The sequence below is a fragment of the Ostrea edulis genome, chromosome 1 (genome assembly GCF_947568905.1).
Source record: "Ostrea edulis chromosome 1, xbOstEdul1.1, whole genome shotgun sequence".
Lineage (NCBI taxonomy): Eukaryota > Metazoa > Mollusca > Bivalvia > Ostreida > Ostreidae > Ostrea > Ostrea edulis.
Window position 1 is genome coordinate 30,685,773 of NC_079164.1, and position 72,089 is coordinate 30,757,861.

Sequence of the window (72,089 nt, forward strand, 5' to 3'; positions counted from 1 at the left end):
CTAAGCAATAGGCAGCGCTACTACAACCGTGTACTACAGTGTACAAAATCACAAAGGTAGTATAACACAATGTACAAAACCACTGAGACACTAAACTACAATGTGAAATATCATAAGACACTATCCCAAAATGTACAAATTCACTGAGACACTAAACTACAATGTGAAATATCATAAGACACTATCCCAAAATGTACAAATTCACTGAGACACTAAACTACAATGTGAACTATCCACAAAATATACAAATTCAATGAGACACTAAGCTACAATGTAAAATATCATTAAAACACTATCCCAAAATGTACAAATTCACTAAGACACTAACCTACAGTGTGAAATATCATTAAAACACTATCCCAAAATGTACAAATTCACTGAGACACTAAACTACAATGTGAAATATCATAAGACACTATCCCAAAATGTACAAATTCACTGAGACACTAACCTACAGTGTGAAATATCATAAGATACTATCCACAAAATGTACAAATTCACTAAGACACTAACCTACAGTGTGAAATATCATTAAAACACTATCCCAAAATGTACAAATTCACTGAGATACTAAACTACAATGCGAAATATGATAAGACACTATCCACAAAATATACAAATTCACTGAGACCCTAAGCTACAATGTGAAATATCATTAAAACACTATCCCAAAATGTACAAATTCAATGAGGCACTAAACTACAATGTGAAATATCATTAAAACACTATCCCAAAATGTACAAATTCAATGAGGCACTAAATTACAATGTGAAATACCATAAGACACTATCCACAAAATATACAAATTCACTGAGACACTAAGCTACAATGTGAAATATCATAAGACACTATCCCAAAATGTACAAATTCACTGAGACACTAAGCTACAATGTGAAATATCATAAGACACTATCCACAAAATATACAAATTCACTGAGACACTAAGCTACAATGTGAAATATCATTAAAACACTATCCCAAAATGTACAAATTCACTGAGACACTAAGCTACAATGTGAAATATCATTAAAACACTATCCCAAAATGTACAAATTCAATGAGACACTAAACTACAATGTGAAATATCATAAGACACTATCCCAAAATGTACAAATTCACTGAGACACTAAACTACAATGTGAAATATTATAAAACACTATCCCAAAATGTACAAATTCAATGAGGCACTAAATTACAATGTGAAATATCATAAGACACTATCCACAAAATATACAAATTCACTGAGACACTAAACTACAATGTAAAATATCATAAGACACTATCCCAAAATGTACAAATTCACTGAGACACTAAGCTACAGTGTGAAATATCATTAAAACACTATCCCAAAATGTACAAATTCACTGAGACACTAAATTACAATGTGAAATATCATAAGACACTATCACAAAATATACAAATTCACTGAGACACTAAGCTACAATGTGAAATATCATAAGACACTATCCCAAAATGTACAAATTCACTGAGACACTAAACTACAATGTGAACTATCCACAAAATATACAAATTCAATGAGACACTAAGCTACAATGTAAAATATCATTAAAACACTATCCCAAAATGTACAAATTCACTGAGACACTAAACTACAATGTGAAATATCATAAGACACTAGACTAAAATGTACAAAGTCACTGAGACACTAAACTACAATGTGAAATATCATAAGATACTATCCACAAAATGTACAAATTCACTGAGACACTAAGCTACAATGTGAAATATCATAAGACACTATCCCAAAATGTACAAATTCACTGAGACACTAAACTACAATGTGAATTATCCACAAAATATACAAATTCAATGAGACACTAAGCTACAATGTAAAATATCATTAAAACACTATCCCAAAATGTACAAATTCACTGAGACACTAAACTACAATGTGAAATATCATAAGACACTAGACTAAAATGTACAAAGTCACTGAGACACTAAACTAAAATGTGAAACATCATAAGACACTATTCCAAAACGTACAAATTCACTGAGACACTATCCATTAAGTAATTGATGGTTGATTATAATTTACTTTCAATCCACCTAAAGATCCAATGCTCAACCACCATTACATTACCCATGCCTTCGAAAATACGTACGTCATCACATAGGAAAACAATAGAAAAAAAAGCTGGGATCAGAGTTTACATATACTTCTGGGCATGAATTCTAAACATTATACAAACTCGTTGCACTGCTTTCTGTTGATCCTGTTCATGCTGTCGCTACTAAGTTCTACGTGTATCATTAGTAAACCGTTTTCTTTAGAGGGTGCAACTCTCTTCTAAAGCATTTACTAAGCGTATTGTATTGCTGTGAATTTCAGTAAAGATTGATAAGGTCATATATATAACTCAGCTGAAGAAGTACAATAACCCCTTTGTAATTAGTCGGATAATATTCTACACCTTAGATATATTAGGTAGCTAGCACAAATACAAACAGGCAACAAAAAAAGTGTATCAATAGTGATGACAAAGTATAGAAATGTATAGGAAATAAATGTATATGTCTCCATAATCAAGACAACTGGGTCATTGCCGTATTCGAAGACCGTAATTCATGCTTGCCTACAAGTTTTGCAGAGTGTTATTCATCATTTGATCCAACATTAACATTAATGAAATATTGGTTCTTTGAAACCATTATATTGGATATAGATCCGAATGATATGGGAATACTTTACCAACACGATGTATGGAAAGGTTACACAGCTGTATGTTGTGAAATATTTGAAAATGGTTGGTTCACTGCTGAACTGTGAAGTCTTCCCCAGGAGCCCAGGGTGAGAAACGACTCCAGTTCTTCTTTGTTTCCAGCGCTGTAATCTCAGTATATTACCTTGCTCTGATTAATTAGCCTCTGAGCCATTCTTACCTGATCTAGAGATGCGCAACTGGCCATTATTGTAGTCCCTCCTTAGCCGGCTGAGGATCATGTTATGAACCAATCTGAATCTACCATATACATATATGGGGATGCATGTGTATAATAGAAAATGTATTTTTCTTGTTCTTCAGAAGAATTTTATATTTCTTTATATTTCTATGTAAAACTTTCATCGCCTGTTATGTTCTTCCTCGGCATTGAAGCTCGTTGTAAAAACAAATTTGAATCTTCGTTGTATAAAGCCATTTTCATACAAGTCTTGACTTTTCGGGTTTAGTATTTCTTGAGAAGATATTTTCAACGACCTATCATGTTGTTTTTTTTTTTGTTTTTTTTTTTTTTTTACTATTTCTTAATCATTTACCCTTGGAACAAATTGGAACCCACTTCACTCAAGAAAGCTTTTTGCCAAGTTTGGTTGAAATTGAATGTAGCATGTGACGATATGAGTCATGGCAAATTTTGATAAGAAATGCTCATCTGAGCTAAATATGATGCACAATAAATTTAATCTATAAACTATTATATTCCTTTTTGAAAACCAGTAGAGACCCGTACACAGGCAAACGTTCACGTGAAATTCATGTAAATTTCACGTGAAAAGTGATTCACATGAAATTCACGTTAATATGCTCACATGAAATTCACGTGAATCACTTTTTACGTGAAATTCACATGAAAATTTTCACATGAATTTCACGTGAATTACTTTACACATGAAATTCACATGAAAATATTTACATGAATTTCACATGAATCAATTTTCACGTGAAATTCATGTGAAATTATTCACATGAATTTCACATCACCAGTGATTCATGTGAAATTCACGAGAAATTCATGTGAAATATTTTCATGTGAAATTCACGTGAATCTCACATGAAATTTTTCATGTGAATTCACATTTGATGCTCTTTTTATGTGAAATTCACGTGAAATTTTTAACGTGAAATTCATGTGAATTTCACGTGAAATTCACGTGAGGCACATTTGCCTGTGTACCTTTATATGTGTACAAAGTTCATTTCTGAAAGTTTCGTAAAAATTGAAGAAGAAAAAAAACAACTGTAGCTGGAATAAATAAAATAATAGTGCACAAAGAATTAATCCTACACTTCCAGTCACCGTGAGTTTTCAATTTCACCTCGAAAAGCAATATGAACAAAGATCCGTGTGTGCAAAATACCTTTCCGCTGAGTTTAATAGGTATGGGTAAGAAATATACCATATATTTTGTCCGGGATTTTCCTTTTAACTATTTCAATCTTTAGTTTGTAATTGAATACAAAGTATCATCTCTGCACTTTGCGTTTTTTATGGCAAATGTAGCTTAAATCTTGTACAGAAGAACAGTCGGGATTTCTGTTTCAATGACATCGGCCGTTTATATCTAATCTTGAAAAACTTGAGATTTGTAATAAGAATGCCATTTTTGAAAGTTTACCAGAAATTAATGAAGAAATTAGTTTGAACATTGGACATTTTTTCGGAATTGTCTTTCACTGGCCTACATCCTCCACGTATAGTTTTGGAAACCAAGAAGGATTTTCACCTTTTCATCATGATAACTTCTATGCTTTCTCTTTTCAAAACCCTATACCTTAGTATATACTATAACACAACCCGATAGATGTTGAGTAATATTGTTTATTTCAGCTTCATAAATACAAGCTGTGTATACCAAAATCAACATGTGAAAATTTAACACACAGGTTGAGACCAGGTACAGTTTAAAATAGATGATAGATCGATCCTCGTGTGATGTTATAGGTTCTGCAAAAATTTTATTGAATTAAACTTTGCACACGATAAAATATATATCTTTCAGAGGAATTTTATTCACTGGATAAAATAAAAGATCTAGTAAACTATTGATAGTGAAAACGTTTATAATTTCTATAGATAATAAATTATTTATAATCTACAAAAAAACTTGTCAAGGGCAATAACTCCTATGCTGGTATTTCCTCTACTGTATGTCTACTAATCAATGTTTTTCCAAATATCCACAATTGTCATTTTAACAAGTTTTTATCTATTTCTACTGTCAATGTGGGATTTTCAGATGTTTGATCTACACTTCCGTTTTTGTATGTCTGACATCTTTAAAAAGGTCGAAACATACACATTTTCTTTGGTTATTAATTAAAATTTGTAATTTTAACAAGTTTTTCCTGTTCTTATTGTCAATGTGGGATTTTCAGATGTTGATCTGTACTTCCGTTTTCGTATGTCTGACATCTTTAAAAGGGCCGAAACATACACCTTTTCTTTGGATATTAATTAAATTCAATTATATTGAATGAAAATTGATGCAGTTGTTACGGGTTAGATTAGGATAGGTCCTCAGTATACCTTGCTTGTTGTAAGAAGCGACTAAATGGGGCGATTCTTCGGATGAGATCGCAAAAAACGAGGCCCCGCGTCACATCAGGTGTTACACGATAAAGATCTCTCCCTGCTCAAAGACCATAAGTGCCGAGCATAGGCCTAAATTTTGCAGCCCTTCACCGGCAGTGGTGACGCCTCTACATGAGTGAGAGAATTTCGAGCACGACATTAAACATACAACCAACCAACTAATCAGCCCCTTCCTTTAGCATCCACTATCAACAAGAACCAAGACCTTTAATAATACATTGTACAAACTATCATTCTATTTTTAAGAACCAGGTGAGAAATGTGGTGGCTCTCTTGTACACAATGAACACATAAACGAACGTACGGACAAAGAAGCAGGCTCTGCAACTTTATTGCAACATGGTCATACAGCCATGGATTCATAAAGCGATGAATTCCAGGATTCTATATCCAGTTGTTACAGGCAGATGGCAGTTGTGACATGCGGGGGACATGAGGCCAGCTCTCCACTGCTGGTCGGGGTCTTGAAAATATAGTTAAACCCAGCAAATCGAGTGCTAAAAATAGAACTAAGAGTCAGCTTCGTATCAACACCATTGATGTCATGTACAAATAATTTACGTAAGCTATTACAATTTCGTATCGTGTAATCTTTATAATGTATGGTAATTTTTACTGAAATGAAAACTTCCCCGATAGGGAGATTCCAACTGCCACAAGACCCCTGTGTGTGCGCATGTATTAAATCAATCAATCGGTGCTTTAGTGAGAATATCATGTTGTTGCTAAACCTATCATATCATTTTTTCATCTAAAATGGAAATCTCTCCTACAAATCACATGCTGAAACCCGATAATGTATTGATTTCATGTCATATCGCAACATCCGATAAACAACAAGACTTCATCATTTGCCAATTTTACTGTTAAATTGTTGATATCGTAAGCAGTGTAACTGATTTCACTCGCCATATGTTTTCGATGTAATTTGGATGTCGCGTAGTTTTGTTTATACTGCTGCATATCTTGAACCTTTGAAAAATTTCTATAACTGTCCACTAGCCCCTGAATATTAAAATTTCAATTGTACTGTTTGCTTTTGGTACATACTGATAGACCAGAAATTCTTAATAATATTTTGTAAATAGGCACCTTAATCAATTCTGTTGTCCAACCGCTGAATTCAATTTTGCATTATACAGGTACCTTTGATATATACATGCATTAATCAATGATGCTGACTCTTCAGCATCTGGGGTCAACCGCTCAAGATACTAAAACTGTATAAGTACTAATTCAACACTTATGTTTTTTGGCCCTATTTTATTATCTTCTCGCAATATTCATTGCGAGCCGGTGTAACAACAAAAAGTGACCCCCGTAGAATATTGACCAGGGGTCATTTTTCTATATAGAAATTTGATCCTCGGTGTCCCAAATTTTAGGACTGTTTTTAGATTATTAAGTGAAGTGGAACATTTATGCTTCAAAACTTCGAACGATACAGTTTTGCAGGATAAGTTTATGTAACTCGGACTTTGTGGAAATTTATGACAATCAAATATGGATCTTGGGACAAAAATTTGATTTTCCTGAATTTTACTTCTATACCGGTCGCGGCTGTTCAGTGGTAGAGCATTGACTTCGTAACCGGGAGGTTGTGAGTTCGAGTCCCGCTCGTGCCATGACCGTGTCAAACCTAAGACGTAAACATAGGTAGTCATTACTCCTCCGCCAAATGCTCGGGATTTAGAAAAGAGAACCACGGGTCTTTCGGATATGACTTTAAAAACAGAGGTCACATATTGCGGCAGGCGTTGGCACGTTAAAGAACCATCACTGTTACGACCCTGTTACAAGCACAGGTCTAAATTTGTGGTACTTCTACCATACAACTGGTGACGTCTCAATATGAGTGAATTTTTTTCAAGAGAACGTAAAGCAAACAAATAACCAGCCATGTAACATGGCTTGTGAACTAGCGATACGACTCTTCGCGAACAAAAATAACGAGAGAGATGGCTTCCTAAGAGACTGGGAAATTATGGAGTCACACAGATTGTTTTGTCCACCAATAACTATGAAATGCAAGAAATTCCTTTTTGAAATTTCATTTTTAAAAAAGCGAGCATTGAATGTTTGCAATCTGTCAAAGCAGAGGAGGTAAGCTGATCATTCTAAATAAGTCCTTAAATCATAATCTGATCGGAAGCGCCTTAACCAAAGGGTGAAGATTCATATAAAAACTGGAAATATGTGTCCATACACAAGTGTTAGTTATGTCTAGTGAGTGAATACTGGACCTGTATCCTTCAGCTGTACTTTATTATGAAATGGATTATCTAATAAACCGTTAAAGATAAGGAGCGTCTGGCACCGTAAATGCGCTGACGTTGAATGACTATTGTTAACCTACTTTACTTTGGTCGCGATAAAGCTATTTGAATGGTCGACCTGTGACCACCCTGTTTAATTATCACTACACCAAAACATTCGAACTTGTTTCTATCATACAACATTTACTAACTATTCTGCAAAACGCGGGAAAAGTTAGAATGATATATACTCTTACTAAAATGTGACCTTGTTACCATAAACTAACCACACACAAATTAGCAGCAAGCCAGGTTAGCTGAGAATCACTGTTCAAAAATAGAACATCGACAACCCATAAGTTGTGAAATGGCAAAAAGAGAAGAAGAAAAAGACAACACACAAGGTTTGAAATGACATAGAATAAAACAAATTAATATGGATATAGTAATTTTAAACCTTGTTAATGACTGTATATTTTGCAATATTATATGTTTTCAAGTCTTATTTCTATACTGTCGTTAACATATCTGTCTTTGGACGCATCGGAAACCCGTCTTCCGTGCCTTTTCCAACACCTGTCATTCACGTCCGACTGAGCAGTTGCTGTAGCCAGGCCTACAGAACACAACAAAAGAAGACCTATGTTTCCGTTTCTTCTGACTTATTTCAACTTAGACGTCACCATTGCCGGTGAAGGGCTGCAAAATGTAGGCCTAAGCTCGGCGCTTACGGCCTTTGAGCAGGGAGGGGTCTTTATCGTGTCACACCTGAGACATATGAGTGAACGGGACATTAAACAAAATACAACCAACCAACTATCCCTGCTCCGTGGTTGTAAGCGCCAAGCATATGACCTATTTTGAAGCCCTTTACCTGTAATGGTGACCTTTCCATATGATTGAAAAAATCTCGATGGGACGTTAAACAATGTACAATCATCCAACCCCATAAATGTAGCGTCATCAGTTAGGGTAAGGCGGTCCCCATGAATATACCATCTAACCCTAAACCTAACATATCATTATCGTACATGACCCTTGAAAACAGTCTTGTATATGGTAAATCATAACTTTGTCAGTTGACGATATGGAAACAATATCATTGATATCAACATTGTACTTGGTCATTTGACAACAGTTTTGTACATGTATATGGTATACAACAGCTTTGTCAGATGACGGCATCGACACGGTATCGTCATGCTATTGTTGATATCGTTAATATCGACATTGTACTTGGTCATTTGAAAACTTTGTCAGATGGCGATGCCGACGTGATATCGACCTGCTGTTGTCAATATCGACATTGTATCTGGTCCTTGAAAACAGATATGTATATGATAGAATATAACTTTATAAGATGACAATTGCGCCATTTCTGAGATATCAGTTATTCTGTTGAACGCTTCGGTGGGTACAAGATGTATACATGTACATATAGTATAGACTGACTATGTAAATAAGAATAAAGGTTCTGAAAGCGTAAATTTTGTTTATATCAACCGTTGGTATACATTAAACTGACCTTACTAAGAATAATTTCTTTGAGTTAGACAATTAAACTAAATATGAAATTATCTATTTCCTCTTCTACATGAGTGATACTTTTATCAAAGAAAGATGGTGATTATTGCTTTTTGCTTGAGCTATTTGATAATCAAATACTCATAAACTTACTAAATTTGTGTGCCCCTGTAGTTTGGGTGGTTGCGTGACGTCTGGTAATCATTAGGCAATAATAAACGCAGCGATAAGCATTTGTATCCACCGCGTCCATACGAAAACATATTTTGCGCCTCGCCGGGCGTAAGAGTTCAACAAAGGGAAATATATAGTTACCCCGTAAACGTATTACTATTATGTTTATTTATACATACATTGTATTTCATGTTTCCCTCTGGTATCTAAGAAAGCTGTATTATTCCATATATGAACCTCTGACGATTTTTCTTGCATGTACATTGCATTCTATTTATTGTACCTCATGTACCGTTTAACATGGTTTGAGCGAAATAAATTGAATTGAACTATTGGGCAAATCGGAAATTGGGTCATCGTTGATATCGACATCGTATTTGATCTCGGACATGTGTGTAAGCGAAGGAATTCTGCCAATGATAGCAGAATCATACACAAATCACGCATATCAGATGATTCTGCACTCTCTTCATACATGCCACGCAGTTGTATTAGATCACAAACTCAAACAATTCCTTTTTTTCACTGTTCTAGATTTTGTGTGTTGTTTCCATGATTCCAACACATATTTAACAAACGTATAATCAGTGGGATCTGGGCATCCTAAAATAGAATGCGCCCTGTTTATAAAGTTAAAAGCACTTGCAACAAGATGGTAAGAACATCCTGAATTAAGAAGATGTGTAATATACAATGCAATATGAAATGAGTTCGCTGGAATTAGCTGTTTTACTCTTGAATTGATGAAATTGCATCGTCGTTTGAAAGACGAAAAATACTTTTTGATGTTGTTTATACTTCTTAACATTTGTAGATAATCAATCATGTTGGATGCTAATTCTGCATTGTCAGCGCTATCGAAATCCATTCCGGTTGATGAAAGCTTTTCTTTCATCTCCTGTTCAATATTTAATTCTTTAAAAAAAAACTGATCTCTAAAATTTTATTAGAATTATGACAATGCCCCGGGGTCGTATAACAAACTTAAACGCAAGTCAAAATTTCAGTCACCTGTAAGATGGCCATTACTTTGATCCGATTCTCTTAATTTGCAGACACTGGAAATTTTATGAAACAATACTAAATAATAATTTTATTTTGGAATGATTGACTTCTCAATCATTTCATCGCAATATTTAAATTTTGACCTAAGATTAAGATGTTTCGTGATCCTGGAGTCATGTCATATACAGACCCTGAAGCGTACTACTACACCAGTGGAACGCTGAACGGACGCTGAACGGTTTGGGAACGAACGGTTTTGTTTGGGGAATAAACACTGAATGTTTTTAACGGATCTTACAATTTGACATTTTTTTTTGTTTCGAAGTCCCCTATCGACAAAAGAAATTACAAAAATAAAAAGACTTCCCACTGCACAAACTTTTTTTCATCAACAGTAACATTATCGTTATTTATTTATTTATTTAATTGGCTTTGCAATAAGTAATCTCTTTTTCACATATGTTCCTCAGTGAGTTGCTTCCCGTTCACAATCTTGGTGAAAGTAATGGCTTTTACCCCAATGTGAAAATATGCTCTGTCGTGTCGTGATGAAATGGTAATTTGTTTGTAAACTTTTACGGATTTGAAATGCAAAACTGTCCACCCTTGTTCAACTTTAAAATATTGTGTCGAGTGAAGAGCAATAATATTCTTTCATCTCGACCAAGTGCCATGTTGACCTTTAATGACGGTCTGAAGCGAGTCCCAAACGACATGGATGCGGGAACGAACAGTTTGAGGAAACGAACGCTTTGAGGAAACGAACGGTTTTACATGAAAATGGAACGCTTTGGGCTGGCAACGCTGAATGGTTTGAACGGAATGGTTCTTACAAGGAGCAGATCGGTTCTTATCGGGAACAGAACGGTTCAAATGGTGTAGTAGTACGCTTCAGGGTTAGTAATTTACTTCCCCCGAATATTCCGTTCTGTCCTCTACCGCTTTCTGTGATCATAGAATTTACCGGGGTTTTTCCACCCCTTTCACACAATTATTGCCTTTCCTCAACATCGGCCAGAATGATGCCGATTTCCATTTCTGAAAAACCAATGTACCCCTACCCTTATCATTCTATGTTTTATTGTTTTGCTAATCAACCTTGAGAACGGAACCGGCCATTTATTTTCATTGCCATAACATTATTTGAGAACATCTATGCCTGCCGTATTTGGACATCACCACCTGGAATTGAATTGTGAACATTTTGCGTTATAATTTGTGGTAAATATATCACGTGTGGTTTACCCAGAATTTGTCTAATTCATTAACAACTTTAGTTTTGACGCTTCAATCTTCCCTATCAAACATTTACTTAATAAATCTGCTTATATATGTAAAACTTGGAAATTCGAAATAACAATAAACTTGTGAAATGCTTTCTTTGTTGTTTCATCGGGTGACTAAGGTAACTAGCATTGCAGGGGGGGGGGGGGGGGGGGGGGGGGGGGGGGGGGAGGGGGAAGGGTTTTGTAAAAAAATTTTTTTACAATGATTGCTACCTTCATCACCCGATGAAACAACAAAGAAAGACATTTTTTGTTTATTTTTATGTATCATATTAAAATATAAACTAGAAATATCATTTGGTTGACCCATTCGTTACGTTAAACGGAACAGCCATTGCACCCGTTGACCTTGATGACGCTCCATATTTGGTAATGATCACACAGACAGGTGGCACTAAAAACCGGATCGAACTAGTTTGCAACAAACATATATTCATTGTCGCTGATGAAAGCAATGTCGATTTCTAAAGAAATATAAGAGAAAAGATTCAGTGACTGTAAATATTCCTCTTTGTTGGAACCCGAACCATATTCAACTCAATTTGTTTCTTTTCGATCTTCTTCTCTACTTTAAATGCAATTTTCTGTTAGTGTGGTTTTTTGCCATCTACTTCTAGAATGCTACTAACGTTCTTACTGTCTGTGTGTAAGGTCATTTGTTAACCTTGAATATTTTGTTTAATGTTATTCAGACTCCTATTGACTGTCTCTAATTCCCCTCAAATTGAACTTTGACTACATTCCTCACTAGTTCACCAATCCAAAACGGCCGGTATTTCCGGATTATTTGCAAATGCACCAAAACCAGAATCTGGGGCATCACTGAACAGCTTTACATCTGGCAAATGGTGACATTTTCTAATCTCTTGACAGTTTAATCTTGTTACATTTTATAACTCAAATAGTTAACTCTTCTATGGCATGGGAGTGTAAAAAGATAGTAGAATTCCAGCTAACTCTAGCCAAAATGTCTTGGTGTAGAACACATCGCATTTCCTATAGCGGCTTCCATTGAAATGATTTCACCTACTATACTTGCTATACGTTTGACATGGAAACATGTACGTTCCTGTTCAACCTGAAACTAAACTTCATTGATACTTTCGAAAAGCTTTTCAATCCTATTTGATGTAGCTTTCAAAATATCTTGTTCAGTTTCCCAAACATATCCTAGCCATATGACATCCAAATACATTTTTACTCTGTGATGATAATTAACCTAATGTTAAAAGATCTGACTGAACGAACGAAAAACATTGATCTATTTCTTAAGCCCCTACTAGACCGTCGTCCAAACACACAAATTAGTTATCATTGAGGAATAATAGCCTTCATGTGACAAAGTGTATGATGTATTATGAGATTGCTTTTTCTCACAAGGCTATCTTTCCTGGTGATTGTTATCTGTACAATTATATGTTACTATCTTTACAGCAACAGTTAATTTTTCCTTCTATCAACTATTCCTTTTTGGTTGCATGTAACTTATTTTACAGCAACCAATACATGTTGTTTTCTAATTACTTGTTTTACACTATTCTTTGATTTGGTTTGTAACCAATCAGTTGTGCTTATTTTGGTCATGTGACCATTGATGATTCGTTAACACAGAGGTCACGCTTGATCTGCTGTCTGAATTTTATTGATCCACCAACCATTCCTTCTTCCACCAGCTATTTTTGTATAGAATATTTTGGCCCTTTCTTTGGTTGTTACCCACCCCCCCCCCTTTTTTTTTTTTTAGGTCAAACAGCTATTTTTGAGGGATTTAATTTACATGTTTATGTTTTGATTCCTATTATCAATATTTGGTATCTTCTGGAAATACATGTATGGACCAGCTTGCATATTATGAAACCAAATTGGTATCTCCAATGTTTATTAGTCTCCTGACCCCCGATACATATGTTATCAGTATTTTACATATATAACTGTATATTTTTATTGCGTCATTTACATAATAAATGACATGTTTCAATTCAATCGGTGTTTGGATTTATCTGCCTAAGGAAAACCTTTGGCAATGCTTCTAACGTCTGCACATAAAAAGTTTTTAGCAACGCTCCTCACAAGTTTTGTAAATATTAATGCTGCTGAATAAATACCAAACTATTTCAACATAAAATCAGAAATATTTTGTTTTGCAATAAAATTTTTTTTATTCAAATGTGATGATCTGATATTTGAAATGTAATGGTATGCTGATTTTCAATCAAAACTAAGGAGAAATTCACCCCTTTTGAACCTTTCCCTAGCGACCTTGACGTCTTCCATTCTGAAGAGCAAAATCATGAATGTATGTTAATATGTCTACAATCCAAGAATAACCCAAGTTTTTCCAAAGCATCAAACGCAAGAGTCAAAGGATTTATAACAAAAGGTTTACCACTGACTTCTGTCCCACAGCCCATCCCAAACGAGCTGTTCTATGTAAAGGATATAAGCCAAAAACTGTCCATTCTGTGAGAGAAAGAACTGATCGAGGCCCGTAGGGAAATGTTTGATTTTAAATTCCCTACAAGTAAGAATTAACACAGATATAGGAAAAATCACCGAAACACTTAAAACGATATTTCCCCTTAGTAGAATTCTCTGTTTCAACTTTAAGATTCACAATTTTTTTTAAATTCCATTGGTCATTATTATATCGCATCAAAACTTAAATTTGAAAGACATATTCCCATATTGTGTTTGAATTTCGCTGGATTCAGAGGCACATTCCAAAACTTCTTCACCACACTTTTTTAAAATGTTTTTTTTATTAGCATATCCTAATTCTGAATTATTATTTTCGCTTTCATGAATAATTTCATTTCACGAGTTAGGCGTATTGAGTTCTTCTGACTGACGTTAATTATTTCCTCATCCAAATATTCGAAAACACAATGCTTTTCAAATCAAAATTTGGCTCCTTAACTTTCAGTTGTGCTGATTTTGGTCATGTGACCATTAATGATTCGTTAACACAGAGGTCACGCTTGATCTGCTGTCTGAATTTTATTGATCCACCATCCATTCCTTCTTCCACCAGCTATTTTTGTATAGAATATTTTGGCCCTTTCTTTGGTTGTTACCCACCTTTTTGAGGTCAGACAGCTATTTTTGAGGGATTTAATTTACATGTTTATGTTTTGATTCCTATTATCAATATTTGGTATCTTCTGGAAATACATGTATGGACCAGCTTGCATATTATGAAACCAAATTGGTATCTCCAATGTTTATTAGTCTCCTGACCCCCGATACATATGTTATCAGTATTTTACATATATAACTGTATATTTTTATTGCGTCATTTACATAATAAATGACAAGTTTCAATTCAATCGGTGATTGGATTTATCTGCCTAAGGAAAACCTTTGGCAATGCTTCTAACGTCTGCACATAAAAAGTTTTTAGCAACGCTCCTCGCAAGTTTTGCAAATATTAATGCTGCTGAATAAATACCAAACTATTTCAACATAAAATCAGAAATATTTTGTTTTGCAATAAAAATTTTTTTATTCAAATGTGATGATCTGATATTTGAAATGTAATGGTATGCTGATTTTCATTCCAAACTAAGGAGAAATTCACCCCTTTTGAACCTTTCCCTAGCGACCTTGACGTCTTCCATTCTGAAGAGCAAAATCATGAATGTATGTTAATATGTCTACAATCCAAGAATAACCCAAGTTTTTCCAAAGCATCAAACGCAAGAGTCAAAGGATTTATAACAAAAGGTTTACCACTGACTTCTGTCCCACAGCCCATCCCAACGAGCTCTTCTATGTAAAGGATATAAGCCAAACACTGTCCATTCTGTAAGAGAAAGAACTGATCGAGGCCCGTAGGGAAATGTTTGATTTTAAATTCCCTACAAGTAAGAATTAACACAGATATAGGAAAAATCACCGAAACATTTGTAGTAGTTGGACATTCTGCCACTACTATTGGTATGTTCTTTTTACTTCGCGTTGTGTTTTTTTTTAATGATGATAGGTGTTATATAAAGTATTCAACCTTTTAGATTTTTCCAGGTAAGTTTGAGTCCGCCAAGAATGAGGCTAGTAATAAAATAATAAATAAAGTTTTAAACCTTTAATAAAGTTCGACAATTGTATGATAAATACCAAAATAATAATCCAGGGGAATGAATGTGGCTTGAGAGAAAACTATAACTAACCAGGAAAAATAAAGAAACACTAATCAAAAATATAAGGTGCGGCAACTCCTGATATTTACCTTGTTGCAAGGTTTGGCTCAGAACAAGTCCCGAGCACGGTTGTGCTCGGGTTTAAATACTATTCTTAACAAAAGAATGAAAGTAAAAGTTACCTGTAATGTGATTTGATAATAAATCTAGATGTAACCAATGAGAAGTTTTGTAATAAAATACGTGTGAAAATGAAAGATATCTCTCTTCCTGTTTCATGAAATAAACAACTCGAATACGATAAGCTGCCACATATGCCCAACATATTTTTCATATTTCAAACGAATTTAATGTTTAGAAGTTTAAAATAGCATTGAAATACACGTTTTTGTTTTCTCAACAGTGATCTAATTAATCTTATTTTTACATTGGTAACCAAGATATCCCAGATTAAATTCGTCATATTTTCCCGGAAATCATGTATTTCCGTCAAAACAACATTTTCATGATGAAATTTAGATATATCCGCAGCAAAACAACGGGATGAAATTTAAACAGAAGAATAAAAGTTTATATAGAAATCTCTCTTTAAAATATCTTTCCGTTGTTTTCACGCGGACATCACATAATTTTAAAAAGTTGTCGTTTTTTTTAACACGCGAATTGCCCGGTTTCTTTCTTTAAAAATAATGGACAGCAATTGTCAACTTATTGGACACCTGCAGGTAACCTTTTCACTACACGTGGACTAAATGCCTAAAAAGACAAAGGATTGCATAACAAAAATGTTTTAATTATCAAGAAACTATGCGACACGTAATGGTTATCTTCTAGCATCCGAGTAATATTCACATTATCAAAGAGATGGGTGGTCCTTCTGTCACGAGTGCGAAAATGTGAATTTTACTCGGATGCTAGAAGATGACAGACTTGTCACATATTACGAAAGCTTCTCGTTTTACCTTTATTGAACCATACATTCAATATAAGGGTAGATTACCATATATCATCCTCGGAAGATGCATGTTCATATAAATACTCTTTACCCGTAAAACAGCAAAACTAACTTAACGAAAACTGATTATCCCTGTCAGTATCAATCACATATTGGTGATTTCATAAAATATTTTTCAGGAATTTAATTCTATACATGTATTTGTACAATTATTTTTTAAAAAGATGTATAACAAATATATTAAAGTAGGAAAAGGATTAAAGCCTTGCATTAGCAAACTCTTTATAAAATTTGAGAGAGAGAGATAGTACTATTTAATATTACTGACTGAAAAAACGGTCACGGGTATGTCTGTTACATAATACTTCCTGTCTGCTTCAACGCCCCAGACATCTATCAGCGCACGCTTTATCCGTGAAACAGCAAAGGTAACTTATCCCTGTCAGTATAAATCATATATTTGCAGTGTATTCTCTTTAGAGAAGTCGAGAGGCATAACCTTCATCGACTTCTCTTCGCAAGCATTCATATTTTGATTCTGGAAAACGTGTAAATGCCGCAGTCGGTGACGGCTTATGCTTCGACCAACGTTTCGACTCAGATATGCCTGGATTTACGCATTATACAAGTTGTTTTCAAACATTTTACAGTAATGCACAAAACTGTCACAAGGAAATCAACACTTACTTGTTTTTAATCCATTTTCAACATGCCCCTGTCCCGGATTTAAATCACAACTATGATTACGTGAGCCAGCTTTTCTCTTAACTGGTCCCCTATTGTGACAGCTCCCAAGACCAGTTAACATAAACCCGGGACAGGGGACATGTTGAAAATGGATTAAAAGCAAGTAAGTGTTGAGGCTATGCCTCTCGACTTCTCTAAAGAGAATAATTTGCAGTGATTTTCTTTTGATGTTCAGGGAGTCCGCGGCAAAGGTAGTTTTTACAGAGTGTACCAACAGTTTGTGGGTTCAGTACTAATTCATCTATTAACATTTCAAAGTTGCACAATTAATTCTATACTGTTGGAAAATAAAAAAAAATGTATTTGCTTAAAAACATTACAAATTACATATTTTCTTTGTAAGTTGATTTTCTGATTTGTTTGATGTTGTGTAAGAAATGCACTTATTAAAATTTGAAATATATGTGTTTTGTTTCTATTGTGTAATTATGATGCTAGTACCACCCATGCGATAACATGGTGGGAGGAGCTCTTAATATCACATATGTGATAACAAGACTGTTGAAAATAACCAGCTACAATTCCTGAACATCAAAAGAAAATCAATACAAATATGTTCACTACTTTCAGAAATGGATCTAAATTATGCTTCTGTGATAGCGTTCCTTGTGTTCGCCAGTTTGAATTGCGTCTCGTTTCCCTTTTCTGGTTTTTTTTAATACAAAAGAACTGTCGTTCACAGTTATAGCTTGGAAAGTTTCTTCTTATAGTGCACTTTTTGCTGCTTAGATATCTTTAACGTATGAAAAGCGAAATCAGGTCGTCGGTATCCTACAAGCAGGTGCTAGCCAGAGGAAGACAGCAAAACTTCTACTGTCACCCCGTACAATAAAATGTAGAGATAAATAAACAAGTTTCAACAAGTGTAATGATCGCTCAAGACCTGGTCGACATTTGTGACAACGCTACGTCAACAAACGTGCGTTCGGCAACGTCACTTGCGGGATAGGGTTACGGCCGGTACGACTAAGGCGAGGCAAACGATTAAACGTCATGGTAGATCAAATGACCCTAGAACAGTGTCCAGAATATTGAGACGTCATATATGATCAACTGCAGAAGACCTTACAATGATTACAACTTAAACGATATGACGTAACAGCGTGCAGAGGGTCAGACAGAGGCTGAATCAACTCAAAAAACGGAAAACGGTCTTGTTTACCGACCAGTCCAGATTTAACGTTAGTAATACTGACGGCAGATCTCGAGTTTACCGTCGTGTACATGAATGTTATATAGACAACTGTGCCCTTGGTACAGTCGTACCACGTCATGGTTAATGCTTCGCTCACGCTTGGTCATTTTGATTAGAACCTTAACTGTCAAACACTAAATAGATGGAATTTTACAGCCTGTGTTAGTACCATTAATGCAGCTGCATAGGCAAGACAATGTATTTTTTTTTCCAGCAGGACAATGAGTGCGTACACACGGCAATTTCTTTCAAACAAACGGCATCAGCGTTCTTGATTGACCCGTTATGTCCCGAACTTCAACCCAATACGGAACTTTCGGGATGTGCGGGAACGACCGATTGCAGTTGACATTTATACACCGTGTCACGCAGAAGGAAAACGACAATTTATTCCACGTCGTCATATATCATTTTTCGTAGCTCTTCACTCAACCGTAGAAGCGAGGTAGACCATGGCTTTGGCGACGACAAGGTTTTCTATTTGAAGACCATGTGAGAGCTAAAATATAAGACCTATGTTATGTAAGGGATACAAGACGAAGATGGTCTATTATGTCAGATACGGGACTGGCACGAGCCACGTAGCGGCGAGTGATCAGTCCCGTATCTGACACAATAGACCATCGAGTCTTGTATCTTACTTAAAACATTGTTCTATATAAAAACAAATCCATTTAAAAGCACACAAAAAACCCACGTACAAATAATCATTGGTATAGACAAATATATTTACACCTTTCGTTTCTGATTTGTTTTTAATAATTTTGATATATTAGGAATTCATAAACTTTAATGGCACACAAGGTCAAATCTTATCTTTAATTCACAAAAAAATGTTAGCTCATCATTTCAATTGTCATAATACGGTACTCCTCAAAACAGGGTTTTGTTCTTCATGGAAAGCGATTCGAACGCTTCTATTGTCTGAAGACTGTACTCAACAAAACAGGTTTTCTTTTTTGGGTGAATGAGGGGACGTAAAGGGTGTTCGGAAAGAATGTTTTAGATAAAACAAAACATTGATTTCCTACGTTTCTTTCTGGGAACCCTAATAATATGATACTGACACATAGGCTTATAACTGGTATAAAAACAGAAGCCGCATCCCTCTTTTAGCATTTAGTCCGGGTGTCTTGAAGAAATGGACTCAGATGATGACTACCCTCTTACTCAAAATAAATTTCGCGATACTACTACGGATTCAGCAGACGAGAATTCTGTTTTCTCGAACAACAAAGAGTGGTCTTTGTTCCTGGTTTTTACTGTCAGTCCAGTATTTCTCATAATATTGGCCTGCTCTTAATAATACTGGACTGCTCTTAATAATACTGGACTATGTTCAGTACAGTATGAAAAATAAAGTACTGTCAAAACAATGAACTGACGTCACAACAATGTTTTAATTCTGGAATGGGATTGCATTTAAAGAACGTGTTCGGTTTTTGCAGATGGTTTGAAAGGTTATAACGCTTAGGCCTATTTATGGAACATGATGTCGAAGTATGCATTCTAAGCTGCGTTTGATGTCGAACATAGTATGGAAAATGAATGAGGATCAGCTGAACTTCATTAGAATACACCTACAATTACAGTCGGATCGAAAAACGAATATATATATATATATATATATATATATATATATATATATATATATATATAAAGATTTTCGATATTTTTTTCATTATACATTGTACTTCAAATAGGGTCCTCTTCTTTTTATATCGAGAATAATTTCACTAATGAAGTGATTTACGGATTTATCCAGAACACTAATCGTAATAATGTCTATCATTCACATCAGCTTGATATCACGTTTCCAAAATCTTGTTTAATATCTACATATATTGCTAACCAATTTTATCTATTATCCAATAAATCCCAGAAGCCAAAACATACACAGGTCATTAGAGAGATATAGAAAATGGGCTCAGTATGTTTTTATAATCTAAATTTTTTTTCATAAAAAACCTAAATGGATTTAGATTTACGACTCAGTCGAACTTGCTTTATTGGATTTAGGGAGTGTATTGATAGCTGCTGTTTCTATTATTAGCGCGTAAATCTTCGATTTTTTTTTCTCAAGCAATGATGAACATTAAAACATGATACTTGTAAAGAAAAATTCAATCAGTCTTGTTTCAAATGTTGTATTTGACTTATATTTATTAAATCCGTGGGAGGACTATCATACACAGAAGACAGAGTATACTCATATACTCGATAGAGATGTAGAGAGGAATTACTCGATAGAGATGTAGGGAGGAAATACTCGATAGAGATGTAGAGAGGAATTACTCGATAGACATGTAGAGAGGAATTACTCGATAGACATGTAGGGAGGAACTACTCGATGGAGATGTAGGGAGGAATCATTCGATAGAGATATAGGGAGGAACTACTCGATAGAGATGTAGGAGGAATTACTCGATAGAGATGTAGGGAGGAACTACTCGATAGAGATGTAGGGAGGAACTACTCGATAGAGAGGTAGGGAGGAACTACTCGATGGACAAGTAGAGAGGAATTACTCGATAGACATGTAGAGAGGAATTACTCGATTGAGATGTAAGGAGGAATTACTCGATAGAGATGTAGGGAGGAACTACTCGATAGAGATGTAGGTAGGAATTACTCGATAGAGATGTAGAGAGGAATTACTCGATAGACATGTAGAGAGGAACTACTCGATGGAGATGTAGGAGGAATTACTCGATAGAGATGTAGGGAGGAATTACTCGATAGAGATGTAGGTAGGAACTACTCGATAGAGATGTAGGAGGAATTACTCGATAGAGATGTAAGGAGGAATTACTCGATAGAGATGTAGGGAGGAACTACTCGATGGAGATGTAGAAGGAATTACTCGATAGAGATGTAGGAGGAATTACTCGATAGAGATGTAGGTAGGAACTACTCGATAGAGATGTAGGGAGGAACTACTCGATGGAGATGTAGAAGGAATTACTCGATAGAGATGTAAGGAGGAATTGCAATGGTCGTTTTTTTTATGTTACGTTGTACCTGGCAATAGTGGAAACACATTATGAAATAAAAGTTTCAGGATAACTATGGCGCTACGGTTGTTATAGTAACATCTTCTTATCAACGTTCCGTAGGAAATGCTTCCTGTATTTCAGAAATCGTACATAATTGTTTTAGTTAGAGAGAAATATGCTAATTTTATAACAGATTAGACTTTATATATCTTACATAAATTATATTCTCCTTACATTTCCTTCCCGTATAAAACTATTGTATAGTTGCTTCGAAGAAAATTTGTGTAAAATAAATTCTCAAAGAATTATAAAACACATGCTTTGATCAAATATGAATGTGTATTGGAATGCTTGGATATTACTATATTGATATGGATAATCGTGAGCAGTGGTTCTTGTGAGGATGTCAATTGATTGATAGATAAGATAGAATCCGGTTTTGTTTTTTTATCCCTATTGTGGCCCATGGTTCAAGCTTTTTGTAAGCTTATGTTATAAGAAATGTTTAATTAATTATAAATTTCTATCATAGTAATTTAAATTACTTAGAGTCTATAGATTTTTAATTACCTTTATTTTCTGCAAGTAATGTTTGGGAATTTTACTAATTGATTTGTACCTAGCCTTAATACCAAACTTTGATTGAATTGTGCCTATCTTAGAATCTATTGTACCAATCTTTAAATGAATCACAGATAGGTATAATTCCCGCATTAATTGAATTATTGATAGCATTGCATCAAATCAATTATTGCTCTCATCAATTGAATTGATGCGGGGATTAATTCCATTATATTGCGCGCAATAATTGATTTGATGATATCTTCAAATGATTAAAGATATCTTCAATGAGTTGAGTTCATGTTTTAATTTGGCGCTTCATACATAATGGTTTTGAGGAATTTCAAGAAACACGCAGGTGTATTATAAGATCCAGACCACATCGGAGTAATTGCCGGAAATGTAATCATCGGTTTAATCTAATTGGATAGAATGTAAGGGGATTTTTCAGCTGTAGTGTACAGAAAAAACATTGGTGGAATATTGCAAGATCGAATGCTGTCTGATCAAGTCATAGGGCTCACAGTGAATGTGACCGGTCAACAGGGAGTGCTTACTCCTGCTATATATCTTATCCTACCTCTGGTGTTTCCAGGGGTCCGCGTTTGCCCTATTCTCTTTGTCTTCCTATATAATTTATGAGATTTATTACTGTTCATTATCTTCACTCTTTCATACATATAAAAATCCATATATCTCAAGTTTACTGTGATAATTGACCATACAGTCAAGGCTACAGTCTTATTATAGCATTATAGATATTATATTTTTTACCATAATTGGCAGTTATCAGTTTTCTGTCATAACACTCTATTTTTATTTCGACCAGGCATCAATATTCATTCGTAGTTCGTTAGTTTCGTCTCTTTGATAACATATCTGTGTGATAGCAAATCAGCACCTTAATAATGTTATTGTTTAATGTTTACATTCACCGATGTTTTGTCAATAATCATCGTTGCTAGTTCGCCATTTATTTATCCTCGTACAGGAGCCTGTGCTTACGTCACAAAGAGTCTGGTTTTCGATGGAAAATTATTGAGAGCTTAAAAATGTCTTTTTTCATTTCACAAAATATTCCTGAAATATTTGTTTCCTTGTGTTTAAGATCTAAGTGGTGCTATTTTCAGTTCCGTTACACTATGCATGCAAAGACGTAGAACGCATCACAGTATCCGAGGTGTATGGCAAGCCGTTTTACTATCTATCAAAAAAAGAAATGTCTCTTTCTAGAGGCATTAGCTGTCATTTTGTTACCAAAAAAATTAATTCAATTAGAATTGCCCCATTTTATATATTTCAGTAATAACACCAGTATTTAATGATTTCAAACACTTTTTACCCTCAAAACAGGCACATGAATATGTGATTTTGGTGATTAAATAATTATTGTCTTGCAAGACAATAATTCTTCCTTATATATTTCTATACACTAAAAGAGGTTATCTGACATAGTTTTATTAGGTTTCTCTTGTTTTTATACAAAATAAATATTTTTATTAGTCATTAATATGTATTCCCATGTCTCCATATGAGTGAAAAATTCTCGAACAAGACGTTAAGCAAGATACAATCAATCAATCAATCGATATATTTTGAAAAAAATTGGTTGTCATCACTTTCACACCTAATGCCCCTTTCAGCTAGAACGATCTATCTTTCACTTAGATGTGTATCTCTTTAACTGTGGTGGAAATTTCTTACCCTTTACCGTAAAGAGTTATCTCTTTATCGATGTAAAAAGATCTCTTCAACTTATAAAGATGTATCTTACAGATTTTCACACACAGATATTCCTCTAACTTTGAGATATACCCGGATATCAGATTATCCTAAGAATTGAGGGCATGAATTGCACAAATGGAATCACCATCATCGCAGTACTAGATTGCAGAAGTGACGTCACTGCTTTGAATCTTTCTTAAACAGCTTGACCATCAATTTCTTTAAAAGCAACAGGTTAGATGTAAATGTATATTTCCCCTTGATTTACAGCATTCAAAACGGTAAAGTATCATAATATATAGACTTAGTAGGATACGGCTGTTTTACAACTAAATAAAAGATAAAACCATGAACAAATAAGGCGATCCGTATGGCAAAGCCTTTTACTATCTATTCGTAAAATAAGCTATCTCTTTAAATAAAAGTTATATCTCTTTACACTAGAGATATATCTCTATTGGTTGTAGAGATATCTCTGAAAGTTAAAGAGATATCTTTTTTACGCTCGGGAGATATCTCTTTAACCAAAAGAGATATCTCTTTAAACAAAATGGATATCTCTTTAGCTAAAAAGATCTCTTTAAACAAAAGAGATATCTCTTTGCGCTAGAGAGCTTTATCTTTGTCTTTGAGAGATATCTCTTAAAGCTAGAGAGATATCGCTTAAAGAGAAAGAGATATCTCTCTATCGTAAAGAGATACCTCTCTATCAATGTAAAAATAGATCTCTCCTTATGTTAGAGAGATTTCTCTTTAAATTTTCAAAAAGAGATATCTCTTAAATTAAAGAGATATCTCTTTAACTTAAAGAGATATCTCTTTAAATCCCCCCGGTGATCATAATGAATTCTTCCTATTGCATCGCCATTGATATGATATAACCCTATTTTTTAACCAATCAAAATACTTCTACTGTAAAAATGGCGGAAAAGTTGAATAGGTGGATGGGGTAACATTATCAAGTTACTGAGAGGTTAAATCCAATCTAGCTCACATATTTTATCAATTTATTGTCTTTGTTGTTTGTTACCTGCACTCTAAAAATGGTGTTTAGATCCTAAACACAAAGTTAAACACATTTCTTGTGTACAGTTTTGAACGCGTTCTAAATCTAAACATGTTTAACACTTTCTGTGTTTAGGTTTTAAACATGTTTAACCCAATGTGTTTAGGTTTTGAACATGTTTAATTCTTTTTATGTTTAGGTGTAGAACATGTTTAACCCTTATTATGTTTAGGTTTTGAACATGTTTACCCTTATTGTGTTTAGGTTTTGAACACGTTTACCTCTTTTGTGTTTAGGTTTTGAACATGTTTAGTTCTCCTTGTATTTAGGTTTTGACTTTGTCTCAATTACAAAATGATTTGCTAACCTTCTATTTAAAACTCAATCCACAGCATTAAAGAGTCTTAAATAGTAGCTTTCTCTTCTATTATAGGAGAATAACATTGCAAAATCTAGCAAGAATATCCCTTGCATTACAAACTGTGTCTATGGGATCCATGATGTTTCAAATCGAACAATGCGGGTAAAGTGATTTCCTACACACAAAGAACACCGGAAAACACTTATAAACAGATATATTCACAAATACACAGAACAACTTACAAGGGGTTAACAAATACAATAACTACACTGCTGCACTTTCTAAAACACGCCCGATTGCCTAGAGTTCGCGGGTAAGAGAGAGAGAAAATCACGTGCAGGCTCAGAGGACTCCGAGCCCGACCAGAAATACTAAAAATCCACCACCCCCCAAAATCACTACACGGGTTTGGGCGGTTCTTCTCAAATTACATTGCAAGTCTATTTCTATATTCTAATTGCCGAAACAACACGGTTGACATTTCCGCGATACATGTTAAAGACAAAACCATTAAAAATCACTTATGCACATATAAGAAGTAAACTATACATGGTTAAATATCATCCGGCAAGTACAACTTCAACAATTTTTTTGTCTTTGATATGCTAGTTTTCGCATAACAGGCACTGTCACATGTTGAATTAAAAAAAAAGGGGGGGGGGGCATCAATTGCAACTGATGTTCTCTTTCACAAGATTTAAATGAATTTTGTTCCAATGCAAAGTAAGAGTGATGCATTGGTTTAAATTAACACTAAAGGCACGTCTAATACCAGAGACAATGAATTACACTATTTTTTTTAAATTCAATATGTATGTGTCCAGACCTGTTCAAGTTGAAATGGAATTCCAGATAAAATTTTCTGGATACTCCTAAACTCTGCTCATTTCCAACAGGAAAGGGTTGAAGCCCATAGACGGCTCTTCTAATGGTTCCATCAATTTTGGATATCGACCTCGACAGTGTATACTTGCAATACGGCGTATGATGTACACTATGGTCACTATCGGGACCTGGTACACTATAGCAGTTTGAAGTATGGCAATTCTGACATGCAATTTTTTCTGCAATTCGAATTTCATTTACAGAAGACAGGAATATTCTACATGAAGACTGTAAAACTAATGTCAACAATGTTACTAAGCTTATCATGTTCAAAACCTAAACGCATAGACGTTTAGGATTGTGTTTAGACGTTTAGGAATGTGTTTAGCAAGTGTTTAGCATGTTATTTTGTGTTTAGATACTGTATTTTTGCATAGCTAAACATGTTCTCAGTCTGAACATGTTTAGGGTAGAACATGTTTATTACACTTCGCGTTTAGGATATAAGCACAATCCTAAACACGTTTAGACCTAAACACGTTTAAAAAGTGTTCCAAACCTAAACATTGTTTTTAGAGTGTGTGTACACATCACATACAGTAAACGCAAAATCTTCCCCCGGGATTGCAGCCATCATAGCAAGATTTGCTTTGGCGGGCTTCCAGTTTAGGAGAATTCCTTAAATATTCAAACTAATAAAAAATATTGAAAGGAGATATCTTTTTCTCACATTATCACCAGTGTGAGATCGACTTTACCCATGTGAGACAGCCATGTGAGATTTTTCTGTCTCACACTGCTGCGACGTCATTTGATTGTGACGTCATATATTTTCTATGATTTACATTACACGGTGAAGATTTACGTTACACAGTGAAGTAAAAATATTTTGGATTGTTATCTTTAAATTTTAATGTAGTATAGCTTTCTGGTGGACAACCTTGGGTTTTTTAGTTTACACTTACAGTGTAAACCATTTTCGGGTATGCTCTTTCTGCCTATCTAATTAGTTTTTGCATCGAAGTTCAAATGACGATTTTGATAATCTAAAATTTTCTGAAAGCTCCTAATTTTATGCACTAAACTGTAGTTAAAATGTGAGAAAAATAATCCTTCATTATTTACTCGTGTGGGATAGGGAAATTCCACCTCTGGAACAAGATTCGCTGTCTAGGACTCGGCAAAGCCTCGTCCAAGACTGCGAATCTTGTCCCCTCGGTGGAATTTCCCTATCTCACACTCGTACTAATGAAGGATTCTATTAATCTCTTTGAGAGATATCTCTTTTTCAGCGATTAAAGAGATATCTCTTATACTTTGAGAGATATCTCTCTAGGAATTCCTAGACAGATATCTCTTTAAGTGAAGGAGATATCTCTCAAAGTGAAATAGATATCTCTCAGAGTAAAAAAGATACATCTTTTAAGTGAAAGAGATATCTCTTTAATTGAAAGAAATAGCTCTTAAAATATGAGAGATATCTCTCTAAGTGAAAGATATATCTCTCTAAGTGAAAGAGATACCTCTCTAAGTGTAAGAGATATATCTCCAAGTAAAAGAGATATCTCTCTAAGTGAAAGAGATATCTCTCTAAGTGAAAGAGATATCTCTTTTTGGAGAGATATCTCTAAAAATTCAGAAATATCTCTCATTTTAAAGAGATTTCTCTTTAAAATAAGATATAATATATTTCTCTTTAATCTAAAGAGATATCTTATTTTTCGAATGAATAGTAAAAGGGCTTGCCATAGATCCAATTTGACTAACCTCTACTAAGACTTCCTGATCGTATATATATATATATATATATATATATATATATATATATATATATATACACATCTTTAGTAGCAATAAAAATGTGATATTGTTGAATGATAATCTTCAATTTGTACGAATCAGTCATCTACGTAAAAGGGACGTTGACTTTCATTCTCATCTTCGTTTACATGTACTATATTGAATACAGAAGCTACTACTTGGGAATCAAAGAGGAATTTCTTGATTCTAAGTCATGATTTTGAGGAAATATAGATAGCTTTAGATAACATTTCATGACTGACGCACCACATTGTGAATGGAAACGCCAACATATTAAAAAAAAAACCAAAAAAAAACCCAGACCTACTTAAACCACGGTGCGTCAGACGAATATATGTCATTCACAGGTAAATGAGAGAAAAAATACTTTATTTCTGGATGAAATATAATGAACGATTTGAAATTTTAGACAATGCACAAATTAAACACTTCCGCCTATGAAAATAAAGGTTATGCAGGATATAGCCAAGTGCAGTTGTTTTGACATACAATGTATGTAACGGTGCTACTTCAGCATTTACCTCGCACACATTCAGATGAGCAAATGCCACAAAGCAAAATATTGTGTAGTGGTCACTGTTTCTTAGTAATTGCGTATTAATGTACCGGTTTTACGTCATAGTTTGTATGTGATTCTTTGATATTTCTGAATACTTACCACGGCTGTTTTGTCAATGGAAATGGTGTGATTTGACGTTTTGTGGAGAAGGTAGCTGCTGTATCTGAGAATACTCTCAATGGGGACCTCATTGTAATCTTTCCCGCCACAACTGTTCGCAGACGATTTGTTCAGGAAGGGATACCTGTACGGAGAATTATTCGGGGAGTCCGGTTTGTGTGTGTGACTTTTCATGCGGGTAAATTCCTTTCTTTAAAAATGTTTTTAAAGATAAATACTGTCACGTCGTTATTTTTGTATTACTGCCATTTTGATGAAAATACAACCCACTTACATTATAACAATCATTTCGTGAGAAGAAGTTAATATTTTTCCTATTCAGAGAAAACGAATTGTAACATAGCTACTGTTATATCGTCCTAAAGTTTGGTAACCAGATTTTCAAATGATTCGTCATTTCATTTTGGTTTTATTTGTGACAAGGGTAGAATCATAACTTGTAAATGGTAAAAATAATAATAATGCCATTTTACAAGGTGACAAGGAATAGTAGGTTTAAATGGATATCAAAGACAAGATTTGTTTCTCGCTTGCGAGCATGTGAAGATATTGATTTTACATGTAAACTGATGCAAAAAAGTTCGGTATTTATAGTGTTATCGATTTTACATGTAGACTTCGGCTAATACTATATGTATAGTCAGGTCTGAAGTAACTTCATACCATTTTTCTCTGTCTTAGGAAAGGATTGTTCTATGAATTCAAATAACAACATACAGTTTACTACCGTCGGACAGAAGCTAATAAAAGAACCAATATGGATAGGAATTATCGTGGTTTTTAATTTGTTGATACTTTTTGGAATATCTTACGTAATAAAGAAAAAGTGTGCAAAGTACCTGATGTGCTGTAAGGACACAAAGGCAATTCTTCGAGAAAGAGAGGGTTGGTAAATTACATATAAATATTGGAATTTTTCATTTTATAGATTCTGTCTTTAAAAATTATCAATGCTGTATAGTTTAAAGGTAATAAATGCTTTAAATTCGTTATTTTTACTAATTTTCAAAATTGATTACAATTAGATGAAATACCAGCTCACTGTAACGCCCCAGTATCCGCATCTCATGCCCCCGGCAACCACGCCTCTATTGAGGTTCTCAGCGAATGCACCGGTCCAGTTCCTGCTGATGACATTGTGAGTTTAAACTCTCTCTCTCTCTCTCTCTCTCTCTCTCTCTCTCTCTCTCTCTCTCTGCGCAGTATTTCGCCACTGTACAAATACATGTAGACTGTAACTGTTAAAGACATTTTGAAAAACTTGACGTGACAAACTAAATGCAATATTGTTTGTATGAAGGTGACTATCTCATTTTTAGGTATTGGAATACTCCGACTATTTTCCTAGGAGTTCTTTACCAACTCCATGTGTTCTTACACCAACAGTCGACATGACGAATAAGGAAGCTGCAGCAATACTATTTGCATCATACGATAAACATTTGACATTTCCATTTGATGCTCACAATTGTAATAATGACTATGATAGCGGGGGCCTCATGTCAGGTGTGCTGGAATTCAACCCATCAGAAAAAGAAGATAAATCAGAAGACCATTTAGTAATTCAGTCACTTCCATTACGTTATGAATACGGAAGATTAAGGTATTGTCAGACTTCATCTAATTTGGAGACAAAGAGTGGTCACCAAACGGAAGATTCCATAACCCATATAATGAGATCAAAGTCTCTCCCACCAGCTGGGATTTCGAAAGAAGGACATCAGTACCCGAATATAGTAATACTCAACGAATGTATGAATGGCGCCGGGGAATCAAATGCAAAAAAACAATCATTAGCAGTACCTAGCCAAGAGAGATGTGGAGAGTCATCTTTTAAAAGTATGAATGCCGAAGACAAACGAAGAGTTTTCTCAGAAATCAAACCATCTTATAGAGAGAAAAGTCTTCTTCCAATTACAAGTGTACAACGGTCAAAGAGTAACCGAGAGGTCTTATTTTTGTCTCAAAGTGACAACACCAGTTCTGACACCTGTAATATAACCTCTTTAGATAGTAATACTTCACACTATCAGTTGACGATAGGAGCGCCTAAAACAGCGAGAAAATCTTGTTCTGATACCAAGGTATGTGAAAGAATATATCAATCTTGTGATTCACCTATATCCACCTCATTTATCGAGAGCAGGAGAAATAAGCATGAATGTAGAAGAAAATATCATGTTCGAATTGTAAGGAAAAATTGCTCAAGACATAGAGGTCACGCGCACTCCAGGGATACGTCAGTTGGATGTTCTGGTGGACCTGGATATTCTAAAGATAAATCAGACTGTCGAAAGAGGAGGTCCAAGAAAAAAACGAAGAGGAGAGTTTTATTTTCCGATTCCAGTAGCGATAAAGAGGATTTCAACCAGCATCCACTGCGATGGACCAAAAAGAATGATAGAGTTATCCGATCCCAAGAACAACTTAAAATTGATGGACAAATTAAAAGCGATGGTGATAAAGACAAATCACAGTTTGAATTTACGCCAGACTCGTGCACCTCTCACAGTAAACACCCAGACTATTCTCCTGATGTAAAACATACTAAAATGCTGTTTAACAACAAAACTGCCAGTCTTTCAAGTTCAAACCCGAGTGAAGAAGACGATCGATCGATCAAAGATACAATGAGTTTCTCTGCTCAATTTAGCGACAGGGATACCGGATTCTCATCATCATCAAAAAGTTTTTATAGCTCTTCATGGAAGGAGAGTGGACCTATATGTACGTACAAGGGGACTGAAGTCAAAACAAAACCTAAATATTTTCAACTTCCGAAACAAAGGATTCAGTCAACGAACTCGGTGAACAGTTGCAAAGTGAAAGATTCTGCTTATCAAACGATTCAATCGTCATTAGATATCATGTCGTTTGACAAACTAAATGAAAAGCCAAAAGAAAGTTTAAGCAGAAGGTGTGTGAATAACCGTTTGGTAAAAGGGGCTTTAAATCGGCTAGCAATATAAGAAAGTAGGGCTTTTTATGTGTCCTTATTACTGTTTATACTGATCAGTAAATTGTTAACTGTTGTTATCGCTACCCACAATTCACTGTGTAAACTGATGCTTTCTTTGATATGCTGTATTACCAAACTGCGAAACGAATTGTAAAATAGATTTTTCTTGGAATTGAATTTTAAAAGTAACCTAGATTTATTTCATTATTTTCAGAAATGAAGACCAAAAAATAATAAACCAACTTGAGCAAGTGTCTTTCAAACTATCGATGTTTCGAAATATGAACGAATATACACAGGCTCGGGGACATTCAAAAGATAGTGCATTTTCGAATACGTCTGATGAGGATCTTACAAGCTGGGACTCGGACTGTTCGGGAAGGTGCGTTGACCGCCTCTATCATTTATTTTATTATTTATCCAAAGCAGATACATCAAAGATCACTTTGTAAAGTTGTCACTTTCATTTTTAGTGAAAACATTGATAATCAAAATTGCAAGCTTTAAAAGAGGAAATTCAAATTATTCAAATAAAGGGCATTATTTTCGTGAATGGGAAGATGCTGTTCTAAAGAGTGTAGGGTTGATATACAGCATCTAGTTCTCAATGATTACTGTCTCGAGAAAAACACAACATGCATGATTTTCATTTCATTTATGGATTTTGTTGGTTTACTAGTATCTTTTACCATTTGTGCACTTAATAATCCAAGTTCTTGATATTTAGTACCCATCGTCTTAGTATACGTCATGGTACGCGTCATGGTGCACGTCATGTTACATGTCATAGTCTAATATCTTATCACAGGTTACAGTGAGCAAATACGCAACAATATAATTTATATTCAAAAGCTAAAATTCAAAACAAAGAGAGTTTATTTCAAATTATGAACATCATATAAAGAGATATGTATGTTTTACAAAATGATAGGAAAAGATATATTCGCATGAGTTTTTTCTTTCTTTTTCTTCCCATATTTATGTAGTAAGCATTTCGCAAATTCTATGGTCGTTATAACGATATAGTTTGCCAGTACAACCTATCATCCGGTCAAATGCTGTCTGACGTGTGTAATACCAATTGTTAGACCGTTTTTGGCACACTGATGTTGACTACGGATAACTCCGTTTACCTAATTAAGATATAGGGTTCACGGCGGATTTGACCGGTCGACAGGGATGCTTACTCCTCCTGGGCACCTGATCCCACATCTGGTATATCGTGTTTGCCCAACTCTCTTATTTTGTATTGCTTATAGGAGTTATGATATTGATTACTGTTCGTTATCTTCACCTTTCATGATTATAAACTAGCATCGCACACAACACACTATATGGATGACTTCTTTGTTGATTACAGGGGGTGAAGTACTCCATAACACACTTGAGTATCTGCATTATGGTAAATGAATGAAAATATAAATCAATGGAACCAATGTTAACTGCGCACATTTAATGAAAATAAATCAATATTGCATTTTAAAAAATCCAACAGCAGAATTACTTGGATATAAACCGTATTTTTCTCCTGTTTTGTTTGAAAAGGTTCATTTCCCTGGAGTACATTCTCTTGGTTAGCTGTAAATCATGATTCACGGATTCTTCATTTTTCTCTTGGATAATTATATGTACCTGTTTCTACATTCATATGAAGCAGAATTTATTCGAAGAAGAAACAAGAGGCACTGTGAGCAATGCTCACTAAGAATTACCTCCACGTACCCTAATCTCCAAAAGGGTGTTGTTAATAGGTATAAATTACCTCTGTTCTGAGTGTAGAAAAGAAAGGGCATGGCAAAACCTTGTGTAGTCTCTTCTCTAGGAGTGCGCTTGACCTTTGACCTTTTGACCCCAAAGTTGATAGGAAATATCTTCGTCCCATGGGTAGTCCATATGTATGATATGGTTACTGTATGTGGAAAGGGTAACACTTTCGAGCCCGGAAACCATATTGCTACTTCGGTGTCCAGTGCGCTTGACCTTTGACCTTTTGACTCCAAATTCGATAGGGAACATCTTCGTCCCATGGTTAGTCCATATGTATGATACGGTGACTATAGGTGGGAAGGATAACACTTAAATAGAGCCTGGGAACCATTACGTCTACAGACGGACTGACGGACAACCTGATTCCAGTATACCCCTCACAACTTTGTTGCGGGGGTATAAAAAATCTCTTGCTGTGGCCTTCAATTCGACATTTAAATATAATGACGACGTTTTGTGTATTAACAATAATAGTTTTCATTCATATGTCGATTCGATATATCCCTGTGAACTCGAAATAAAAGACACCACAGAGTCGTCCACTTCTGCTTCATACTTAAATATTTTATTGAAAGTAGACATTAACAGCAAACTGACAACTGTACGACAAACGGGATGGTTTCAGGTTTTCCATCGTCAACTTCCTATATTTATGTAGCAATATTCCATTATCACCTGCATATGGTGTTTATTTCCCTCAACTGATTCGATACGCAAGAGCTTGTTCCGCGTATGGTCAGTTTTTAAATCGAGGCAAGCTACTGACAAACAAGTTGATGGTACAGGGGTTTCAACAGTCTCGATTGAAATCAGCATTTTGCAAATTCTATGGTCGTTATAACGATCTAATTGGTCAATACAATCTCTCATTCGGTCAAATATTGTCTGACGTGTTTCATACCGATTGTTAGGTGGTTCTTGGCACACTGATATTGACTGCGTAGGACTCCGTTTACCTGATCAGGATATAGGGCTCACGGTGGGTGTAACCGGTCGACAAGAGATGCTTGCTCCTCCTAGGCACCTGATCCCACCTCTGGTGTGTCCAGAGGTCCGTGTTTGCCCAACTATCTATATTGTATTGCTTATAGGAGTTGTGAGATTGATCACTGTTCGTTGTCTTCACCTTTTCATATACCATGTGACATGCACGCCGATCAGCTGAATTATATGAAATGTTCGTCACATATATCAAGTAACACCGTAGATTTTATTCCTCTGATACGAGAAAGCGAAACTTTCATCTTCAAATAGTAACTTTTACTTGCTACATAGCTACTTACCTGATTCCTTATTGCCAAATTCGGTACATGTCTTCAATAAGTAATGGAAGACGGATATATACATTGGTGAACAGTATCTCAAACTGAGTTTTATTCATTGCAAATTATTCTCGAACATACCAGTAGATTAGCTTCAAATTATTCTCGTACATACTAGTAAATTAGCTTCAAATTATTCTCGTGCATACTACTAGTACTTTAGCTTCAAATTATTCTCGTACATACCAGTGAATTAGCTTCACGTTTCATCTCGTTGAACTACAGAAAGTACAGAATGTATATATACGGATCGTAATAGAGACTCCCAAGTTTATTTCAGAAATGGAATTCATTCTTGAAAATAAGCTGTTACGCTTCACGCCGGCTTAATTCATGAAGCGCGTGAAGCGTAGCAGTTCATATACTCTCATGTATTTTCAAGAATAAGATTTATTTCTTATATTAACGTTCTACTTTCACTTATCTAAAGAAATTCCCAGCCGTTAAAATAGATGTACTACATTTATCAAGATTCATACGCGAATTAATTGCACACAGCTGATTAATTCATGAGGGAATGGTTGTCATTACAATTTGTAGAGATATCAAAGGCAAAAAACAAACAAACAAAAAACAAACAAAAAACCCACAAAAACATTGAGAAAAGTAGATATACAAGAATGTCATCGAATATCATAATATCGACACTACAAACCAGCGTAAGCGTGTTCAGCGTGCCAGTCCAGCTCACCTGCCGAGTTGAAATGCCAGGGGAAAATCTTTACTAATACGGTAAACTTTTAATTCCATACGAATTCTTCCTTTACAGGAGAGCCAGTTACCCAGGCATCATTAACAAAGCGTTTACACTGGAGCAGGTGTCCGAGGAGGGGGATGTCACTAATACCCCAGAACAACACTCATTCTCAGAACAACCGGAAACTGCTAGGGCTGTCTGCAGCGCAGCTCCCCGAAAAGCCACGCCGCCATTAATAAAGGAAGAAATAGAGATGGTGGAATTTATGGTTTGATGTGTTGCACAAACGGTCACCAGCTGTATTTTCAAAATTATATTTTTCATACGTTGTTAAGTTTCATACTTTTTTGTGAACTTTCTTATTGTTGAGTAAACAAATTAAATTCAAATATAAAAAAAAAAACGACTTTTTAAAACTTTTAATGGGACCGCTATAATAGTGACATATCATATGTTCTATGATGGCCGGTTTGTTCGACTTTTAAGTCTGCTTACATAATATTGTCAGTTCAAATGTGTCGTCAAAATTCTTACAGGAGTTCTACACGTAGAGGCGGCACAAGTCTTCAGACGTCGATTTATGTTTGCGTATGCTCGGGGCATGTTTCTAAACATAGAAATCCCCAATTTATCCAAAATGGGAGTGCATTGTGTTCATTGCATTATTTGAAATCAAAATATTGTTTGCTACACTTTCACAAAATAACAGAATCGCGTATATTGGTAACGTTATACATGTAAGCCTCTTAAAACACCGGTCTTTGGTGGATAATTACTCGTTCGTTGACACAGTCGTTGTCTTTTAATATCCACGTTTTATCAAAGGCCCTAGCATGTCCCCCCGAAAGATTCGGTAAAGCCCTTAGTTAGTATTAGTAGGATGTGGATTGACCACCACTGAAGACGTGTTTCAGATCCGCATTTTCTGATAATTCAAGTGGTCTCTCTCAAGTTTTCAACAAATACACCACCTGGAGGGTAATATCGATCCATATATCTACAAATAGTCTACTTGAGGGCAGAAGCATCATGGCTTAAACATGATATTTTTCCAGCAATATTACTCGTTTTCTTAATGACAAATCTGAACTACGAATGCGATCAATGTTTTCTAAATGAAAAAGAAATTAGTTGGTAAGTCAATGACTGTGGATCATGCAGGGCGTGTGCGTTACACATTGAGAAGTAAGGCTGTAGTAGAGAAATAATTAAAATGTCGGGGACTGAAAGTCGACCAAGAAGCCCCTAATTTGTTTCAATTGTGAATCAAGAAACTACAGCTTTAAGCTGTGGTATGTTTTTACTCGATTCCCTTGAAATGATTTGAAATTTGTTTATCATAATCCAGAATCGATCTCATCCAGTGACTCGCTGGTTTTGACGAAACTTCATTTCATTATATGTTTACTTCAGTGCAAGTCTACGCAATTTTTTAAAAATGCTAAAAAAAATTAGATTTTTTTTAATTGACCATTTCTGTACACAAAGCCTATGTTGGTTTGCTTATTTGTGTAAACTAGTTTAAGTAACGACCCACATTAGTTTTTAATGTAAATAACCAAAAAATTGTAAATTTAAAAATTTAAAAATCTCAAAATCACAAAAGAGACTGTTCTAAGTATAGGTTAGATGTTATTTTGACGTTTCTTCAGGATTAAGTTTTGGTGACCCAACATTTGACTTCTTTCGGAAAGCTATTGATGCCCGAATGAAAGAACTTACTGCAAACGGCATTGGTGTTCATAAGAAACAAAAAGACCCCGTTTTATTATCAGACGAAGTAGAATTTTGGAATAAAGGTATTTTCAGTATGGATACAGGTCATGGATTATCGAATGCTGTTTTTTCTACAATTATTGTAAAGCTTTCGGTTTTCGTGGTATGGAAGAACACCGCCATTTAAATGCAGAGCAATACAGTTTTGAAACGGATGCATCCTCTGGCCTTAAATGTTTGATATACCGCGCGAATACTTTGAAGAATGTTCAGGGAGGACTGAATCATAGGAAAGTTGCACCGAAGGAAATAAAACACTCTGAGGACAAAAACAATGACAGGTGTCTTGTGAAACTTTTTTCAACATATTAAATACATACAAACGGGAACTGAAACCTATACTAAAAGATATTAGTAACACACTGAATCCACCAGCTACAGCAAAAACTTCAACGATGCCATCTTTCCCCGCTCCTTTATTATCTGGATCCGCTCCCGATCCTTTGATGATGACGCATTCTTATTCAGTTTTCGAACCGAATGGATCCGCTCCCGAACATTCAGCGACGGCGACCCCCGAGAATGATGAAACGTGTGTATTCAATTGCCAATAGTGTGAAATATTTAATTGTTTTAAAAGACGGGGGAAAAATTAAGCTTGAACTGTAAACTGTGTTTTATAGAGTTCCCTTGATAAAATGTTGATTTTTACTTCATTGTGTGCAGAAATGAATATGTACCTTCAGTCGTGTTTATTCTTCCTTTCAATAAGTGCATTGCTTACATTGCTGGTTGAAATTTACATGGTTTTCGCTGCCAATTCAGTCAGGGTTTGAGAACATGTCAATTGCATAAGCAGATGTTAAAAGAAAATTCTTCGTCAATAAGTCACTGAATTTATCAGCGTTTGATTGGCTAGGAATACTAAACTTGCGAAAGTTGCCATCTAAGTATAAGTTAGAGTATATTAAGTGAAATCTTAATGGATAAGAAGGGGCGGAGCGAACGTTAGTGAGCGAGCCCCTTCTTATCCAATAAGATTTCACTTAATATACTCTAACTGGCTTAGAATGTAACCTAGTTTTTCATTGGCTGGGAACATTTACAATGTCATAAAATTTATTTTCAAATAGCCAATCACAGTCAGTCACGTGATATCTCTCTGTTGGGAATTCTTAATGAATAAGTGAGCCACTTAATGAACAACTTCTTGAAATCTGATTGGTCGACAAACTAGGTTATATTCTAAAGACTATTGGAGACCGATAACAGTTCTTTAATAATCCTGTAGAATAAAATACTTGGAGAAAGAATAACTATTGAAGAAGATGTACTGGATATACATGGACAGAGAGTTGGAGAAGGAATCAATACTGAATGAAATTCATGAACAATAGGGAACACTAAGAATTGGCAATGCACTTGGAATGAAAATTGGTTTTAATGGTTTTATACTGACGATCATCAAAGGGTATGAATGAACGGGTGAAGATAACGACCATCGATCTCATAACTCCTATAAGGAATACCAAATTAAGAGTTGGATATGTATTTACTGATTAATCTAAAGCGATACAATATGTTGCTAATTGTGTTGTATTTCTGGGGGGGGGGGGGGGGGGGGGGGGGGTCTTTATAGCGTAACGACATTTACATGTAGAGACCTTTTGTAATGGGAAATAAAGGAGATTGTGTTAGACTTTATTTTTGTATCCCTCATCAATTCCTTGTCATATGAAACATGACGATTTTTTTGTACATTTTCAATTAAAATCAATAGTAAGTGGACCGATTTCTCCGGATTTTTTAGCCTGTTGTGGTTATTATAGAGTGCATAAATGATATTTATTTGTGTTGGAACAGCAGTTGGAATAGTATTTGAGACACGATTCAAAGTATTATTTCTTGGATTCCCATGCTAGCGATTGCAGTGGCTTGCCATCAGAGTCTGGAAAACGTATTTTTAATGTTTTTGATCATTTATCTCAGATTTATGTTTATCTACGAACATTAACAGCTTCTTTGTCACCTCAAAAAATTCAGTATGATTTACACCACATTATCTTAAATAAACCAAAGAGAATTCACTGCATGCAAAGATCATAGTGCAACATCTTGGTGAAATGTGTAAATAAATAAAGTATTTGCAAGCAATAATCCAGCATACCCCCACCCACCCACCGCAATCTCGCGGTTTTTTTTTTTTTGGTTTTTTTGTGGGTTTTTTTTTTGGTTTTGTAGTTGTTGTTTTTTTTTGTTTTTTTTTTTTTTTTGCGCGGAAGTTATCGATTTTAGACAATCGTTTAAGGAGGAATTATACAACGTCATCATGGCTGACTTTCTCTAGAAAAATATTGATATCAGCAATATTTCAGTAAATTAGGATACTCGATGCTGATGAACAGCGCAGCAATCCCAAGAAACTTTTAAAAGTAAGTCGGCATAAGGTTCCACAAAAAAATTGGAAATGGCTGGTAGTTGCAGGCCATGTTGATTTTATAGTGGACAGAGATACACCTACCTATGAAAACCTGAAGATAACGAAACAGTGATCAATCTCACAAAATTAAGAGTAGGGAAAACACGAGCCCCTTGACACACCAGAATGGGATCAGGTACCTAGGAGGAGGAAGCATCCCCTGTTGACCAGTCACTCCTGCCGTTAGCCCTATATCCGATTAGGAATATGGAGTAACCCGTGGCCAAAATCAATATGTAAAGAACGTTTTAACAATTGGTATGAAACACGTCAGACAGCATTCGATCGAATGACAGGTTGTATATGTAAATAAGTAAATTAGATATTTATAATGAAAGGTGAAGATAACGAAGTGATCAATCTCATAACTCTTATAAGCAATACAAAATAGATAGTTGGGCAAACACGGACCCTTGGACACACCAGAGGTGGGTTCAGGTGCCTAGGAGGAGTAAGCATCCCCTATCGACCAGTCACACCAGCCGTGAGCACTATAATATCCCAAACAGGTAAACGGAGTTATTCGTAGTCAAAATCAGTGTGCCAAGAACGGCCTAACAATCGGTATGAAACACGTCAGACAGCATTTGACTCAATGATAGTTTCTATTGACGAACTAGATCGTTATAACGACCATAGAATTTGCAAAATGCTGACTTCAATCGAGACTGTTGAAACCCCTGTACCATCAACTTTTTTGTCAGTAGCTTACCTCGATTTAAAAACTGACCATACGCAGAACATGCTCTAGTGTATCGAATCAGTTGAGAGACATAAACACCATATGCAGGTGATAATGGAATATTGCTACATGAACATGGGAAGTTGACGATGGAGAAGCTGAAACCATCCCGTTTGTCATACAGTTGAGTTGCCAGTTTGCCATTAATGTCTACTTTCAATAAAATATCTGAGTATGAAGCAGAAGTGGACGACTCTATGGTGTCTTTTATTTCGAGTTCACAGGGATATATCGAATCGACATATGAATGAAAGTTGTTATTGTTAACAGCCAAACGTCATCGATATATCTAAATGTCGAATTGAAGGCCACAGCAAGAGATTTTTTCTTCTCACGTAGAAGTTTTTGAATAAATTTTGCTTCATATGAATATAGAAACAGGTCAGCTATCAAAGGAGCACAATTCGTGCCCATCATATTTATCCCTTTAAGATAAATACAGTTATTGAGAATGAATATTTTGACATATGTACTTATATATTCCGCAGTGCAACTCATTTTTCCCGGAACAACTGGGTCCTTTCATGATACTAGATTGAGTCTTTAAATAGTCTTAACACGAGCATACGCTCTCGGCCTATTCATTTTCCTTCTAATTCAAGTACAGACGAATTCGAAGCAATCAAGAAAAAATCCAATCCAATCTGCTAAGTATTGTATCAACCTAGCGAATCAAAGTACCAGAGTTGCTTTTGATGAACTTATTATTTTGTATTTTAATCGATTCATTTTTATTTCAAACAATGTTTCAAGAATTGTAATCTGTAATTTGTCGGAAACCGAATCTTATAGACAATTGAAATATCTTTATGTTTATACGGACTTTTGACAGTTTTATTGTATATGAGAATGAGAACGGGAATGTTAAGAGTGGTATCTACAAGGCGCTCTAAAACCAAATCGCATTATGCCAGAACATCGGCTTGGGTAACAGTCCCTGTGGCTCGCTGACACGACCACAGAATTCCTCACGGCTGAGTGTCCGTCCTATCCACCAGCATCAAGTTTTCGAACCTAGTATGAGCACTGACCTAAATCAAGATACCCCCGATGTCATCCCCTTGCAGACAAGTATGCATGTTAATCCTCTTGTTAGTATTACGGCAGATCTTGGTACCAACATTCCACTGCTTACACTGGGAAAAATATGGAATAATGAATATATTGATCTTGTCAAACTATTGCCTTTAGATCCTGCTGCTGAAACCCAACAACTTCTTGTGTTCGAAGATAATCACATTCAAATTAAAGATACATCTAAAGATAAAAAAAAAATTGTTACAATTTCTGAATGAAATGATTCCAATTTGATTTATGCTGCCATCTATTTAAAAAGGTTTTCGCAGCATGTTCAAGGCATTTTAAAGTATATCAGTTCAATACGACTGAGGACATCGCGCTCTTCTACTCTTGGGTGGAGGGATTGTTATGTTCAGACTTGGCTTAGGCCAGTTGGAAAATTATTGATGCGGAATTGTGGTAGATTTACATGTAGCTGAACAGAAGTATAATTCTAGTCTTCATCAGCACAAGCGTTGTTATGATTTCAATTTAAAGGGTTCCTGTCTTTAAAAAGATTTTCTCATGGTTGTCTTAAATGTGGCCAAAATCACCCATCCATCAATAGTTACAGCAATCAATCAGCCATAATACATATATGCCCAAAAGAACTTGCTCAGAATGCCAGTTTCTATAAACTAATTTGCAAACAAATCTGAGAAACATTTTGACAAAATTGAAGTGTGTGTGTGTGTGTGTGGCTGTAGCATTTTCAAACCAAAATAACTTGTTTTTATTAACTCATTAAACTGATATCTGAAAACCCATAATGAGTTGCTTCTATACTTAACACGCTGCCATTTTAGAGAGTAAGCTTCTTATGAAATCATAAATTCATAATATTTGTTAAAAATTAAATGCACTGATTACCATAATCAAGACCTATACTTATATATACAGTATTTTAAAAATCTTTTATTCAGAACTTTTATACATGTTATCGATAAGGAATTGATTCTACCGAAACAATGAAAAAAAATTCTCCCTTTTCCTTGCGCACTTTTTAACACAACCACAATAAGATCGCCGGGGCGCTCCTGCCGATAATAAATTTTTTTTGTTTCATTTTATTCATGGAATATCGTAGTACTGATATCTTTATTAAAGTCTGACATAACAATCGGAGCATATGTACCTTAAAATAAATGAATAGGGACATAGAAAAAAAAAACACAAGAAGAAATAGAAACAAACCCAAGCAACTCTGTAGTGTAATAAAGACCGCACAATAGAATAAAAGAATATCGTCAAAGATCTCTATTTTTATAACAACTCCTTTCTTTAACAAACTCTATATATACAGATTGTAAATCTCGTAAAGACGTTCGTTTGCGACACAGGGGCTAAGCCCGTTTTTGGGCCCGAACATCTGCAATCTGATTAAAATACAGATTTCTCAAATAGCGCACAGGGGCAGAGAGATGTGCGCTATTTGAGAAATCTGTATTTTAATCAGGTTCAGATTGGAACATCTGTTTTATCAGGGGCGGATCCAGGAATTGCGGTTATGGGGGGCGCCACTCGAGGCAGGGGGTCTGGGGGCCGCCTTGAGGCTTGGATTTTACTGTTTTAATAGAGCTTGAAATATGTCTCCTATTTAGTCATTTGTACTACAGACTGTATTTCCTATCATTTTTTATAAGGTGAAATTAATAAAATGACGCAAATTTTAAGGGTTTTTTGGAAAAAATTAAGTTCTTCCAATAAAGTAATTCAAGAAATCAAAAGTTTTTGTCATTTATTTCTCCGGGAGTGGAAGAAATTATTGCTTCTTTTTTTATCGTTTAGTACATTTTTCTAAACAAAATACCACGATTTACCTTCAATTTGAAAATCTTAAGGGGGGGGGGGGGGGGGGTCCTTAAATCTGCCACTGTTTATGGTATCACAAGAGTTCGGGCCCAAAACGGACTTAGCCCTAGTGATTTGCGGAGTGATGTTTAAGTTCTCTGCTTGTAGTTTGTCGTTGGTTCAATCCTTCTATAAAAGTGTTACACGTTGATTAAGAAGAGAAAGGGAGATATAAAAAGAAAAGTACCACAAATCAACATGCAAGCGTGTTTGAGGTCACGTGACGTCGCTCAGGTTGGACGTGTTCAACAAAGCTCTCGTCGATTTGATCAAAATTGTGCATTGCAGTTGGATTTAGACATCTTATTTCGAGATATTCATTTCCTACAAGACTGTAAGTGTGCTGTTTCACCCTGTAGGGTTTTTGTGTGTGTGTGTTTGATTTGACACTTTATGTGCATTCGCTCCTTGTATATGTAGAAATGAAAACAGTTCAGTCCCTGGTCACGTATAGTGAGCACGGTCAACTATACTGTACATAGCGAGCGTTTTGATGTGTTCAACAAAGTACACGTTGCTATTTTGTCTTCTGTTTAAAAAAAAAACCTCTCCAACATGACAACCAACAATGAAATGATAAAACCTGTGTACTTTCGTAATTCTAACATTACAAACGATGGAAAACCAGTATCTGACTATGAGTTGCTACAATCCATACTTCGGTGTACTGACGAAATAAAATGTTTACAAAAGGATAGAGGACTTTGGAGAATCTACATCAACACACAAGTCAGTAGAAACAAGCTTTTATCTGAGGGTTTTGAATTCCGCAGTCTTTGTGTCAATGTCTATGATACCAATCCTTTCTCCTCTGGCGACAAGACTCCATCTGATGAAGTAATTCGCATCACTGTGAAAGGTGTACCATTATCAGTAGATGATCAGGAGATTATCAAAATGTTAGAACAACATAAAGTCAACCTGACAAGCCCTATAAAACATGAAAACAACAGGCACCCTGTCACCAGAAAAATGACTAGCGTTATGAACGGAAACAGGTTTGTATATGCAAAACCTTTCAAAGACGGCACATACCTACCTAGACAGAACACATGTGCAGGTATTAGATGTCAGATATACCACAGAGGACAACCCTCAAACAAACGAGAGCCTAAGTGCACCAATTGCTGGGGAAAGCATTGGCTGTTTCAATGTTCCGAAAACAGAAGGTGTAAAATATGCCTGCAAGAAGACCATGAGCCAGGTTCTCAACTATGCAGCGAATACGTGGATGACCAAGAGGAAGTGGTTTCATTCTCAGGAGCAAAAAATCCTCTTTCTAACTTCTACCCTTGTTCAATATATGTCTTCGGCATTGCGCATTCATCTGCTGAACATGCATTTCAATACGTCATAGCGCTGCGTTGTGGCGACATTGAAAACGCTCAACTCATACGTGATTCCCCAACAGCTCTGAATGCCAAAAAACTAGGAAAAAGTATCCAAACAAATGATGATTTCCATGAAAAACAAATCGAAATACTGGAAGAAATTGTAAATGCAAAATATGATCAAGTTGATGATTTTCGATCCGTCCTAGAAAGTTATGATACCGACACAATTTTTGCAGAGAGCAAATATGATGAATTCTAGGGTACTGGACTTGACAGAGAAGGAACTGATCACACCAACCATCTAAAGGGGCCAGGAAAAAACCAGATGGGCAACATTCTTATAAATATCAACAAAGCAAAAAAAACAACAACAAAAACAATCGCATCACTCTCGATCTCAATCGGTTACCAGAACCCCCCAGTCAACGACACAGATGAACATCACACAAATGTTAACCAGTGTCCATAATCCAGAAAAGAAACCAAACAATAAAAAACCTCAAAGCCAGGCTTCTCGCTCTCCTCCGACTCATCGGACATCACGTAATTCTGCAAGAAATGCCAGACAAAATTGTGATTCAAGACAGCAAAGTCGCGATGGACAAAGCAGACAAAGCCGACGAAATCTCCACTCCAACGACAAAGGGTAAAGTGTACATTACAGGAATAATTATCCCAGATAATTTTGAACCGAATCGTCTAAAGGACTATGTTCTGTATTTACGGAATGATCATTATTATTATTTTCTTGTCTTCATGTGAAAAATTTGAATATTTTATTTACAATATATAACAATGAAAGATTCAAGAATTTCTATTATAATACATGAACTTATTTGATATCATATCAGTAAATGTCCGAGGTATAAACTCGGACGAAAAAAGAGTAACACTTTATGATTGGTTAAGAGACACTAAAGTTGATATTGCATTTCTACAAGAAACCCATTACATAGAAAAAAAATGAAACGAAATATAATGCAAGATAGTTTGGAAAATCTTATCACTGTTTCAGCGAATCACAATTTAGTAAAGGAGTATCTATATTATTTAAAAAATATTTGAATATTGATATACTAGAAAAACATATAACGATAGACGGAAGAAGATTATATTTAAAGGTGAAAATAGATGATAATATTTTTTCTTTGTTAAACATTTATGCACCAAACAACCCCAAAGAGAGATGCATTTTTTTCTCAAAATTGCATAATTTCCTGGATAAGAAAATATCAGAAGAGAGTGTTATAATATGTGGAGATTTCAATTGTAAAATAGAGAATACACAGGATCCAAGTTCTAGAAAACTAAACAAAATACTAACCTCATTAGATATGTTTGATTCATGGAACAGTAAGCACCCGGACTTAAACGGCTATACATGGTGCAATTCAAACGACATTCCTTGTATCAGAATAGATTACGTGTTTATAAGTAAAAATTTCATATATGATTTAGAAAACATTATCATACGTAAAATTCCAGGCAATGTAGCTAAAAAGAGAATATCGGATTACAGAGTACTAAAACTACTATTTAAAACAAATCATAACGAAAGAGGAAAAGGATACTGGAAATTGAATAACTCTCATCTAAAAGATTTAGAATATATAATAGGAATTCAAAACCTGATTACTGAAATAAAAAAATGGTGACTCAGAACCAAAAGATAAATGGGAATTATTCAAATTAAAAGCTCGGGACTTTTCTATTCAATTTGCTAAACAAAAAGGAAAAAATCTAAATAAAAGAATTAGAAATTTAGAAAAAGAAATAAATGATATTGAGGAATCAAATTATCAAAATATTGATATGAATAGAAAAAGAAATATCGAGGCAGAGTTAGACAGCCTATATAACAAGAAATGCCAAGGTGTTTTTATACGGTCAAGATCCAAATGGATAACTGAAGGTGAGAAATGTACGAGTTATTTCTTATCTTTAGAAAAAAGTAGACAAAAACAAAGTGTTATAAATGATTTAAAAATTGATAACAAAGATATTTCAAAAACTAGCGACATAATGTATGCCATGTGCAATTTCTGTGAAAACTTATATTCTTCCCAAAACATATCGGATGACGAAATTGATGGCTACTTACAATCTGTTGAACTAGAAAATGAAATGAGTGATAATGACATACAATTATGTGAAGAATTTCCATCACTTGAAGAATGCACAGAAGCTGTTAATAATTTAAAACTAGATAAATCACCTGGTTTAGATGGCTTAACAAATGAATTTTACCAGTGCTTCTGGAAGTATATCAAAGATTTATTCTATGACACACTAAAACATATCTATAAAAATAATCAACTAAGCTATACACAGAGATTAGCTGTGATTTCTCTAATCTTTAAAAAAGGAGATACAAAAGACTTGAAAAACTATAGATCAATAAGTTTAACAAACACTGATTATAAAATTATAGCATTTACATTTGCAAAAAGACTTCAAAAGGTGTTAGATAATCTGATAAATAAAAACCAGTCCGCGTATATCAAAGGTCGATATATTGGAGAGAATGCAAGACTAATTCTAGACATTTTAGAATACTGCGAAGAATCAGCTGATGAAGGAATTTAGCTATTTGTAGATTTTGAAAAAGCTTTTGACTCTGTCGAATGGAATTTCATGTTCAAAACATTAACAAAATTCAAATTTAAAGAAAATTTTCTTAAATGGATTAAAATATTGTATACAAACCAAATATTTAGGTTAAAAAATAATGGTTGGATATCTAAAACCTGCAACATGAAACGAGGGATACAACAGGGATGTCCATTTTCTGCGATATTATACCTGTTTGTAGCTGAAATCCTGGTTCTGAAACTAAAACAGAATAAACAAATATTTGGAATAAAAACCTCTCACTTTGGTGAAGAAATAAAACATGCTCACCATGCAGATGATCTCACTTTATTTTTAAAAAATATTAATTCAATGAAAAAAGCTTTGAAAGAATTGAAAATATTCTGTAAAAATGCAGGATCTAAAGTGAATATTAATAAAACAGAATGCATATTAACTGGTACTTTAAAAGACACAACAAATGAAATGTTTGGTATAAAAGTAAACACTGAGTCTTTAAGATGTTTAGGAATATACTTAGGAAATAATAAGAAAGAATGTTACCGCAAAAACTGGATAGATAAATGTGAAAACATGGAAAAACTCTTTGAAACATGGAAAAAAAGAAAATTAACAATCTTTGGAAAGAACGAAATCATAAATACTTTAGGTACTAGCAAATTTATTTACATAGCATCTGTATTACCAATTTCAGGAACTGATATTTTAAAACGAATAAATAAAAGCATTTTAAACTTTCTTCGGAGTAAAAAGGACAGAATAAAAAGAAAAACCATAATAGGTCCAGTAAATGAAGGAGGAATAGGTGTTATTGATATAATCCTTAAATTTCAAGCACTTAAAGCTGCATGGGTATCAAAAATGATAATCAAAATACTATTAAAAAGCATATAGAAAACATACTCAGAAGTCAAAATACAGATATTGAATATGTCATTAAAATGAATTCTATAGATATTAGAGATTTTGATACATTTGACAATCTGCCAATGTTTTACAAAGAAGTATTTATATACTTTAATAAATGCAAAAAATTAAAACCGTTAAGTACAATGAACACATCAGAAATACTCCAAGACCCCATATGGTATAGCAGACATTTTACGTGGGAAGACCGATATTCTTCATGAATTGGGTGAAAAGCGGGATAAAATACGTGAAAGACCTATTTATAGAGAATGAATTCAAAACAATATAGATTATTTGATGCTATATACAAATAATCCCAGTTAATTGACTAGATATTGGTATATCAGTTTGTATCCAGTTTGAGAAACATTTGTGGTACAACTTGTCTAATCTCTTAACCGGAAGTCTCTACCGTACAAGTTAATAACCCATTACTACTTCCTGTAACATTTACCCGCCACTGTCAAATGTTGCACCAGCCATCAATTGTTGAAAATTGTCAGAAATCCCCTATCATCCTTCATCATACACCCTACAACAGCTACTAGAAAGCGCTAAACCTAGGGCCAGCTCGCCAGACAACGAATATCCCTGCCAAGGTGCAGAGGAAGACTGAATAAGCCAGGCTGGGAATTCCACCCAATCACCCATGTCTGCTATGAAAATTTTGCAGCAGCTTAGACGATTTCCCCGGAGATGAAACCTATTGAGAGCCGAAAATCAAGCATAGGCACCTGTACATCACGAAGTTAACAGCCATGCTTGCTGTCTGCTGAATGTATCAGCATAGACGAGTTACCCGGTGAGAGCCGAATTCAGATTTTGGAATATTGGCATCCAGATTACGGTTACCTAGCAGCCAAGGCAAGCAAATATTCCCATAGGAACCTGGGTGCAACAGTTTTCACCTGCTTACCTCGCAGCAAAGTTAGGAAAGTATTGCTATGCAGATATTTCTTACAAACCAAATGATAATTTATATCTGCAAATCAACTGTTCTACAAATGGCTGTTGGCAATTCATATGGTATAGGGCCTATATATTATAGTCACGTCTGTTTAAACTCCATTTCATGTAATTCATATGTTTATGTAGTGTAATTACGCCATGTCAATCCGGAATTTTCATACCTGGTTATGTACGGTTTGTTTTCTATGTATCTATTTTCATTTCCGGTATCATTTGCACGAGAACTAAAGTCAAGCTAGCGGACAATAAGCTAGCGGCCAATAAGGATTTTTCCTAATATTTATCGCTTAGAATATGTACGTATAACGAACCCGACAAAAAAGTACTCTCAATATACGGCGCCTAACGCCTAAACTAGGGCATGTGTAACTCAGGTGACCACAGGACATTTTAGGGCATTGACCCCTCTAATAGATTCTGACCCCAAAAGGGTAAGTATAGGCACCGATTTGGGGCACGGGGGCGCCAAATATACCCCATTTTTACTATCTAACTATATGCGATATGGGTCTAGGTACGGCGCCTAGCGCCTAAACTAGGACTTGTGCCACTTAGGTGACCACAGGGCATTTTAGGGAATTGACCCCTCTAATAGATTCTGATCCCAAAAGGGTAAGTATAGGCACCGATTTGGGGCACGGCGGCGCCAAATATACCCTATCTAACTATATGCGATAGGGGTCTAGGTACGGCGCCTAGCGCCTAAACTAGGACTTGTGCCACTTAGGTGACCACAGGGCATTTTAGGGCATTGACCCCTCTAATAGATTCTGACCCCAAAAGGGTAAGTATAGGCACCGATTTGGGGCACGGCGGCGCCAAATATACCTTATCTAACTATATGCGATAGGGGTCTAGGTACGGCGCCTAGCGCCTAAACTAGGACTTGTGCCACTTAGGTATACTTGACACGTTTCTCTAAATTATTTCATAAATTTTTACACATGTAATATCCCTTCAAATATGAGATATTTTTATTTTTTGAGAAAGTTGACCGGGTCTATAGTGCGAAACTATCCCTTTCACACCGTGTCAAATCTGATGTACATTAATTCGTACGAATATTTGTCGTGTATCAATGAATACTCGATAGACCAGTGTTTGATATTTGAAATGAAATGGGTCCTGTTTGAGGACCCACGTGGTTGGCGCAGACACGTGTCTTTGTTATGATTTACGTAAAAATCATAAATATGTTCAATCATACAATGAGAGAAAAATTAATCAGGTCTAATAATGTAAAATAAATTTGGATTTTTTCAGTAATGCCGTATTAATTCTATGTATAAACACCAAAGTAGTTTTATGCAAAGTACCACGTTTTACAATCACTTTATTAGCATGACCAGGGGTGGATCCAGAAATTGGGGTTAGAAGGCGCAACTTCATGACGCAGGGGTCGGGGGGGGGGGGGAGGGGGGTGCACCTTGAGACCCCCAGTGGGTCCAGGGCTAAGCCCTGGTGGAGGCTCCCGGAACCTCCTAGATTTTACGGATTTTACAGATTTTATTGGGCTTCAAATATGTCTTCTATGTGGAAATGTTTACTATTTTCTGTCATTTTTGATAGAGGGAAATCAACAAAATGACGCAAATTTTAAGGGGTTTTGGAAAAAATGTAAGTCCTCCCAATAAAAGTAATTCAATAAATCAAAAGATTTTGTCATTTATTGCTCTGAGAGAGGAATGAATTATTGCTTTTTTTATCGTTTACATTTTTCTAAACAAGAGACCACGATTTACCTTAAATCCGCCACTAATGACCCCCTCCCCAACGTACTAGATTGTTATTTCTAAATCATTGGAGGATGTTCTATTTCAGAACGGAATTGTTTAAATTCTTGATACTCCATTTGAAAATTTAGCAGAACGTAGTATTCATCATTCCACGGAATTTTGTGACATGTGCACTTCCAGCATATGTAGATATTGATATAAAAATAACAGATTTATATGAAGTAAACCTAATTATAAGTAAATTTTGAAAGATGATGGACATAATGTATTTAGATATGTATTTAGGAATTTCATCGCACAATATTCGGGTTTTTTTCAATGCTGCTGTTCTATGGAGCGCCAAATTAACATACACTCAAATAATTGAAGATATCTTATTCAATTATTGCTCTCTTTAATTGAATTAATGCGCGCATTAAATCAATTATTGCTTTCATCAAATGAATTAATGCACGCTTCAATTCAATTATTGCTCTCCTCAAATGAATTAATGCGCGCATCCATTGAATTAATGAGAGCAATAATTGATTTAATGTGCACATTAATTCAATTATTGCTCTCTTCAATTCAATTGATGCGCGCATCAATGCAATTGAATTAATAAGAGCAATAATGGAATTAAATTATTGTTTTCTTCAATTCAATTGATGAGGGCATCAATTTCGTAGAAATATTGCTCGCAATAATTAATTTAGAGCTCGATATAAATAATTTGATGATCTCTTTAATTCAATTGAAGATATCTTTAATTATTTACAATGCTTTTGTACAAAGAATTAATGCGTGCATCAATTCTTTTAAAGAGAGCAACGATTCAATTAAAGAGATCATTAATTCAATTTTGGATATGTTGAGTTGAAGATATCTTTAATTATATAGTTGCTCTCTCTAAAAGAATTATTGCTCTCTTCAAATAAATTAAAGATATTAATTCAATTGAAGAGAGCCATATTAGAATTAATGCGCGCATTAAATCAATTATTGCTCTTATCAATTGATTTAATGCGCACAATATATCAATTATTGCTCTCTTCAATGAAATTGTAGCGCATCAATTCAATTGTCGATAGCATTAATTCATTTGAAGAGATCATTAATTAAATCAAAGTGTGCATCAATTCAGCTGAAGAATTATTGCTATCATCAATTCAATTAATGCGAGCAATAATTCAGAATTGAAGATATCATTAATTATTTGAAGAGATCTTTTAATTAAATTGTTGTGCGCATCAAATGAATTGATGATATCTTCAAATAATTGAAGATATCTTCCATTATTTCAGTTTATGTTAATATGGCGCTCCATACTGTTCAGACCTATCAATATCAAAAGAGTAGTGTGACTCATGTCATATTAATAAATGTTATATCAGCAAAACTATGCCAGTAAACACGCTCAAAATCAACGTTATTTTCTATAAAGGATACTGACACAAATATTTGCAAGGTTTGAAAATTTAGGAAATTGTAAAACATTTATTTCAATTTCAAAACATTATTGTATGTCACTTTGCAATTATTAAGAGATAAGTATATTTTAATAAAAGTAAATGAAAAGTTAACCAGAGGATTCTTAAGAGCTACTTACTCAGACCTACATTTTTGCAGTTACTCCCCTTACACCGGAAGTTGGTGGCGCGCTTACCATTGCGGTCCTAAATAGTAAAGCTTACGTTACCAAATTCTTCATTATGCTTAGTTTTAACAGGTTGTATTATATCTATGATAAAAACAAGGTTTACTTTCTCCATTTTTATGGAGAAAACTTTTGAAAATGTGCACTTCGTATCACTCAATCACTGCCACGCAGGAGCGTAACTTCAATTGATGATGATGATGATGACGATGATGATAATTATACATATATATATATATTTACAATATATTCTACATGGCATCAAGATGATAGAAAATTATAGGAACATGTCTGAATTACTTCAGTGTACATTTCAGATATGATAGATTATTTTTGTTGGCTTTCATATGAAACTGGAGAAGGGTCCATTAACCCCTTACGTGGCAGATACGCAATTTTACGCATCTCTGATAGAGTATGTGGAAGATTTATTTAAAGTCTAAAATTAAGGGTTCTCGGAGATGGTCCCCCGAAACACCCCTCCCGCACCTAACCCTCGCCACCTTCGGCGCTTCAGTGAAACTTTCGGTTCTACACATTTTAACAGTCCTAGCTACGACTTGGCTGAAGTTAGCAGCCACAAACCAGCATCCAATAAGACCATAAAAGCTAGCAGCCAATAAGAAAGTTCAACAAAGTACTTCGAGTACTCAGACGGAATACTAAAAGGTAACTCATAATAAATCAGAATTGATAATTTTTCAAACAATTAATTAACAAATTTTTAATTACCAAGTTTCATACTTGAAGGCTATTGAGCTCACCTGAAAGTTCCTGACGTTACATCACATGAACGTTAATAAGAAAATAATGATTGAAGAGTCCACAAAAGGAGTATGCAGACAAGGAAGTGGACCCCTACGACTATCATTTTTCGCCCTCGGTTTGGGGTTGTAGGGGTACCTCCTGGGGCCACCAAACGGTGAGACCACTTAAGACCTCTCTAATAAATGACTATATGGTGTTGGAATAAAACAAAACTGACAAAAAACTAGAGAACAATGAAGTCAAACATATAGAACCTTTAAAAGGGGTCACATAGGCCTCTGAGGGTAAATAATCTCACCTTAAAGTTCCTAGTTTTACTTTATGTAGGGTCTTAATGATGGCTAATAACAACTTAATCTTTGAAGAGTCCACAAAAAGATTATGCAGACAAGAAAGGGGACCCCTCCCCTAGGCTATTATCTTCCACCCTCAGTTTGGGGCGGTAGGGGTACCACCTTGGGTCTACCAGGAACGGGACCCCTATTCAGACTTCCCTAATAATTGAATATTGGGTGATTAAAGAATAGAAAGCTGATAGACGGGTAGAAAACAACAGTCAAACATATAGAACGCTTAAAAGGGTCACATAGGGTATAAAGTACAATTGAGCTCACCTGAAAGTTCCTAATTTTACGTCATGTAGGGTCATAATGAAGGTTAATAACAACTTAATGTTTGAAGAGTCCGCTAAAAGGGTATACAGGCAAGAAAAGGGACCCCCTGGGGTAACATTTTCCGCCCTCAATTTGGGGCTGTTGGGGTCGCACCATGTGCCTTCTGAGTCTCGGTCCATTTTCAGACCTCTTTAATCATTGACTGTGGTGTACTTTATCGACGCCAAACTCCAGGCCATGGACGTATATCTATGGGTGATTGCAAAGTTGTAGTTTCCATGCAGTGCGCTGGTCCGCCGCATAATCCAGGAATTGAAACTTAATTGTACAGATTCTACATGTAGTAACAAAGAAAGAGATCGACGGGTATATCGAATAATAAAACTGTTGGCATGTATTCTATATACACTGAATTTACATTTGTTTTAAACAAGTAAAGAATTACCCACAATTCTCAATAAAACCAATTAAATAAGGACTAAGAGGAATACATTCTAAAAAATGAAATATGAACAACCAGAAACTTCTTTAGGTCATAGAGATAATTTCCATAAAAATTATTGAAATAATGTATATTTGGGGCCTCCGTGCCCCCAAATGGTGCCTCTATTAACTTTTTGAGGTAAGTTCCTATTAAAAAGGCCAATACCCTGAATGCCCTGTGGTCATCTGAGTGGCACAAGTCCTAGTTTGGGCGCTAGGCTCCCAACTTAAAGCTCTATCGTATTGTTTGAAAGTGTACAATAACTTATTTCAATCCCTCATATCTAGTAAATGGAATCTGAATTGAGTAATCATTTGTGATACTCTGGTAGCTGATAAATTGCCTTTTGTATCTAATAAATCATGTACATGTATTTTATGAAACCCTTTGTCATATGTTGTGGAATCTTTGTGAGAATGTCAACAAATCAACTGAACATGAACGATACAACACTGGCATCCTCATTGCATTTCACAAGCTAACATGCAGAACACAATGCTTTTTCCATACAATGTCATATTTATTATCAAAATGAATACTCATTGTATCTGAAATACACGAGGAAATTTAATGAAGAACTTAATAATATTAAATGATACAGTTTTTCTCCTTTACGCCATTCGAGTAAATTTTGACTTAGTTAATTAACTACCTTAGCAATACAACGACGTCAAAATGACGTTACAATGTAAATGCATTCATTTCATTGCTATATTTAGAAGCCCGTAGAAAGAAAACGCGTAGAGGAAATTGGATAAAATTAATTGTTTTAGAAAGCAGATTTTGAAGCCTTTTGACCCCCAAAAGATTTTAAATTTTGGAAACAGGGCCATTTTTCATGATTTCTGGTTTTAGTTTTTATAAGTTGCTATATCCACTGTAAACTTGGTTTGGGAATTTTGATAGAAATAAACTTTTCACCATTGTAATTTATCCTATGGGAGAAATATATCTTTTTGACCATTGGGTTATTTCTTTCTAAATAGCTGTAAGCCTGTTATCAAAATTAAGCTTTATTATACCTCGAACTGTGAATGGTTCTCTTCTCTATTGTAATCCAGTATGACTACAGAAAGTATTTTCAGTATTAATTATAGAACCAATCCAAACTGATTTGGTTTTGGAAATATTGGGTTTTAAACCTGAAAATTTAGAAAATTGAAATAGTAGATCAAGAGCACTTTTTAGACTTTTTTCTAATCCATCCAAAAATAAAACTGTGTCATTTGCATATTGTATTAAACAAATTCTTTCTTTATTTTAATGCCCCTGATATTTTTGCTTTTGCTTTGTAGTATCATATGGCCTAAATTTCGACACAAAGGTTGAATGAATAAGGAGATATTGGATCACCTTGACGACAACCGCTGCCAATTTCAAAGAATTATGAAAAAACACCGTTTTGAATAACACATAATTTAGCTTTATTGTATAACACTGATACCCATTTGATAAGATCACGGCCAAAATTTTAAAAACAATATGGTTTTGTACATAAAAAAATATATTTACGGTGCCTTTGCTTACCCTTTCGAGGTCAGATCATATTAGGGAGTTGAATACCTAAATTGGGCTGTAATCACATGTGTGGCACAAGTCTAAGTTAAGGCGGTTCATCAAGGCACCCTAACTAAACTTCTACTGCATAGAGTCATATAGTGCAAATAGGATATATTTGGCGTCTCCCTACCCCAAAATGTTGCCAATACTTACCCTTTTGAGGCCAGATCCTATTAGAGGGGTCAAAGCCCTAAAACACCCTGTGGTCACTTGAGTGGCACAAGTCCTAGTTTAGGCGCTAGGCGCCGTACCTAGACCCCTATCGCATATAGTTAGATAGTAAAAATAGGGTATATTTGGCGCCCCCGTACCCCAAATCGGTGTCTATACTTACCCTTTTGGGGTCAGAATCTATTAGAGGGGTCAATGCCCTAAAATGTCCTGTGGTCACCTAAGTGGCACAAGTCCTAGTTTAGGCGCTAGGCGCCGTACCTAGAACCCTATCGCATATAGTTAGATAGTAAAAATGGGGTATATTTGGCGCCCCCGTGCCCAAAATCGGTGCCTATACTTACCCTTTTAGGGTCAGAATCTATTAGAGGGGTCAATGCCCTAAAATGCCCTGTGGTCACCTAAGTGGCACAAGTCCTAGTTTAGGCGCTAGGCACCGTACCTAGACCCCTACCGCATATAGTTAGATAGGGTATATTTGGCGCCGCCGTGCCCCAAATCGGTGCCTATACTTACCCTTTTAGGGTCAGAATCTATTAGAGGGGTCAATGCCCTAAAATGCCCTGTGGTCACCTAAGTGGCACAAGTCCTAGTTTAGGCGCTAGGCGCCGTACCTAGACCCCTATCGCATATAGTTAGATAAGGTATATTTGGCGCCGCCGTGCCCCAAATCGGTGCCTATACTTACCCTTTTGGGGTCAGAATCTATTAGAGGGTTCAATTCCCTAAAATGCCCTGTGGTCACCTAAGTGGCACAAGTCCTAGTTTAGGCGCTAGGCGCCGTACCTAGACCCCTATCGCATATAGTTAGATATTAAAAATGGGGTATATTTGGCGCCGCCGTGCCCCAAATCGGTGCCTATACTTACCCTTTTGGGGTCAGAATCTATTAGAGGGGTCAATGCCCTAAAATGCCCTGTGGTCACCTAAGTGGCACAAGTCCTAGTTTAGGCGCTAGGCGCCGTACCTAGACCCCTATCGCATATAGTTAGATAAGGTATATTTGGCGCCGCCGTGCCCCAAATCGGTGCCTATACTTACCCTTTTGGAGTCAGAATCTATTAGAAGGGTCAATGTCCTAAAATGCCCTGTGGTCACCTAAGTGGCACAAGTCCTAGTTTAGGCGCTAGGCGCCGTACCTAGACCCCTACCGCATATAGTTAGATAGTAAAAGTAGGGTATATTTGGCGCCCCCGTACCCCAAATCGGTGCTTATACTTACCCTTTTGGGGTCAGAATCTGTTAGAGGGGTCAATTCCCTAAAATGTCCTGTGGTCACCTAAGTGGCACAAGTCCTAGTTTAGGCGTTAGGCGCCGTACCTAGACCCCTATCGCATATAGTTAGATAAGGTATATTTGGCGCCGCCGTGCCCCAAATCGGTGCCTATACTTACCCTTTTGGGGTCAGAATCTATTAGAGGGGTCAATGCCCTAAAATACTCTGTGGTCACCTAAGTGGCACAAGTCCTAGTTTAGGCGCTAGGCGCCGTACCTAGAGCCCTACCGCATATAGTTAGATAAGGTATATTTGGCGCCGCCGTGCCCCAAATCGGTGCCTATACTTACCCTTTTGGGGTCAGAATCAATTAGAGGGGTTAATGCCCTAAAATGCCCTGTGGTCACCTAAGTGGCACAAGTCTTAGTTTAGGCGCTAGGTGCCGTACCTAGACCCCTGTCGCATATAGTTAGATAGTAAAAATGGGGTATATTTGGCGCCGCCGTGCCCCAAATCGGTGCCTATAATTACCCTTTTGGGGTCAGAATCTATTAGAGGGGTCAATGCCCTAAAATGCCCTGTGGTCACCTGAGTGACACATGTCCTAGTTTAGGCGCTAGGCGCCGTATATTGAGAGTACTTTTTTGTCGGGTTCGTTATACGTACATTTTCTAAGCGATAAATATTAGGGAAAATCCTTATTGGCCGCTAGCTTATTGTCCGCTAGCTTGACTTAGGCTGCACGAGATTGTAACAGAATTCTATTTTCATAGACAGCGGCAACCATGTAAGTTTTATTCTTGAAAATTGTCAGAATGATATATTGTAATGTTTATTTCACTATGCAAAGGTTGAATTGTGGAAATTATAAGTAATTGTGTAAATGCTGTTCATTTCATTTTCGAGTGAATACTATTTTTAATTTTGCAATGTTATGAATCTTTAGACTGTCTTGAATGAGATAATTTTGAATTTAGTAAATTATTTGTGCATTATGAAGAAGACAAAACTGATTATCTACTGTTCAGTAATTGATACTATGTATAATATACAATGTTAGGACTCTAAATTATATTTTTTAATGTGTTGACTAATTTGACACAATGTTTATATGTAAATCTGTATTCGTTTATTGAAAAGTTACATGAATTACATATTTCTCTGTATTTTTGATAGCTTTCACAGAATGTCTCACAATGATGTCTGTCCCAGACCCTTGGCTGATCAATAAATGGATTACATTTTGAACTTTGGTTTGAGGCATTTTGTTAACTGGACAAAACAGTTTAATTCCCCCTTCTTTTTTCCTATTGTAACACAAGCACCGGTAATGTAATAAGTTACCACCATTTGACTCCCAATTGCAGATAAATACTCTTTACTTTCCCATCACTTTGTAGTAACTCTGTATACAGCAGCATGCTTATTGGCTCACTTGTTGTCAACCAATCGTTATTCCATTACTATGTAACCTCTACATGGAATAAATCCACTACCCAATTCTGCCATTTGGTAAAGTCTATATTAGGCAACATGTGTATCAACAAACCATTTTTGGCCGGGTTGCACGAAGTGCAAATCCGGTCTATAGTATGGTGAAGGGCGGGCGGGCGGGGAAATTTTGTGAAATCAACTCCTCCTACAGTTTTTTTATGTACAACCTTGAAACTTTGCAGAAAGTAAGTATATATATTGAAGTTATGCACTAGGTTTTTTGAAGTCTGACCTTTGTCGAATATGGGTGCTACAGCAAAAAGTTGTTACTAAAAATAGAGTTCAACTTGAAAAAGGTAAGTGAGATTATCTTTTGTGATTAAATTTAGTTGAACTACCTCTGAGGAAAAATTCAATTATAAATGAATGTCAAATTTTCTGGGCATGAGTTGTAAATTTGCAATATAAATAGAGAAATTCTGTTTCTTTATCATATAATCATATACAATACGGGACTTTCGAGATACGGATCCACTCTGACTTTTATCGCGCGTTGAACGTCATTGTAGGGCATGTCACTTCTGTATTACAATAGAAACTAAGTAAACAAACATGGAATTCCCTGCATTTAAATGCTATCTTTGAAAGAAAGGAATCACTACAACCATTTTATAGGAAAATACAATTGATTAAAGTATGTGAGTCGGCGCGGGAAATAAATCTAGGGAATATCTTGAGGATATCGGTGAAACTTCACGCCTTGCATCCAATGGTACGCGTCTAAATGCGCCTTTTCCCTTTCATCTAATTTACACCCAGGTACTAAGCACCAATAATGGATTGGATTGTCATCGTGGGACTGCGAATAGCTCTTTACGGACCGTCTGTTAGCGAAACACCATATATATCGATGTCAACTTTGCCCTACAATTGGTTATTATCACGTGACCGTGGTGTATAAACGTCAAATATAATCGGTCGTTCCGGCATATCCCGAAAGTTCCGTATTCAAGCACCTGAAGTTATTGTTCATTTTAGTTATTATTACTTAATATTACATATATCAGCAGTGCTCCAAGTTGCGAGTAAAACGGTCGCATTTGCGACCAGAAAATCAATTTTGCGACTAGAGATTTTAATTAAGTCGCATTTTCGCGAGTGAAGAAAATTTCGGCAACCAGTAAAATTTTAGAATCGGGATCGGAAGTCTGAATAAATATTTTTGGTCTCGGTCAAAACAATCAAGATGGCGGGAAAACGAGGTTTAGAGCACTTTGGATTTATCAATAGTAAAAAACAGAAGTCTCAGTCTTGTACATGTAACAAAGAAATTCAAGAATCACACGGGGAAAGTTCTGCATCAAAAGATGGCGTAGCAATGTCTAAAGAGAAATGCAAAAGTAAAGGAAGAACCCCAGTCCTGAAATGGCGGAGGAAATTTTCGTGATGGCAAAATGTTTTGCAGAATTTGTGAGGCCAATAAGCCAGCAACGTCCACGATTTCTAGACATCCATTGTCCTATTTCGTCACGACCGAGTGTACATCTTTCAAACGTGGAAATGTGACTATTCACGGTAACAGTAAGAGACATGTCGTTGTCCGTGACTGCATTATTAGCAGTAAGTCGAGCGGAGCAACTGTTGCTGTTAATTTTCAAAGACAATCAAACTCGGGATGTAGTGTTCTTATTGATGCTGGTACTAATTGTTCAGTAAAAGATCCAACAAAACTAGGAGCTCTTATTCGCATAACATGATAAGCAGTGAAGGCCCACTTATTGATAACTTTAAAGCAAATCCTTGTGTAGAACGCTGGGTTTCTTCTCCAGAAGCGTACTGTAAAATATACGGGATGGCCCAATGCAATACAACTTTTGCCAGAGTAAATACTTGACTTGTTAACATCCAGCATGTTTCACAGTACATTTCTATTCAGTTTCAAAATATAAACAAACAAAATGTATACATGGTGTTGATTTTTTACTTGCAAGATATTCATATTTTAAAAAAAACCTTGTAAGTCTTATATTTACAAAAGCTTTTACTATGTCGAGTAGAAATTTTGAACATGGCGATTAGAAATTTGAAAATGGCGACCAGAAATATTTTTAGGTCGCCATTTTGCGACCTGATAGCAGATGCGACTTGGAGCACTGTATCATGGTTTTTTTATTAATCAATAAAAGCCCTGCGGCAATATGTGATGTTTTTTTTGTTTTTTTAATATATATCGACATTTTTACAAGACAAAAATCCTTACCTGTATCCGGAAACAATCGTGTCCGCTCACGTTACCGATACGGAACTAACATTTTTTCCACTCGTCGAAACTCGTTTTGATAATTTACTTTACAATTCTGCCTCCTTCAACACTAAGGCCATAACAAATCATAACAGTCCTCCAGATAACTACCACCAAATAAATCCCTACCCAAATTATTTACTCTAAATATTGCAACCCGGCCAATTGAGTCTTTGACCCATTTTCTAGTTCTGTCGTCGGTTCACATCCTATCACAACACATAAGTTTAAGTAATATACACAGTTAGTAGTGGAGGAAGATTGGCATAAATTCCAGTTAACCATACTACACTTGTAGGTCCTATTATTACCAGCTTTAGGGTGCACGTCACCCCTTAGCAAAACACATGCATGGTGTTGCTTTCATAATTAGCTCCAGTACTTGGCAATTTTATATATATATATATATATATATTGGTTACCAATACCATGCATCATCAAAAAAAATAAATAATAATAATAATCTAGGGCTAAGGCAGTTCCTCTGTTAGGCAATAGTAGCGACGGTTTGCATGGGTGTACAGAACTATTACATTAGTTTTGTAGACCAGTTTTTTATCTATACTTTTCGGCTAGACCAAAGAACTTTTATTACACATACCCAATAGTTCATGTTGTGCAGCTCATCAAGCTTTAACCTCAATTACCCCCAATTAGTCATAGGGCGCAGAGCACCCCAAACACAGCAAATTTTCACCACGCAAGCAGTTTCGTTGTCATTCTACTCACTGTCATATCCACCATCTGACAGAGTCTAAGATCCTGCCAGTAGAATCGGTTTTGTCATACCAGATACACGCAGCTACTTGCATCTGCACCATATTGCGTTTATTTTAACCCAGTCCATCTCCCCTCAGGTCTAGTCAAAACTCTTGTCAGTTTTTCAACCATGTTTGAGCACAACAACACCATGGAAGCCTCCGAATTTTTTCTTTTACGTCTTCCACACACACCCCACCCACGCCCCGTGCTAGAGGTCGCTCACTGTGGGTCAGGTACCACAGACTGACTTGTTCCCAAAACCAGGGCGGTAGCAGAGTGGGCTCTTTAATGTGCTGACCATGCTGCAATATCAATAGTCATGTCCAAAGAACCCTATACTCGTTGCTCAACGTTCAACTTTTGTCAAAAGTTTTACACCCCAGGTTGGTGGGGACGGGGCTCCTCCTTCCGGTTGTAACGAGTACTCTACTACAACCAATTCTTTTCTCCCAATTTATCGGTCAGGTGGCCATGTTGGTCTGGCCTTCACATGTACTCAAACCCATTTGTTATATAATCATACAATGTACAATATCGCCAAAAGGTCATCTGTATCGGCAATTCTTATCTCTGGTTAGGTTCCTTTTCACCTTTAAGCATACTGGAGTGTATGGTTTCACTTGACCATCCAAATCCCATGGATTCATCGGGGGTGATACTAGGAGTTGGGGAAACCATGCCTGGTTTAAGACATAATCCAGCACATCATGAGTATTACAGAGCACAGCTACGTTAGTCTTTTGCAGATAATGTTTAAAAACAGTACATGCGAGACGCTTGTCTCATCACATCGGGGGTGTCGGGTATTACATACAGACCTGCCAACTTCTGGTTCAGGCCCTATCAATCCATAACGTTGGCTATGGTGCATCACACTGCAAGATATACTTCAGAGCAATTCAGTCACCCCCTTGGTAATTTCATTCATATGTTGCAGTGGGGCCTACCCAGCAGTCAGTTCCACAGACACTACAGCCCCTAATGTTCTAGTCCAATCTCATACTCCAAGTAACCTACACTTAGACTTCCAGATTGTTTTCATGTAAACTATTACATATAAAGGGGGGGGGGTCTATTTGCTCTCGTTTAGGCATTGTCTCCCGTCCAGAGTTGGTCAATTTGTTTTTCCCCTTCTTGAAAGCAGAGTCTTTCATTGGTTTGCAGTAACTTGTACATGTAGCATGTCTGGGTTGGATCAGAATTCACACACACACCCGTATGTTTCTGTCATCCTACTTGTTGGAGTTTTTGTTGTTCACGTCCACGTAGGACATCATATGACTCAAGGTGTAATCCAGGATTCTTTCTGTGCCATGCCCAATTAAAATTCCTACGTTCTTAGCAAATGCAATTTATGATGAAAAGGTTAGAATATAGTATTCAATTTTCAAGTTATCCCTAAGTGGGTCGACTTTTGGACAAATTGCCAAAAACATGGTAAATCAATGTTCCCTGTCCAGAGTTGGTCAGTTTGCCTCCCATTTGGAAGACTAGATTTCTCCTTTATGAAAGCAATATCTCATTGGTGCCGACAAAATTTGTACACTGGGTCGGCTCGGAATTTACACCTGTATAAGTGCAGGTCATTCAGACTAGTGTCAGATTTTCCTTGTTCATGTAGTTGTATCGGAAATTAACATTCCCTGCCCAGAGTTGGTCAGTTTTTCACCATTTGGGAGACTAGTTTTCTTTTCTTTCTTTTTTTTGAAATCAATCTTTCATTGGTGCCGACAAAAAATTGGTACATGTGGCATGCCTGGGTCGGCTCTGTATTTACATCTGTTTAAGTGCAGGTCTTTCAAACTCGTATCGGAGATTTTCCTTGTGTGTCTGAGATTTAGTTCTAAGTACATCCCATAATCAAAAGTCATAATCCACATATTCATCCTGCCATGTCCAATAAAAATTGGGACTTTGTTCAATTTGTCATTGCAAGCTGTAATCACATGCATTTATCTTTGTAAAACAGTCTTGGGTAGTCTCAGATAGCATATTAAACCATTCACAAACTCCTCGGTGCCTGTGGTGCTCAGTGTGAACCTGTGGCTCTTAAATTCCCCTTGGGGAAATTGATGTAAATAGTTCTTGCCAAAAATTTCTGCCTAATTACCTACACGAGATGGCCTACATCTAAAAGGTGTTTTGGGGTTTAGGGAAATGGCCGAACATTATATCAATATTTGTGGCGGGTCTGGGGGGGCATTTTGGGACATTTCTGGCCTGTGCCCCCCCCCCGCCCCCCCCCCCCCCCATCTGTCAATCAAGACGGAAGGCATGTGTGGTTTATTGGGTGAAAAATAAACCTCAGGTGTTTGTTGGCGGAAGAATAAACCCTCAGGTGTTAATGTTTATTGGGGAAAGAATAAACCCTCAGGTGTTAATATGTTTATTGGGGAAAGAATAAACCCTCAGGTGTTAATATGTTTATTGGGGAAAGAATAAACCCTCAGGTGTTAATATGTTTATTGGGGAAAGAATAAACCCTCAGGTGTTAATATGTTTATTGAAGAAAGAATACCCCTCTGTAAATTGGGGTCCACGTGTGTCTGCCAGACCGGGGGCCCCTCCACCTCTTTTAACAGGAGGGGAGGCTTTCCTTGGAGTACTCAGTGTCAGCAGTACTATCAACCAGGGAGCAATTCTTTGGGAAACAGATATGTCAACCAATGCAACCCCTGTCCACATGTTTTCTATACATGAGACTCCATTGGCACTTGTGCCCAACACAAGGCCCCCGTTTTCCCCGCTATGCACCTTGTGTGTTGTTAGCTCGGTTGTTCCCCCCAGACCTGTTTATTTAGTAAGCAATGCGGCCAATTATCTCCACTTTCCTGTTGTGTGCACAGCTTGTGTTCAGCTGGTTATGATATCAATAAATGGGTAAATCAAGTTGGTGTTATGGGTTTTGTTTCCACGGTAATGATTTGAACCCAATATAGTGGAGGGAAGTTTGTGTATATTCCCCATTGTTTTTGCTATCAGTTGGCTAAGCCACTTCAGCCAAGAGTTTAGATGTCCCTAGGTGGGTATATCGACTGTTCAATTAATCAATGATGTAAAAAGTACATTAAGGTATTCCATGTATAATGAAAGGATAATGAACAATTTTGAAGGATTTAGATCAACATAAAAGTTTATTCTAAAATAATGATGAAAGTGAAGCAGATGAAATTCACATGACTGGTAAATGATTAGAAGCTGACCTTTTTGCACTTAAGACTTTTTTGGAAGAGTTGTCTGCCCTTTGTAAAAATAAGAAAAATCTAATTTTCTAAAAATGTGTGTGGTCAATGATTAATTTTATTTCATAAATTCATAAAAAGAAAATGTATGTAACTTTCTACCAAGAGATTAGTATGAAAATATAATTTGTTTTTAAAATATTGTAATAAAACATGCTTTTCCCATATACTTCAATGTTAAATTCTAGGTGAAATAAATCAAGCAGTAAACAAAATTTTGAAAATTCCTATGGTGAAATATTTTTATTTGATGAACCCTTCAAAATGATACCATGATTACAAATATTCCACCATCCACTTATTAGATATGAAATATGGTCATTATACATTGAATACCTTAAGTTGTAAAGCTAACTATATATGTGAATATAAGGTTGTTAAATCAGTCTTCAAAAATCTAATTGAAAAACTAAAAAATCAGGCAAAGTTTGTTAACATAAAAAATAAAAGAACATTCTTATTTCATAAAAACGAGTATCATATTTTAGATAATATAAAATGTAAAATCTTTTATGAAGTTTTATTAAAAAGTAAATTTATATATCCCCTGTATCAGAAAAAATTCCAAACTGAATATGAAATAAACCAAGAAGATTGGAAACAGATATATACATGTATTCAAAAAATCAAATTTGCATTGGACAAAAATATTGCAGAATTTAATTATAAACTGTTGAATAATACACTTTGCTGCAAGCAAATGCTGAGCAAGTGGAAGAAAGAGCAAAATGGAAATTGTTTTTTATGTGATATGACTGAAAATATTGAACACCTGATTTTCAAATGTAAAATTGTACAAAACATTTGGAAAATTGTAAGTCTCACCACAAAAGTTAACATCAGATGGAAAGATATATTGATTGGATTTCATCATGAAAATAACAGAAAGATACAATTGTTAAACAATATCATATCTTTTGTTGCTCTTAAAATATATAAATATAAGATGTTCTGTAGACTAGAAAATGTGGATGAACAGGAATACAATATTCAGAACCATATCAAACAAAAAGTTTTATTTTGAAATACTGTAAATGTAATCTAAATATGGATGTTATAGAAAAACTAGGTAATGTTTTGTGACATGTATTTATATGTGTGTATGTATATGTGTACAGACTGTCATCACATTGTATATTTTTATAATACACACTATGAACTTATTCATAGTAACAAGGTTTATTTTTGTGTGTGATTGAAATCAATATTATAAATGTATTTAATAAACCGCTACTTCCGGGAGTAACCTGTCTCCCAGCTAGGCTGCCTAAGGGTCATCTACGGACTCTTTTAAGTTGGCGTGTGTGGACCTTTAAGGCAGCATGAGCAGTATATTAATTCTTCAGTCTATTTAAATAACATTATTTTTATGAATCAAATCTTAAATCATCTCATCTATAGTGATGTTCTTTTTTCTTTAAAAAAAAATGTATAATAGTTTGTTTTGTTTGTCCAAACAAATATCATAATTGATATACATAATGATTTTTTTAATATACATTATAATACGCTAGACAGATAAATATACTTAAGCTTGTACATTATAGAATAGAATTTATAGAATGTGCCGTGCGTGGCACAGTAGGAAATGTCTTGTTAAATTTTGAGGGAGCTTAGCCAGGGCCCCATCCCTGACAGCTGCCCTATAGTGTATTTTATTATTACTATCATTATTGTTATAGAATAGGTTCTGGGAAATAATATATATATATATTTAAAAAAAACAAAACATGCAAGCAGGCCGCAGAAGCACTCGGATCACCTCGGTCGATTCCAACTGGATGTAGGGTACTGGAATCTGCTGAAGTTTGCCGAATGGCCGCAGAAGATGAAAGAAATCATTCTATTCCTTTTCTCTTTAGACCGAACCACACTGGCGATATGCAATATGTACATTCCTCCAGCACGAATAGGACGCGCACGCGCATGTTTCGAATTCTCACTTGTTTGGACTCGACTCCTCTTACCACCTCAAGACCGCTAGGGTGTATTACTTTGAGTAGTTGTGTGAATCCGCAACATAATCTCGAAACACTGCACACTCTGAATAAATAGATATTACGTAATAAATGAAATAAATTGAACCTGAAACAAACGCAGTACTATGACAAGCCCTTTTACAATGTATTCGTAAAATAAGATATCTCGTTAAATAAGAGAGATATCTCTATAAGTTAGAGATATCTCTTTTTACGCTAGGGAGATATCTCTTTGACCAAAAGAGATATCTCATTAACTATAAAAGACATCTCTTTAAACAAGATATAATCTCTTTAAACAAAAGAGACATCTCTATACGCTAGGGAGATATCTCTTTCTCTTAAATAGATATCTCTTTAGATTCCCCCCCCCCCCCCATGATCATAATGACTTCTCGTTACATTACCATTAATATGATGTAATCCTATTTTTTAACCTATCAAAATACTTCTAGTGTAAAAAAAAAAAAAAAAATGGCGGAAAAGGTCGAATAGATGGAACCCTGGGGTAACATTATCAAGTTGCCGAGAGACTAAATCCAGTCTAGCTCACATATTTTATCAATTTATTGTCTTTGCTTCTTTTTTTTTTTTTTTTTGTTACCTGTATACACTTCACATGTGGTAAACGTAAAATCTTCGCCCGGGATTGCAACCATCTTGGTAAGGGATGGGGTTTAGGGATACTTCCTTAAGTATTCAAACTAATAAAAATATTGGAAAGAGATATCTCTTTTTCTTTGAGAGATATCTCTTTTTTAACGATTAGGAATTCTTAGAGTGATATCTCTTTAAGTGAAGGAGATATCTCTCAAAGTAAAAGAGATATCTCTCCGAGTAAAAAAAAAGATATCTCTTTAAGTGAAAGAGATATCTCTCAAAGGGAAATAGATATTTTTCTAATTAAAAGAGATACCTCTTAAAGTAAAATAAATATCCCACTAAGTGAAAGATTATTCTATATATAGAAAACTAGTGCTTGCTTTTAAGGTTCTTAAACATATGACACCAGAATATATGAACGTTTTTTTTTTATATAGTTTTTTCAGCCAAGTTAGTTCCAGAACAACAATTAAGAAGTAGCGATAGTGGCATTTTATATTTACTAAAAGTTCGAACTGAATATTATAAATGGTCTTTTCAGGTATCCTCCACAATTTTATGGAATCACTTGCCCGAGTCTGTCAGAAGCTGTTATTCTATTACATCTTTTAAATCAGCATATTTGCAGCATTATTACTCAGATAAGTTATAAACAGATACACTGTATGTTTATTTTTCCCCAATGATATCGTGCGTATATTTTATGTATATATTTGATATTTCTATTTTCTCATTTATCTGTCTGTGAATATGTTTTATACAGTACCACAATGTAAACTAGTCATTTGTACTAATTGTGCTATCCTGCCTAAATAAAGAATTTGTTATTATTAGTCCCCTACCGACGAAGTCGAGGGAACTTTAGGTTTGCATTCCGTCCGTCTGTCTGTCCGTCAGTCCAGTTTTCCGCACTTTTTCTCTCTGTTCTTGCAGATATTTATTTATATTTGGTATGTTGCTTTGCCATAACAAGTTACAGATCAAGTTCGAATTTGGTCTCGGTCAGTTGATTTTTCAATTAGTGATGGCCCTTACACTTCGAAAAATAGCATGAATCATCAGTTTTCCGAACTTTTTTTGTTTGTGCTTGCAGATATTCATTTGATATTTGGTACATTGATTTGCCAATTGCACAATTTTAATGGATACCTTTCAACAAATTAGCAGCGATTTAGGTGTTCCGTTTGTCAGGTGAAAAACAGAGGGTCCAACTACACATATAGTGTTCGTGGGTTTAGGTATGGACTCGGTTAATCAGTCAATCTTCATACCAATTGACAAAGTGGAAGGAAATACTCGAAATTCAAGGCAAATCCAAAATCACATTAAAGCAGCTTCAGTCATTAGCAGGCTCACTATCATTCATAACAAAGGCGTTACCAGCAGGTAGGGCATTCACATGTCGCTTGTATGGGTTAATGTCCGGTATCTCTTGACCACATCACTATATACGGCTTTTCAAAGAAATACACAGTGACCTCCAGATGTGGTTAAAATTTCTTGATGAATTTAATGGTATTACAAAATTTCCGGATGTGGAATGGGAATCCGACGAAAATTTACAATTTTATTCAGACTGCTCAGGAACAGTAGGATGCGGTGTCGTTTTCAGTACTTCTTGGGCATGTCTCAGTTGGCCACAGGAGTATGAGGCGCCGTTTTAATATTTTTAAAGTATTTTTTAAGTCTATTTTTTGATATCAGAAAATAATTTTTTGATATCAGAAATTCGAATTCTTTGATATCAAATAATAAGTCATTTTCTGATATCAAAATTTTTATTATTTTATATAAAAAAAAAGATTTTCTGATATCAAAAATAGTTAATATCCAAAAATAATTTTCTGATATCAAAAAATACATTAAATTTTCTGATATCAAGAAATATAATTTTTTGATATCAGAAATTCACATTCTTGATATCAAAAATATAAAACATTTTCTGATATCAAAAATTCGAATTCCTGATATCAAAAAATCATTTTCTGATATCAAAAAATCATTTTCTGATATCATGAATTCAAACTGATTTCTTGATATCACAAAATATATTTTCTGATATCAGAAAATAAAAGAAAATGGCGAAAAATCTCTACATAAACTAGTTCTAATTGTAACAGGGACCGTTACAGATGTTCCCCAAACCTCCCCCAATTAAAAAGTGATGTCCTTGTGAATCTATAGGAAAAAATCATTTTATTTCAGCCTTTAATTACATGTAGTACGTTCAATATGGTCATTTCAGTACTAAGAAATGAAAGAAAGCGCTGCACGTGCATACACGCGCACGCGTGTATGATTCCGAATTTTTGTTGATGTCGTTCAACAGGCATTTGTATCATATACCCACAGTATGAATTTCATAACGTTTCCAACAAATATAAGGAAGTTATAGCGATTTTAAAATCGTCCAATCAGAAATCAGCACACGTGCATGCACGTGATGAGCAGTAATTCTAACCACAGCAATTTGTAAGGAGTACCAAGACACATCAAAACCCCTAATATCAATAGAATTTGATGAAAAACAAAAACGTTGTCGTCCTTTAAAAATTGAAGATTTAAAAAACGTTGCACGCGCATGCGCGTGTGCGTTGGCATTTTTATTGTTACACCAATATGTCGATACACATATTGTCTACGTATGCTGTGAATATCATCTCATTCGCTCTATAAATAAGATAGTTACAAACGTTTGAGTATTATCCAATCAAAATGAAGCGCACGTGCATGCGCGTGCAAATTGTTAATTTTGACCATGCAAATCAGTTAAGGGTCTCAATATCTACCTACGATATAAATTTCAAGCCATTTCAATGAACAACAAAAAAGTTAGACTGATTCCAAAGTTAGTGTACAAATTTTGTAATGCGCGTGCACGCGCATGCGTGCGCGTGCTGACAAAATAACTATTATTTTTCATATGTACAAATGATATACTCTCATCCTATTTAGGTTTTATATCGCTTCCTTCAATATTCTGATTTTCCATTTTTTGTACCAAAATTACAATGCACGTGCGCGCGCGTGCATGCACGTGCAGACAAAATGACTATCACTATGCACATCTACAAACGCTATACTATCATCCTGGAAAGTTTCATATCGATCCCTTTTGTAGTTTCTGAGAACACTACCGGACAAAAAAGTACCGGAGAAAAAGAATAATAACTAGTTCTAATTGTAACGGGGACCGTTACATATGTTCCCCAAACCTCCCCCAATTAAAAAAGTGATGTCCTTGTGAATCTATAGAAAAAAATCATTTTATTTTAGCCTTTAATTACATGTAGTACGTTCAATATGGTCATTTCAGTACCAAGAAATGAAAGAAAGCGTTGCACGTGCATACACGCGCACACGTGTATGATTCCGAATTTTTGTTGATGTCGTTCAACAGGCATTTGTATCATATACCCACAGTATGAATTTCATAACGTTTCCACCAAATATAAGGAAGTTATAGCGATTTTAAAATCGTCCAATCAGAAATCAGCACACGTGCATGCACGTGATGAGCAGTAATTCTAACCACAGCAATTTGTAAGGAGTACCAAGATACATCTAAACCCCTAATATGAATAGAATTTGATGAAAAACAAAAACGTTATCGTCCTTTAAAAATTGAACATTTAAAAAACGTTGCACGCGCATGCGCGTGTGCGTTGGCATTTTTTGTTACACCAACATATAGATACACATATTGTCTACATATGCTGTGAATATCATCTCATTCGCTTCATAAATAAGATAGTTACAAACGTTTTAGTATTATCCAATCAAAATGAAGCGCACGTGCATGCGCGTGCAAATTGGTAATTTTGACCATGTAAATCAGTTAAGGGTCTCAATATCTACCTATGATATGAATTTCAAGCCATTTCAATGAACAACAAAAAAGTTACACTGATTCCAAAGTTAGCGTACAAATTTTGTAATGCGCGTGCACGCGCATGCGTGCGCGTGCTGGCAAAATAACTATTATTTTTCATATGTACAAATGATATACTATCATCCTATTTAGGTTTTATATCGCTTCCTTCAATATTCTGATTTTGCATTTTTTGTACCAAAATTGCAATGCACGTGCGCGCGCGTGCATGCACGTGCAAACAAAATGACTATCACTATGCACATCTACAAACGCTATACTATCATCCTGGAAAGTTTCATATCGATCCCTTTTGTAGTTTCTGAGAACACTACCGGACAAAAAAGTACCGGAGAAAAAGAATAATAATAATAATAATAATAAGAAACAGAGTAAAAACAATATGTTCCCAAACTTTGTTTGGGGAACATAATAATAATAAGAAGAAGAAGAAGAAACAGAGTAAAAACAATATGTTCCCAAACTTTGTTTGTGGAACATAACTAGATGCGATCTCGTTGCGAGCAACGAGTGGGTCTTCCGTCCAATTTTAGATGTGATGAGATAAGAATTTGACTGAGATTTTCGTTCATAAATAATGATACAAATATATTGTCTAGACGTACAATTTAGCTTCTGTAATGTTTCACAAATATTGATCATTTAAGTGCTATGAATTAAAGAATCCCTGCCGCTCTCGGCCACTAATGAAAGGGGTCAGCCTTTT

The 72,089-nt window shown here is 35.5% G+C and overlaps 1 protein-coding gene across 1 annotated transcript; it reads left to right on the forward strand.

The window, feature by feature from the left end:
• Nucleotides 1–29,049: 29,049 nt before the first annotated feature.
• On the forward strand, nucleotides 29,050–35,736 carry LOC125664172 (uncharacterized). Its single transcript, XM_056142855.1, has 5 exons — nucleotides 29,050–29,077; nucleotides 29,614–29,726; nucleotides 29,908–31,505; nucleotides 31,762–31,929; nucleotides 35,406–35,736. The coding sequence occupies exons 1-5, from the start codon at nucleotides 29,050–29,052 to the stop codon at nucleotides 35,605–35,607; spliced, it is 2,109 nt and encodes a 702-aa protein (XP_055998830.1). The 3' UTR covers nucleotides 35,608–35,736.
• Nucleotides 35,737–72,089: the final 36,353 nt, after the last annotated feature.

Bases quoted from the DNA above. Each gene is read 5' to 3' on its own strand.
- LOC125664172 (XM_056142855.1), top strand. From the start codon at position 29,050: ATGCCATTTTACAAGGTGACAAGGAATA. The intron at 29,727-29,907 runs GTGAGTTTAAAC...TCTCATTTTTAG, and splicing joins CAGTTCCTGCTGATGACATT to GTATTGGAATACTCCGACTA. The intron at 31,930-35,405 runs GTGCGTTGACCG...CTTCCTTTACAG, and splicing joins GACTCGGACTGTTCGGGAAG to GAGAGCCAGTTACCCAGGCA.